Below are 72089 nucleotides of genomic sequence, written 5' to 3'. Positions count from 1 at the left end.
AGTTAAGCTGCAAAGTCTTAGGATTTTAGAGTTCTCTGCCATACGGTACTATGAGGGGCAAGTGACCCTGGGCAAGAAACATTTCTTTTAGGCGCAACCAACGTATAGTAACCTAGGAAAGCGCTAGTAAATATTTGACTACCTAAGAATAAGGTATTAGTTAAGAGGCTAGATTGAGTAACTATATTATAGATGATTTAGTAAAAATAATACTATTTGTACTCACGAATATATATGTCTCCATTTATACTAACGCAGATACTTGCCCGCGCTAGCCCGCGCTACTAACTTGTAGCGCGCGAGCCTGGCTAGTCTTTATACTGCTTAATTGCCCGGCCCTACGCATGAAATTTAATGTTGTCCCCATCACTGCGAGGGACCCCCCTGACGCGCCTATGATTACGACTTTGCTAGGCGTTGAGGCCGACCATAGCCTACAGGCGCTCGCGTAGTTACGCAGAGGGCCGAGTGATTGAAACTTCGGGCCTAGGGCTCAAAGATGCGTTGATTGAATGAATTAAGAAGCACACGTGCGATGCAATTGATGCGTGTAGGCGGGCATTTGAGCGGTACCGATACCTGCCAGGCTCGCGCGCTACAAGTCGATGGGGGGGCTGGGGCGGATACGTATCTGCGTGAGAACAGATAGAGATGCGTGTGAGTACGAATAGTATTACTCAAACTAAATATCTCTCGACCTATAAGCTACGGCGGGTCGTTGCACCATTCGTAGGAACTTGACTTAGAGAGTGGTCTAAGGATGCTATCAGAAATGTTCGATGTGCACCCTGAGCAAATGCCAGGAATCGGAGGCCGACCCCATATTCCCGATGTGACTCAAGCAGTTGTCGTCAGCATGTCTTCGACCCGTTCAACCAGCTACTTGGGCTCTCGGCAAGGTAGAGGCTGTTATCCACCCGCAGCCTCACTGAGCAATGTCCCTTGTATCGTTACTTGAGAAGCCAATGGGGAAACAAGCCCAACACACATAGGTTCACTCGAATATATATATATATACATTGGATGAGTGCCCATAAAGACGCAAAACAGCAAGCCTTATCTCGGCGACTATAATCAAGATGCTGTCCCGACTCATCACTTCGTCGTTGGTCCTGGGGCTGCTCTCTTCAGTCGTCACCGCGAACTTCTACCCAATTACGGGCGTCAAGGTCCAAGGCCAGAATACACCTCCACGACGGAATATCAATGAGCTACATGCAGAGGCTGGTCCCCAATGGTGCAGAACCACCCAAGCCCGCTTTTGCACACAGCACGTCGTCTAACTCTTCTCAAGGGATTTGTACATCCAGGCCATTGCGGCCATGCAATCCGCTAAGTCTACAGATCCATTGTCTTGGTTCCAGCTTTGCAGTATGATTCTCTCCAGGCCAGTGCATTTGTCAAGTTGACTAACCCACCTGTGATCAGGTATTCATGGAAGTCCGCCGATCGCTTGGAACAACACCGCAGCTGGAGACAGCAGCCATCCGGGATATTGCGCTCACGCTGTACGCATCTGCCTCAAGGGATCTTAATAAGAAAACAAAACTGACCTTGATATAATAGGAAGCCTTGTTCTTGCCATGGCATCGGCCATATATCGCCACCTTTGAGGTAATTGGCCCCGATTCGCCTATAACGTCTCAATCTCGGCTCACCATTGTAACAGCAATCGTTGGTCAATCATGCCAAGGAGATAGCTCGGCGGTATCCAACCAAGGATCGAGCGCGCTACGTGCACGCCGCGGAGATCCTTAGAACGCCGTTCTGGGACTGGGCCGCGAACCCTCAAGTGCCCAAATCGACTGTTCCCAGCACTTTGAAAATTAACACCGCTCATGGGCGTCGTTCGGTTAAAAACCCTCTGGCTGGTTATGTATACCCGAAGGATGCGCTGAAAGGCGCTTTCGGCGAGTTTAAGCCCACGCCCCGAAATCGGGTGGGACGCTGCCCACCTCCTAAATCATTTCCCCAGTCGGCCAACCAGCTATTTCGAAGGGATAATCTGAGGGAACTTGTCGTAAGTCCAAGGCCTCGAATATGCTGTCATTGAGAGTCGCAGTATATGCTAAAGCTAGTAGTACAATGCTTTTATTTACTCGGAGACGTTCGAAGAGTTTAGCTCCACTGCTGGACCTGGTACTAGCGTTGAACAAGCACACAATCTGGTCCATAACTCTGCAGGTTGTGGACAGACAATGGGTGATCTCGCATACGCTGCCTACGACCCCCTCTTGTAAGCCTCTACTTTTGTAAAGTAGTTTTGAAGTAAAGCTAACGTTTTAACCAGCTGGCTGCATCATACAAACGTAGATCGACTATACGCTCTATGGCAAGCGGCTCACCCCGATAAGAGCGGTCTCACCACCCCCTATAAAGGAAACGCTCGGTTTACAACGCCAGATCACTCCTTGATTAGTCCCGATTCTCCGTTGACTCCATTTTACCTCCCAGGCGACCGACCACACACTTCAAATACTGTCCATTCCACTTACGACCTTGGATATACATACGAAGGCCTTGAAAAGGACGCAAAGAAAGTGGTCAACCAGAAACGAGACGAGTCCACGCAGGCCACAGAGCGATCCCCCGCTAGGCTTGGATACCAGCAAGACAAATCCAGCCTCAACCCACAGGATCCGCAGATTATCGTTTTACAGGCGACTTACACAATCTACCCGCAACCCACCCATCTGCCGCAGCTACCTGCGGAAGAACATAAACGACGTGCCAGGGGCAAGATCACTAACCTCTACGCTAGCCCGGCTCACAAGAAGAAGAGAACAGTTCATCGGGCCCACGTCAACTATCGTGTCGAGGAACTGCCGGATCGCCCCTGTGTCATTGATGTGTATCTTTGCGGATTCTTCATCGGCGATATCGTCGCTTTGGGCCACCCTCACAAAGGATCTCTTTCTGCAGCCGTGCCTCTAAATGCAGCCATTGAAACCTGCAATAAGCGGGACATTAAGCCTGAAAATTATCACACCAATATCGGCTTTGTTATCACGACGGTAGGTTGATCACCTGTACCACCCCAGCTCAATTTGATTCGCGTCATTCGAGGCTCTCGCGGCTGCAAGGTATCTGACTCGTGGGCATAGGCCAGCGGCAGGAACGTCCCGCTTTCCGAGGTCCCAAGCCTGAAGATGGAACATGAGACTTTGTTGGAAATTCCGGCAGCGAAAGAGGGCGATTTCCCTACAATCCGCCACCGGAAGAAAAAACCCGCTCCCGTGAAGCAGTATAAGCCACCGCAGCCCAAACCACCGCAGCATAGCGCGGAAGAATACATCACGACATACCCGGAACAAACCTCGTCGTACGAAGCGCAGCCCTCGGATAGTTATAGTAGTGATGCACACGAGGAATACACCACGACGTACCCAAAACAGACCGCGTCATACGGAGGCCACCGAGCGCAGCCCTCGGATGGTGGACGACGAGGCCGGTCACAGAGAGGCGGGTATTAAGACTACTGCGTTCGATCATAAATGCTTCGCATCTAGAGACTGGAAGAGGGACACCAGGGGTGTAACATTGAGCCTCCTTCATCATCCATTGTAATTGGAGCGCTTCAGTTAGGCCACTAGTATTCGGAGCAAGACCAAGCATGCAATATGTAGCTTGGTGGCAACTGAGACGGGTTAAGAGCGATGCGACCCATGGAATAGGATCTTGAAAATTCGTAGAATGAATGAATTAGTGTGATTACGAAAAGCATTTCCCAATCATCGCCTATCCTCTATCCTTTATCCAATATTATCCCATCCACTATGCCACGACAGAGGTTAGTACCCTATCTTCTCCTCTACCCTATCTTATATGGCACGACAGAATGAATGAATGAATGAATGAATGAATGAATTCCGCCCGGAGGGACCACGCCTTAAAGAGCCTAGACGCTCAGCTAATTACAGACCGTCAGACCGACTCTCTGCCCAGGGTGGTTTTCCATACATAACTATGGAAGAGTATTACTATTTACACTCACATTTATATCTATTTACTCTTACGCCCTATCTATAAGATCCGTACCAAAGCCTGCCCGCCCCCAACTTGTAGTGCCCGCGCCTGGCAAGTAATAATACCCGTACCTTCCAAATGCCCGCCTGCACACAGCATGCATCCCGCTTAATTTGCTCAAACAGTGCATCTTTGAGGCTCTCGCGAGATATGCGCACAACACATGCGGCCAAGGTTCAATTAATCTGGGCACTCTGGCCCGTACGGCCGCGTGGGCGGGCGCGGCCACTTAATTGCCTCCCACTCAATGACCCCTTCAACCCCTGATGCCGCACCTGACGATGTGAGCCGCCTGATGATGCCGCCGCTGACGATGCCGTCGCTGCGCCACCTCTACTGCATCGTCTTCCTGATCCTCTTCCCCCTCTATTTCCTTAGCCGGCCGATCATTGTGATGACGCTATAAGAGACCTTGAGCTACGGCTAAGTTCGTCGACCTTGTCGCGCGAGAGATGCCTCAATCAGATGTCATGTCTTATTACTTAGCTTTAGCTCCACTCGGAACGCAACAAGGTGGCCGCTACTTTTGCTGGACTTTATGCATGGCCATCCACTTCCGTCGCCCACTCTAACTACTGTATATCTATCGTTCAACCACCCCTACTCTCTCACGCGCTCAGCCACGCCCGGACCCGCCGCCCAATTTGTAAGCTTATATGTTTATAGCCTTAATTTCTCCAGCTTCTCTAACCGCGGCCTTCTTCTTCGACTTCAGTTGGCTTACCCGAGTATGTGGCCGACATCCCTAAACGCCGCCGGCTCCCTTAACTCGGCAGACTTCTCTAGTTGCGGCCGTAATGTTATAGAGGCAGTATAGCTCTGGAGATTCTTACCTACACGTACCTTAGAAGTAGGGCCAGCCGCTACTCGCGTAAGTCGGGCCGCGGTTCCTGGCTCGGCTCAGCGCGTGGCGCAGTCGTGGCATGCATGCGAATAGCTCTATTCCGTACGGATGCCGAGAGGAAATTTGCTTGCCAGGCTTCTTACACCGTCGACCGTACCAGTCAGGGCTCAAGGAAAAGCCCACTGCTCCGTGGCAAGACACTCCATTAGGCACCTAGAGTCTGCTCTAAATGTCTCTATTGGTGCATACCCCGATACTAACGCGAGTGCAAGTTACCTGCTTCGTATACATATATGCCGTCTATCTGACGAGGGCTTATAAGGGGATCGACAGAGCAAGTATTCAAAAATGTGGACATGAGAAGATGGCGGGGAACTCGAGGAGCACTTGCCAGTCGTTTGATATCTGCCACTTCAAGATCGGCGAGCAGCGCCGAGGCCCAGGATTATGACTCGTGATGAAAGAAAACCATGGTTAAAAGGGACTGCCATGCCCATGTGTAAGTCCCTTAAACTGGGGAGAAAGCGGGGATCTAGATGGAAGGCTTTTCGACGCAACTCATCTTCATGCAGCAAAAACCTCCGTACAGGATATTAAATGGGCCTACCGCAACCGAGATTCGTGCAAATGCCTGCTAATCATTCTATATACCTTGGCTGATTTTTTTCTAACCTTTGAGCATTTATTTCTCCGATGCATAAGAAATCAGGACGTGATCAAGGAGCAGATGGTAGCCTCGCAGAAAAATGGCACCCCCGTTCCTCTCTTTTTGAAATGGTAAGCCACTCTTTCTCAGAACAGTAGTCCTGGTGAGGCTAGCCTTTTGTATCATCTGAGGCACGCCACTCAAGTCGACTTTCGCCAAGAGAGATTACCACGGCTAATATCGGAATTTTCGCCGTATGCTAGGATGATCTAACGATGGTGTGTTGAAATAACTAAAGACTTCTCTAGTACTATATAAAAGTATTCCTTTAAAAGCTTCAAAGAGAATCGTAATGATTCTAGCTAAGTCCACTCGTCCTTATGACAACCCTTCCACTTACTATTATCATCCTCGACCCACGTCTTGGTACACTTGGCACACTCAGGCGTATGAGGCGTATGACATGTGCCCTTAATACACAGGGCATGCCAACAATGAAACTTTTGGCCGTACACCCATTGACAATGGCACCGTTTCTCTAGCGCTGTGACCGGGTTTGCGTCTGTGATTGGACTCGCTAAAGCCAGTACAGCGGTGGCAACCAAAGAAACAACTATTGCCCTCATTCTGACGAAAGTAATCTCAATAGCAAAGTCTTTTAGGAGTTTTTTCGCGGAACTGGGTTCGCAGTATAAGGGAATAATAGCAATTTTTAGTAGAAGGATCTACACGGTATAAAGGGAGAGAGAAATAGGCAGAAAGAAGTGACTAGAGATAAAAGCTCTTGATTTCTCTTATCTAGGTGCTAACTGTCCTTTCTTTATATAGCTAATACTACCTAGAAAAGAGAAAGTGGGTTCCTTTGAAATGAGGAACGCAAGGGAGAAAGAAGGTAGCTAATAAATTAGTAAGGAATTTAAATAGGGGAGTAGCTAATACCCTGTCTAAGAAAGTAAGTCAATTTCTTGCCTGGTTAAGGATTAAGAGCTTTTTCTAGAGAGGGTGTCTTAGTAAGAGACTAGGAATTAGAGGGGTAAAAGAGAGACAAGAAGGGAGACAAAGAGAAGAGGCTAGCTATAGAGAAGGTAGCTAAAAGAGACTAATACCGGCTAAATCTAACATCCCCCCCTAGCTAAAGAGGGATAAGGAGAGCTCTTAGGTATATATATCGCGAAGCGTGGCCTAATTCGCATTCTCGGAGATATCCCTTGGCAAGAGGGACCTAGGAAGCTGAAAACACCCGGTGTGGAAGAAGGAAGAAGGAGCTAAAAGGAGGTGTAGAGAAGAGGGTGGGGGCATAAGGGGAAGCAGAAGTGGCGATAGCTTCCTATAGAGGTAGCGGGAGATAAGACGGATATACCGGCAACGGCTAGAAAAGAGGGGAAAAACCGGTAAAAAGCTCGGTAGTTAAGAGAATATTAGTAGCTTCTTTAAGTAGGATCCTCTTTATTAATAGAGATACTAGATAGGTATAAAGAGGGGCGTTAGATAAAAAAAGAAGAAAAATTCAGGCAATATAATAATTACTCCCCTACTATAATTACTGCCCCTATAAGAATAAAATATCTTGCCTTGCCTATCCGACCCCTTACTTTTAATTTTACCTTTATATATTTTTATATACTTCTTATATCTCTCTTTACGATGGTTATAAGCCTAGGAGGAATAGAAATCCTATACCTTCTAGCTACTATAAAAGGCACCTTTCTTATATCCCTCGTAGCTCCCTTTTACCCCTCTTACTAGAAAAGCCGAATTTTAACCGACTTTTCTACCCCCTCTTATATAATAATATCGAAAAACGACTCTACTATCCCTACGGTCTATAGGACGATTTTTATAGAGCCCTAGGATTAAGATAAGTAGGTAAAGGAGCTATAGGCTTATATAGATAGAACTATCTATAATTTAGTCTTCTCTAATAAGTAGGACCCTCTTAAGCCCCCTCTTTATCCTAGGGTAACGGAATTTATAGAGGGAGTTTCCCTCTTCTCCTAGCTAACCTCTATATAGTAGAGAGCTTTTTCTACTACCTTAGGTAACTACGAGAGTTACTATAAGGAATACCTTTACGAGACGAAGTTGCTAACTACTATACGCACGGCTATAATAGAATCCGTTAGTGCCGTAAAGCTAATCTCTCTTTAAGAAAAAGAGACTCTTAGATAGTAGCTTTTAAAGCTTAAGACCTCGATAGCTCCCTTAAGGGGCTATATAATTAATTATATTAAGAAGACCTATATAGTATATCTAAGAGCCTTTTTTACTAGGAACCTTCTAGCCTCTTTATAGCTAGCTAAGTAGGAAGAAATCCTTAAGGATGCTAACTAATACTTCCTTATAAAAGCTCTTTCTAGCTAGTAGCTATAGGATATATCTCTACTAATAAAGCCTTTTAATAATAGTTACTTAACTATCTTTTAAGAAGCTAACTAGGAACTAAATAAAGAAGCTACTAAAATATAATAGTAAGTAGTCTTATTCCTTCGTAGCTAGTACTCGACTTAGATAGCTCTACCTACTGCCCCTAAAGCTGCTATAGCCCCTCCTACTACGGCCCCCGCTGCTACTACTACTATAGCTGCCCCTTTAGCTCCTCCTCCCTCGAGAGCCTTAACCCTGTCTTTGACGGCTGCCCTAGTCTCGGCCCTAGCTTAAGGTCCTAGATAACTATTTATAAAGGGAACCTATATATAAAGAAGGTAATAACTCTTCCTTAAAAGAAAAGGAAAATAACCCTCCTATAAAGAAGGAAGAGAACCCTCTTATAGAGTAGGAAAATAACCCTCTTATAGAGAAGGAAGATAACTATCTTATAGAGAAGGAAGATAACCCTTTTATAAAAAAGGGAAATAATCCCCTTTTAAAAAAGGGATTAAATAAGGATCTATAGCCCTAATAAGCTATAGTAGTTAGCTAAGGATACTTCTAATTAGCTCCGCTTACTGCTCCGGGCCCGGCCCCGTTAGTCCGTCCGGCACGACTAGTCCCTTAATAGACCTTTTAATCCGTTAATCGAAAAATTAAGGAACTAGTCGAAATCGAACCTCTTTATTAAAACCGGTAATAAGGGGTAAAAAGGAGGGTTTTTAAGTAGACCTTCTAGACTAAGACGAGGATTCCTTAAAGAAATAAAAGACTAGATAAAATAGCTGCCTAGCCTATAAATCCCTAAGCTATAGGTTATTATAATACTAGTAGGTCTTAAGGAAAACCGACCTAAAGGATTTAACCCTTTAAAGAGGCTATAAGAAATAATATAATAGTCTCTTAAGGAGGGCCCCTCGTTATAGAAGAAGATAGACGAGATTTAGGTTACTAAGAAATAGTAACTAACGCCGCTACCTTTATTCGAGCTATAAATTTAAGGAAGAACTATTAGTATAGTAAATCCGGCCTTTGTATTTATTATAGATTAATAAGGCTAAGACTAACTATTAGAGCCCTTTAAATATCCCCTATAAAAATTAGCTATCCTTAACTTTAGTACTTCCCTTAATATCTATAATACCCTTTTATAATTCTAGTCCTTTATAAAGGTAAAGAGGGAATACCTTATTACTAGGGAATTAACTATATAGATAAAGGGGTATAGAAGGGTGAATTTTACGATAAAATTACCTAATAGGTTTATATAAATTCTTTGATAAAGAAGGGTAGCTTTTTACCCTTAATTTTTAATAAGCTTAATTTCTTTCTATCTTCTTTAAGAGGAAGGAATTTTTTAAGATATAACTTCTAAGCCTATAAGGCTAGTCTAAAAGAATTAAACGACTAAGCTTATTAAGGAGAAATTCGGTTACTTTATTCTCGAATTCCGACCTATTTATAAGAAGGAACCTCTTAAGAAGTTAGCTTTCCTTACTTAAAGGAGGGTAGGTTTAAAAGACCTTCTTTTAGTAGCTTAAGGAGACGGTCTTCTTTAGTATATAGGACTTAGTTACCTAGGTCCCCTAGCTTTATATAAGCTAGGCTAATAATAGGGCGTATAAATAAGGGGCCTAAAAACTATTAAATATAAATACTATAGCTAATAAAAGACTAAGAGATAAATTTCTAAACGAACCCTTATATAGCTAGACTAGCTAAATAAGGAAATTAAGTTTAACTAGACCGATATCTTTAAGGACTAAGAAAGCTTTATAAGGGTAATGTTTCTTATAGACGCTTTTTTAAGGATAATTTTCCCTTATTTCTTATAGACCTACCTAAGTAAGTATAACTAGTCTACCCTCTAAGACTTTATTAACTAAATAAAATCCTACTTTAGCTATAAGGTAAAGAAGATATAGTTTAATAAAGAGCTATTTATAAAAGATATTATAAATTAGCTTTAAAAAGGGGGTATTTTACCCCTCCTATTATTACTAAATACCTAGGCCTAAAACGGAGGGATAGAAAGATTAAGGGGTACTATAATAAAAAGGGCCTATATAATAAGACTAGAAATAAAGCTTCCTTATAACCTTTAAAGGGAAGTTATTAAAACTATATATTACCTATAGAACTAGACCCCTAGGAACCTTAAGGACCCTAAGGGCTATAGGGACCTTAAGGACCTTAAAAGGACTACCTAAGAAATAGACTAGAAATCCCCTTTTAAGCTCTTTATAAAAAGGAGGGCCTCGCTAGCTTACCTTTATACCTATAGCTATAAGGTATATACTATAACTATTAATATATAGCTAAAAAGGAAGAAGAAAAGAAAGCTTAATCTTAGAGTATTTATTAGTTACCTTATTATTTATAATTTTATAAATATCTTTTAAATCTAGATTCTTCTTTTATAAAAGGTTATTTTAACTAAGGATATAAATTTTAACGAATCTAGCTTCCTTAAGAAAAAGAGGGATTAATAGCCCCTCTTACTTTCTTAACGCTAGCTAATTTAGAAAATTTAAATCCCCCCTTCTTAATAGTTATAAGAAGAGGTCCTAGATAAGGAAATAGAAAAAGAAACTAATACTAAAGTAGTTAAGGATAACGCTAACTTTTAAAAAAAAGGAAGCTATTAAATTAAATAATCTAGATAAAGAAAGAGACTATAGGAAAGCGGTAGAGCTAGAATACGCTTACCTTTCTATGCCTCCTCTTATAGAATAAGATAAAGATCTAAAAGTAGCCCTTTTTATTAGTTTTCTTATTTTAACTCTTAAGGGGTAGGAAAGGTACCTTTCTCTCTCTTAAAAGATTACCTAGATGCCCCTTATCCTTACTTTAAGAAGTAAAGAGAGGTATAGGGCCTAATATAGTTACTAAAGAAGACTAACCTCTCCCTTATTTTAATTATTTTCCTAACTTTTATTTAACGCCTATAAAAGATAGTTCCTATAAAGCATTTATAATAAGCTAGCTTTTTAAGCTTCTATTAATAAGGAAGGTATATAAAAGAAACCTCTTAGACTTACTAGTAAACTAAAAGTAGCTAGAAAAACACCCCTTTAAAGACTAGTTTTTCTAGGCCTAGAAAGACTACCTAGCCTTATATAAAGAGATAGGTTCTTTTAAAGAGGTCTTAAAAGAAAAGGTAAGAGAAAAATAGGTCCTTAGCTATAAGTAGGTTATTATTTATAGGACTAATAAATATAGCTTCCTTTAAAAGTATAAAGCCTAGCTAGTCGTTTATAAGAACTAATAGGAAAAGGGGGATCTTCTTACTAAGGTAATAACTTTAGTAGGGATATCTTTTTAAACCCTTATACCTATAGTAGTAGAATTCGACCTCGAACTTAATTAAATAGATACTATTATTACCTTTATTAACTACCCCCTTAAAAGAAAAGAAGTTATCTATATACGCTTTCTACTAAGCTTTTAAAAGCTAAGAAAGATTCTATAGCTTAGGAAAGGTTTATATAAACTATAAAGATTACCCTTTCTTTAGTAATAGTATTTAATAGGATCCTTTAAAGTATTAAGCTATAAGAAAGTCCCTTAAGAACTATATATAATATAAAAAGGTAAAATTATAGTCTTCTTTTATATCGATAATATTATATAGGCCTACCTAAAAAAGGAAGAAGTAATTACTAAGGAGGCTATAAAAGGATTATAATAAAGGTATAAGATAACTTATTAAAGAGAGCTAAAGTAGTTCCTAGGGAATTTAAATCCTTTAAAATAGGTCTTAATAGACTATCTAGCTTACCTAAGACGCCTATATTAATAAGGTCGCTTATAAACTCCTCCTTAATTCCCTTAAAAAGAAGCTTCCCTTTATACTTATATTAAATAAAAAGCTCTTACTTAATCTATCCTTTTAAGCTAAGGAGTAAGAGAAACACCTATATTAATAGAAGGTATACTCCTTACTTCTTTTAGCTACCTTTACTAAACTAGATATCTCTTTTATAGTTTATAAGCTAACTAAGTATAACTAAAATCCTAGCCCTAGGTACTAAGAAGTAGTAGATAGAGCTATCCTTTATCTCTATCTAATAAGATTATATAGTCTATACCTTAAAGAGTAAAGGAAGGAAACTAGCTACTAATATCTTTATTTATTTAATTAATTAGTCCTTTATAAATAATTCCTTAAATAAAGAGAGCTTATAAAGGTATATTATATCCCTTTTTAAAGGAACTATTACTTAGAAAGCTTTAAAGTAAGCTATTACTATAACTTTAAGTATAAAGGTAAAGCTACTAAGTCTTATAAAAGCTTTAAAGGAAGCTATTTTCCTTAGCTAGCTACTTATATCTTTATAACTATAAATTCCTACCTTATTATTTATAGAATACGATAATATATAAACTATATAAATTCTAATAGAAAACGTAAAGCTATTAACCTAGCTATTATATATTAATATCTATTAGAATTAGATATATTAAGAGGTTTAAAGGGGACTTATTTCTAACTATTAGGTTTTAATAGTAATAATAAAAGCTAATAGTCTTATAAAACCCTTATTAAAGTAAAAGCTAGCTATCTTTTTATAGTAAATTAAGCTAAAAGACGTTTAAGAGAAGCTTATTCTTAAAAGCCTGCTTTAAGAGTTTATAAGAGGAGCTAATAGTATATATAAAGAAGGAGACGTCTATAGCTAAAGAGAGGAACTAAGACTTATCTTAAAGGAGGGCCCTTAGCTTCATTAAGACTTATTCTTCTTAAAGGCCCCCTTTTTAAGGACTTATCTTTAGAGAAGACCCCTTTTCTTATAAGACTTAATTCCTTCTTAGGCCCCTTTTCCTAAAGTAAGTCTAAAAGAGCCTAGGGCTAAAACCTAGATTTCTTAAGTAAGGAATAAGTATAAACTAAGACTTCCTCTATATACTTTAACGGGGACTAAGGCATATACCTAAAGTATACGTAGTACGTAGCTAAGGATTAGTAGAGTAATTAACTACGTAATTATTTAATCGTCGGTCCTATATATAGCTCTAAGGGCCTTAGGTTATAAATATAAGTCTTAGAGATTTCTTTACTCTATGCCTCTTTCTCTTTACTAAAGTCGCGTAACTAGCGGCCTTTACTTTAAAGGGGAAAAACAAAAATTTAAATTAATTATAATTATAGAAGATACCTAATTAAATAATTAAGGTCTTTATAAAGCCTTTAAGTATACTTAAAAGTAAGTAGGAAGGGGAGTGCTAGGGGTCTTATCCCTTTAATAGGCTAATATCTATAGTAGTACGATCTTACCTATTAAAATACTTATAGGCCTAATTATTTAGCTTTACCCTTTCTTAAAAGTAAGCTATAGCTAAGGAGGTATATTATAAAGCGTAGCTTAATTTTATAGTTCTTAGAGATATCCCTTAGTAAAAAGAAAGAAGAAGCTAAAAAGTAATATAAAGAAGAGGGTAGGGGTATAAGGGGAAGTAAAAGTAGCTATAGCTTCTTATAGAGGTAGTAAGAGATAAGATAGATATACTAGTAACGGCTAGAATAAAGGGGAAAAACTAGTAAAAAGCTTAGAAGTTATAAGGATATTAATAGCTCCTTTAAGTAATATCTTCTTTATTAAGTAAGATACTAAATAAGTATAAAAAGGGGCTTTAAATAAAGGAAAGATAGATAAATAAAGTAATATAGTATTTACTCCCTTATTATAATTACTACCCTTATAAGAATTAAATATCTTTACTTTACCTATCTAACCCCTTACCTCTCTTTTTACCTTTATATATTTTATATATACTTCTTATAAGTCGGTTTAAATCTAGGTAAAGGCACGATTAACTTTTAGTCGGACTAGTAAACTACGCTAACCTACTTATTAATTAGCTAATTAGCGCTTTTAAAAGCGCTTATAAATATACTAGTAGTCTAGCCCCGCTATAAGTAGGCCGGCTTAGACCTCGCTTACCTAAACCTAGCGACGAATTCGTTAGGACCTCCCCCTAACCTTAGTCCGGGCCCCTTAACTAGGAAAATAAAAACCTAGGGCCGATACTAGTAACTTAATAAGTATAGCGTAAAGTTAGTATAATAACCTAACTACTAGCCTAGCTAAAGGCCGGTATTAATAAAAAATAGCCCGCTAAGCCTTATAGCGGAAAAATAAAGTAGAGCCTAGGAAGATATTATTATAAGATAAGGTCGGAGATAATTATATAATTAACTATTAACTATTAACTAAAAACGCTTATACTACTAATTAATACTATATACCCCGCGTATATAAAGGAGTTACTTTCTAAGGTTACTTTATAGTAAGGCTAATATAATTCCGACTAACTTTAACGATACCTAAGATAGCCGGCGTAAGATTCTTATATATTATAAACGCGACCTAGTATAAGAGTAGACTAGCTATAAAAGAAGGGACGGTTTTCCTTTAAGTACTTTAGTTTTTCCCTCCTATTTAACGCCGAAGTTCTAAATACCTTTAGATAGGTTACTAGTATAATCTTAATAATAATAATATACTTCTTATATCTCTTTTTATAAGAACTATAAATAGCGTAATTCTACTTTACTAAGGTAAGCTTATAAGAGTAAAATACTATTAGTTATATTTACTTATTTACTTCTTAGGAAAGTATCCCTTTAAGCGCCTAGCTATTATAGCTTATTATAACTATTATAGACTAGTTAAAGTCTTATTAAAGTAGTATTAAAGCTTATAAAAATAAGTCCTTAAGTATATAGAACGCTTACTTTTATACAAGCCCTTAATAAAAAGTAGTCCTTTTCTTAATAGTCTTATTTAAGGGTATTATAATATAAAAGAAGCCCTTAATAAATATCTTTTAATAGTTTATAAACTCTAGGAAGCTTAATATACCTATTTATATAGTTAGGGCTACTTATTCTTAAATCGCTTAGATTTTTTAAGGTCCGCTTATATACCTATATTAATATAAATAATAAAGATAAGGTACTTTACTTTCTTAACCTTAAATTTATATTTATCTAAGTTTAAGAGAGCTTATAAAGCTATAAGTACTTTAAGACCTTTTATATATTTTATATATAGTCCTTATAAGAGCCGCTTATATAGATAAGGATATTATTTATATATATAAAAGTAAGCTTATTAAGGAAGTCCTTAAGTATATTATTAATATAATATTAAAAGGTAGTAACCGCTTTTAAAAGGCTATAAGGCATTATAAGCTACTTAAATAAGCTATAGTATATATAACAAGCTATCTTTTACTTTTCTCTTTTTATAATTTATACCTTATAAAATACTTACTTTATATCTAGCTTTATATACTACTTTACCTTTAAAAGGTTATAAAGTATATTTAAGATTAAAGGTAAAGGGTAGTAGTCTAGCTTTATAGTTATATTTAAAGCCTTATAGTTATAATAAGACTATATCTTACTTCTTAGCTTATATATAAATAGGACTAGCGCCCTTCTTATAAAGCTACTTAGTTAAATAAAACCTTAATTTAAGAGGTCTCTTAGTATTTTCTTTAGTACTAATAGCTCTATATATATTATACTATATAGCGGCTTAAATAGTATAGGTAGTTTAACGGTAACTATAGTATATACCTAAAGATATACCTACGCTAATAGTAATAGTAGTAGCTAGAAACTAAAGGATAAGGGGGTCTAAGGGGAATAAAGGAAAAAAAGAAAGTACTAAGTAAGGTAATATAAAGGTAAAGAGGGCTAAAAAAGGTATATTAGTAGAGAAAGATATAGAAGAAGATATTAATAAGAAGATACTATCTACTAGCTAAGGAGGAAAAAGGACTTCTTTTATAGACTAAATTTTTCCTTCTTTCTTAAACGAATAAGGGCTAAGGGATTATTTAATTAAAAAGAGGGCTAGCTAGAGACTTTACTAAGGATCCTACTAAGGACCTTACTAAAGACTTTACGACGCGGGCTATATATATTCCTTAAGGTATAGATACCCCCGTTAAAGTAGTTCCTACCCCTTCTTATTAGTATAAAGTATAACTTTATAGTTTACCTTTAGCTTATATAAGTTAAGCTTATTTACTTCTTAGGACTTAAATAAAGGTAAAAGGTTATAAAAGTACTTTAATATCTATTACTATAGCTTAAAGGGCGACTTTAGATTTCTTATTTTAAGGGCCTTATTAATATTTACTAAGCTAACTATATAAACTATTATACTAGCTACTACTTAACCTTCCTCTTACTTTACTTATTATATAGTTCTTATAAAAATAATAATAAGTATTATAAAGTAAGTAAAGGTATATATATAGGTACTATTTATAAGATAATATTAATAAGCTATATAAAGTTCTTTTATATATAGCTAGCCTATATATATATATATATATATAAGATCTAGCTATTTATATATAATTATATAGCTTAAGCTATAGCTTAAGCTTATAATTTATAATAGTTAAAGACTCTTATATAGTACCCTCCCTTTAATATAATATAGTACTACTTTATTAATAGCTTTTATATAATTAAGCCTTAAGCTCTATATATTACTAGCTTAACTTTATTCTTTCCTATTAATTATACTAGCCTTACTAGCTTTATTATCCTTATACTTATTAACTTAGGTAGCTAGAACCTAGCTTTATACTTATTAGCTAGCTAGCTATATAAAGAGGAGCATAATCTATTATATACGCCCTTAAGCGGCCGGCGGCTAGCTTAGACTTATATAAGCCTTTAGTTACCTATCCCCTTTACCTTAAGTAGCCTCGTTTACTAAAGGGTATTTTAATAAGGATAAGGGTATATACTTAAAGCACGCGTAGTATATAGCTAAGGATTAATAAAGTAATTAACCGCGTAATTATCTAATTATAGGTCCTATATATAGCTCTAAGGGTCTTAGGTTATTAATATAAGTCTAAGAGATTTCTTTACTTTATACCTCTTTATCTTTATTAAAGTCGAGTAACTAATAGCGTTTACTTTAAAGGGGAAAAATAAACGTTTAAATTAATTATAATTAAAAAGGATACTTAATTAAATAATCTAGGCTTTTCTAAAGCCTTTAAGTATACTTAAGAGGGGGGGTAAATAGGAAGCGCTAAGGGTCTTATCCCTTTAATAGGCTAATATCTATTAAGGTACGATCTTACTTATTAAAGTATATAAAGTAGTATCCCTCTTTCTTTCTTTTCTTTCTTTTCCTCTTTCTTTAATTATAATAATAGTAGTAATAACTAAGCTTTACTTTACTAAAAGTATTAGTTTATTTTTAGCTATATAAGCTACTTTATTAATAAGTACTTATAAGAATAGCTATAGTAATAATTATAATAATAATAGTAATAATAACTTTAACTAGTAAGTTTCTTATCTTATAAAGTAAAAGGCTATATTTTATTATACTAACTTTTATAGTAAATATATTTAATTTTCTTTTTTTTCCTTTTTTCTTAAAGTATATAAAGTTATTTATTAATACTATACTAAGCGCGGCCGATAATAACTCCGCTACTACTACCGCTCCTACTTATACCCCTATAGCCGCGCCTACTACCGCCGCTTATAACTTTGCTATACTAGCTGCCCTTATATCGCCCTTTAAAGTAATATTACTATCCTTACTACTACCTATAACGCCTAGCCCTTCTACCCTTACCTCTACCTTTACTACCTATATAAGTCCGCTACCTAGTAAGTATAGTAGCTATTTTCTACTAACTTCTTAAAGTATAAGCGCTAAGTATAGGCTAGAGCCGCTCATATAGCCCCTTATATATAGTATATATTATAAGAGCTCCCTTATACTAACTAAGTTAAGCGCCGCCGCGGCGGTAGTTATTACTAATATATATATACCGGCCGAGCTTATAAAGTAGCGCTTTCTATCCTACTCTTTATAGCGTCGGCTTAAAAGGCTAGTATATATAGGTAGGTACAGGGGGCTACTAAGAAGCGCCTTACTACCGCTATAGCCGCTTACTATAATCTTCGCGCCTTTAAGTACTAAGGCTTTATCCCTAAGTAAGTTCCTCTTCTCTTACTCTTTTACTTTTACTACTAACTCCCTTAGTACTAGGGATACTACTATAATTACCTTATCGGCGGTTCCCTTAGCTATACCCGCCGCTACCCTTACCGCTACTACTAGTCGCCTCCCCCTTACCTCTACCGCCCTTAGAGCTGCCGCTACCGCTAACTAGCTTATAGCTTAAAAGGCTACTTAAGCGCCTTAAAGAACGCCGCTGCTATTAATAAGAAGGAGAAGGAGGATAATAAGGATAATAATAATAATAAAGGTAAGAATAAAGGATAGGTTTAAGTAGTCTAAGGGCTCTACTTTAAAATAAACGCTATTTTTATATTTACTTATACTATTATATATATATTATTATAACTACTTACTTTACTTTATTTACTTTATAGTCCTAGCTTAAGCTATTATTAGTAGTTTATTAGTTTATTATTTTTATTTATTAGCTTAAATAACGCTTAAAAATTATTAAAGGCTATAGCTCTTATAAACTTATATATAGGTTCTTATATAAGGTTAAAATACCTATGCTACTTAATAAGGACCTTTTAGCGTTTCCTTTTACTAACCTTTTTTTAGTATATAGCCTATATCTTTTTAACCTTAAACTTATCTTTTTCTTTTACTTTAATTATAGTTAGTTAAGTATCTATTACTTTTTATTTTAATAATAAGTTAAAGGAAGCTTAGTAAAAAAGGTCTATATTAATCTTATTATAGACCCTTATTAAAAGACTATTAAGCTTTATAACCTTTAAGCTAATAAATCTTTATACTATAAGCTTTATATATAGCTAGTTAAACTTCTTTTTTAACTATACCGACTTATAGTTATAAAGGTTTAGCTATATCTTATCTTTTATTATAAATTAATTTACTAGAGCCTTAGTTTTATTAGTATACCGCTCTTAATCTTATATTATAGTAGCTATTATAGATTAATAATAATCTATAGTGTTTTATAGCTTTTATATAAATATAAAAGCGCGGCCCTTTAATAATAAATTACTATACTACTTTACTACTATATCTATAATAAAAAGAACTAATAAAGGTAGTTTAAAGCTTTACTTTATAAAGAAAGGGGCTATCTTAATAAAGGTATATAGTTTATTATTTAATATAAGTTAAGCTATAAAGAGCTATTAGTTTTAGTCTACTTAGTTATAAGCTATAATAGCTTATAAGTAAGCTTATACTTCTTAGTTAACCCTCTTAAGCCCTTTAAAAGTATATAAGTAATATATTAAACTAAGTAGCTATATAATCTAAAGTAGCTAATATAAGTACTATTAAAAGTAGTTAGTTTAATTCGATCCCTTATTACTTATAATAAAAGATAGCTAGCTATATAAGCGGGCTTAGTATTATAAGAAGCGCTTTATATAATTTAATAGGTAAGATCGTACCCTTATAGATATTAGCCTATTAAAAGGATAAGACCCTTAGTACTCCCTATCTAACTTCCTTTTAAGTATACCTAAAGGCTTTATAAAGGCCTAAATTATTTAATTAGGTATCTTCCTTAATTATAGTTAATTCGAATTTTTATTTTTCCCCTTTAAAGTAAAAGCCGCTAGTTACGCGACTTTAATAAAGATAAAGAGGTATAAAGTAAAGAAATCTTTAAGACTTATATTAATAACCTAATACCCTTAAAGCTATATATAGGACTAATAATTAAATAATTATATAGTTAATTATTTTACTAATCCTTAGCTATATACTACGTATACTTTAGGTATATACCTTTATCCTTATTAAAACTAGTCTTTAAGGCGTAAACTCGTTATTTTATTTTATTTATATAGTAATAAGTAGCTTTACGAAGCTAAGAATACCTAGAAGATAACGGTACTATTTTAAAAGAAATCTAGGGATTTAATAATTAAAGTAGTAACTACCTTAATAGCTAGAGTTAAGGACCTAATAAAGTAATAGGCTTACTAGTAAATAAATAATTAGATAATACCTTCGCTAGTAGTAAAGGAAAAGTAATAAGCTAATACTAAAAAACCTTAAGCTCTTATTATTAGCCTTATAACCCTTAATACTAATAACTTAGTTAAGAAACTATAATCCTTATATAATACTTTAAAAGATATAAATAATAATAATAGTATAATCTAGACCGTTCTAAAACCCTACTAAGACCTTTTACTTATATATATATTAATAATACTAATATAGGTACTAATAAAGGATACCTTAATAACCTTAACCTTAGCTCTCTTTTACGCGGTAGCTTATAGAGAACGCTTACCTCCCTTTAATAAATAAGAAAGTAAGTAATAAGATAGTTATAATAAGATATCCTTTAACTTTAAAAGCTTTAACTTTAAATTTTATAACCTTATAATCTATAAGTATACTATATTTAGAAACGTTAGCTATTAAAAGGGATTATTTAATCTTACTACTAGCGATACTAAAAAGATTAAGGTAGATATTAATAAGATTACTAATAGACTTAAAGATATACTTACTAAAAGCTTAGATAACTTTATAAGAAGACTCCGCTAACTATAGCTCTTACTTATTAGTAAATTTAATAGTAAAAATATAACTAAATTCCTTAAGAAGTTTAAATAAGGGATATATATTAAATATATCTATAATAAGGATAAAATAGACTAGCTTAAAGTTTATATCTCCTTTATATAAGCCCTTACTATTAAAATTCTTATAAATAGACTTACCTAAAAAGAAGAAAAAAAGAAACTCCTTTAATACTACTATATATATAATATTAAATAACTAGAAACTACTAACGACCGCTTAAACTATTATAATATTAAAAAGCCTAAAACTATTATAGAAGTTATAAAATAGCTTAGTTTCTACTTATACCTATAATATAAGGTATACTTTAGTAGCTAGGAAGAATTTATAGTTTAGTTATACTTTATTTACTATATAATACTAAAGGAACTTATTATTAACGTTATAAAGAGAAATAAAAAGATATTTAAAGTTATCTTAAAACTCTTATATAAAAGCCTTATCTATATAATTAATAACTACTTAGTACCTTACTAGGACGTTAAGCGACGAGATATAGTATCTAAAGTTTTTAATTAAAAGCTTAAGAACCTAAAGAAAGACTAGCTCTTTAAGGAAATTAATAAAGTAATAAAAGAAGCTAAATCTAATAAAAGTAAAGAAAAACTTCTTAAAGAGTTAAAGAAAATAGATAAGAAACCTAGATAGCTTATAAAGGAGATCTTAGACTTAATAAAAGCCTTTAAAGATATAAAGATTAAGCTTACTTACTAGTAAGAGTAGATATTTAACTAGCTTAATAAGGAATAAAAATATATTAATAGTAAAGGCTACTTTTTAAGTTATAAATAAAGAGGTAGTATAAATACTATTAGGTTTTACTACCTATTTAATTAATATATATAGTTTTAGGTTAATACTTTTAACTAGCTTAAGAGATACTTTTATTATAGTAAAAAAGGATACTACCTTAATAAGTATAAGGTATACTCTTAGGACTATAAGATTAGATTTATAATATATAAAGTAGTATTAAGGGCTAGCGTATACTTAGTATAGTAGTATAAGGCCGAGTAATTATTTATCTAAAGCTAAGGAGAAAGGAGAAAAACTTTATCTTAGTCGTAATAGTTATCTATCTTCCTTAGTCCTTAGCTTAACCTATATTTAAGTGCTATTCGGCCTAAGTTTAAGTTAAGCTCTACCTATATATAAGTCTACTTTAGCTTAACTTTAGTACGGTCGCTATAGTATAACCTTAGCCTTTTATAGGTATAGCCTATAATACTACCCTTACTCTCCCCCTTTTATTAGTAGTACTCTTATTCCTCTCTTACTACCTTTTTATTATCGCCCTCCCTTTTTTCCTTAGCGCGCGCGGTTACTTCCTTTTACCTTACGCTCGCCCTATCCGTTTATATACCGCTTATATTTACGCCCGTTCTACTTTATTCCTCCCTCTTCCGCGTATATACCCCTATACCTTACTAACTATACGCGTGCCCCGCTATATATAAATACCCCTCTTTTTCCCTTTTCCCTCTTACTTTCTTTTTCCTCCTTTAAGCTTTACTTCCTCCGCGCGCGCGCCCTTACTCTACCTAACTTCTATCGCCGCGCCGCGCCCTATTATAACTACTATAGGCCCTTATACGCCTACTAGCTTTTTTACTCTATATAGCGGCACCCTACCTCTTAGTACGCTAAGCGACTATACTTTACTACCCTCGCGCTAATCGACGCGTTTACTTATATCTCTTAGTAAGCGTAGTACGACCTATAGTACTACTATATAGCGGCTACCTTATCTCGCTTATATAAGCTAGATAACGTCGCTAAATATTAAGATATAGTATAGTACTTATTAAAATTAAGTATTACTATATACTTATAACTACTTCGCTTATACTTATACTAGATTATACTACCTTCTTATTTATTACTCTCCTTAAACTTTATTTAATAGGACGCTAATATAATAGTAGTATATTAAGGATATAATTACTATTACTAACGCCCTTTAAGACTATATATCTTAAAGGATATTTAATAACTATTAAAGCGAACCTTTATATATATGCTTTATTCCCCTTTTAACCTTATCTTACTATTTATCTTTAACTATTATTTTAGTATACTAAGCTTACCCGCGCTACTATATTTATATACTAGGCTTAAACGTACTTTAATATCTTAAAGTAATTAAGCGGTAGTTAAAGGGCGTTTATAGTTAGTTAAAATTAAGTTAGTATCCTTAGTATATCTTACTATATCTATATCTTATCTTATTATATCCTACCCTTATCTTTATCTTTATCTATCCTCTATCGCTATCTATCTTATATCTATTCCTTATTTATCTTTTATTATTTCCCTTTAATACTATAGTTCTTCTTTATCTTTTTCTTATTCCTTAGTAAGCGTCCCTTAACTCTTACTTTCTTCTCTTTCTCCCCCTTCTATCCTTTATTTCCCCTTTCTTATCTTTCGCCCTCCTCTTAGTCCCTTTCTCTCGCCCTTCCTTTATTATTCTCCTTTATATTTCTATACTATCTCTTAAATCCCTTTAAGGCTTCTATCTCTTAAAAATTATTTAGTAGGTACTATAATAGGTTTATATACCCTTACTATTTTATAAGTACCTATCGCTATTTACCCCTTTCCCTTTACTTTTACTATGCTTATTAAATCTCTTTAATAATATACCTAGGCTTATTATCTTCCTTAATTACTAGTAGCGGTTAGTAGTTATTGACTACCTACTTAGGTAATAGGTTCTTTACTACTTAGTAGAGAAATTATATATAGAGCTTCTTATATACTATCCTTAGTATATTAAGCTTAACTATATATAGGCTTACTACTTTTATTATAGTATACTTTTAATATAGCTAGTTAAGCTTCTTATATAGCTAGTTAGTTATATATTTAGCTATATCTACTTATACCTTATAACTTACTTTAAACCTCTCTATAAGGGCTCTCTTTTAGTTCGCTATTTCCTTTTATCTTACTTACGCCGTAATAATAGCGGTTTATAAGAAGTTAGTTACCTCTCTTATCTTTTAAGTAAGCCTCCTTACCCCCCTTACTTTTAGCGCTAGCGGCCCCTTTACTATTACTATTTAGACTAGCTTAATAATATATCTATATATTATAAAGAATAGGCTTATACTTATTATTAACGCTACGCGGTTATTTAGTATAGCTTATATATATAGTAGCTACGCTCCTTAGTTATCTTAGGTATAATAGATATATACTTAAAGGTATACTTATACTTCTTAGTTTACGCGCTTAGTTAACCTATCTATACCGAACTTAACTTCCTTTATACTCTTATTTATTTATAAAACTCCTTTTAAAAGCTTCTTATTTAGTTCGTCCTTTTATTTAATATAATTAACCTTAATATCCTATAAAAGTAAAAGTAAGCTTAAAGGGACCTTATTATATATACTACTACCCCTATTATTAGTATTACTTTAAGCGTTACCGCCTTCGTTAGCTAGTCTATAATTACCTAAAGGTACTTTACGCTTTCTATCTTAGTTAGCTATAGTTCGACTATAAAGTCTATTAATAGGTATATAAATAGTTAGGACGGCGGTAGTAAGGGCTTTAAAAGTCCCTTTTAAAGTTATCTTTATATATACCCCCTCTTATATAGTCTATAGTTAGTAACGAGCCGCCTTACTATCGCTAACTAGCTAAGCTAAAAGAATTCTTAGGCTAGTATCGCTAAGGTCCCCTCTCTCCCTAAGTATCCTACTACTATTAAGTTATATATCTACTAAGCTATTTATACTTAAAGTATATCTTATTCCTTAGCCCCTTCTTCTTTACTATACTTCGGCCTCCTTAGTACCTATAGCCTATCTTAAAAGCATAACTATTTCCCTATATTAATTATATATTTACTTAGCTATACCTTTAGTTACTATTTTAGTACTAGCGATCTCTCCCTTTTATATACTACTTAAAACACCGCTTAGTATTTCTTATCTTTCCTTAGCGCCTTTATTTATTTCTCTTATAGCTCTTAGTTATTAAATACTAATATAAGGTTAGCTTATTCCTAAGGTATATTTCGGCCTAAGTTTAAGTTAAGTTCTAGTTAGTTATTACCCTTATTTACCTTCTCCTTAGGTCGTTTAGTAGGCCCCCTTACTCTACTAATATATACTATTATACTTACCCCTCCTCCCCTTACTTATAGCGCCGCTACTACTGCCCTATCCTAAGTTAAGCGTCCTAGTAAGTCGGTATATCGGCCCTTAGTAGGGACTAAGTAGCTTTATAAGTATACGGTCTTTAGAATTATTTAGACTACCCGCCCTATCTCCTTTTTATTTATTTCGCCCGCTAGCTAATCTTACTTATAGTAGGATAGCGCGTTAGGCACCGCCGCTAGCCTCCTTAGCTAAAACTCTAGTATAAAGTTATAGGATATAAGCTCTATCGCTTATTAGCTTTATCTCTTATTTAACTTTTTCTTTATTATAAAGTACCTTAGGTTATTATAGTTAGTTAGTATTATAAAAGTAAGTATATTCTAGAGTTTTACTCTTTAAAAGTCTAAGTACTATATAATTATAAGTTCCTCCTTATTATAGATTAAGTAGTTATACTTTACTAGGTTTAGTCTCTTTAAGAAGAATCCTACTAAGTATTATATACTATCTAGCCTTACTTATATTAGCGCCCCCCTTATTATATATTTAGAATAGTCCGCCTCTAAGTATATTTCTCTCTTTAAGTTATAAAATTATAGTACTAAGGCGTTATAAAAAGTATTTTAAATAAACTTAAACGCTACTTAGTACTTATTTATTTACTTAAAGATCGCGCCCTTTTTATAAAGGCCGTCTTAGTATACTAATACCTTTATATAGAGTAGTATAAAGGCCTAGTAGTAGTTTATAAAGCTAAGGAAGCTCTAGACTCCTTTTATATTTTAGGGTACTTACTATATCTATATTACCTAGATCTTCTCTAGATTATATTAAACCTTACCCCTTACCTATATAATAAAGCCTAGGTACTTAACCTCCTTTATTATAAAGTTATACTTTCTTAGGTTTAGTATTAGGCCCGCCTCTTATAGCTTTTAAAGTACCCTTACTACCTTCTCTTAGTAGTCTTAGAAAGACCTTAATAAGTAGATTAAGATATTATCTATATATACTATAACGAACTTATATAGGTATTCCCTTAGTACCTTATTAATATATTATTAAAAGGTAGCTAGCGTCCCTATTTAGTTAAATAAGTATACCTATTACTTAAATAATTTAAACCTTATTTAAAAGGCTATCTTAAACTTATAGCCTTTTACTATTTAAATCTTATAAAACACTACTACGATATTAAGCTTTATAAACTACTTTACCTTTATAAGTATCTATAATATCTCTATAATTAAGGGCAGCGTATACCTATCCCTCTTTATAATCGCGTTTAAAGCTTAATAGTTATAGTAAAATTATAAGTAACTATTTAACTTTTAGGTAAAAAGTACTAGGGCTATAGCTAAGGAGCTACTTAAGTAGATTAGGTTTACCTTTATTAGCTCGCTTAGGGTCTTCCTTAGTACTAAGAGTTCCTCCCTTAATATATTATAAAGGGGTCCTTATAATAAGGGGGGCTCTACCCTATCCTTATTTAGTATTAATTTAATCTTATAGTTTACCCTTAGCCTATATAGGGGTATATTTAAAGCCTTTTTTAGTATAAAAAGGTCTAAGTATATATCTAGCGCTTACTTTAAGATATAGTCTACTAGGTCTACCGCTATCTTTAGCTAAAGTGCTCTCTTTATATCCTTTATTATAATCGCTTAAATATTAACTATCCTTTACCTTCCTTTATTATTCCTTACTACCCTCTCCCTTTAATATTACGCTGCGAATACTATTGCGTTAACGATCCTTACCCCTTAGATTTATTCTACTATCCTTATTACTTTTAATCCTTATAGGCCTATTTAGAACTTAGCCTTACTATACTAAATCCGATCCCTTACTATATTATATATTACTTAGTTCTTCTTTATCTATAGCCTCCCTAGGAATATATTATAGCCTAGCTTAGGGACTATATATATAAAAGTCTACTCTATATAGCTATTAATATCTATCTTAAATACTATAACTCCTTTTATTTATAAGGCTAAAATATCTTTTAAGAACGGCCTTAGTTATCTTCTCCTTCTATTAATAAAAGGTATTTATAGCTTCTTTATTACCCTCTCGCTTACTATAGTATAGTAATTATAGCTAGTATCTATAAGCGCGTTAAGTCCCTTCTTCCTATTAATACTTACCCTTAGTATTACTAAGCTTAGTATAAGGTAGTCCCTTATTAACTTTTAAGCTTCTTACTATTTCTCTTCTACCCTTAGCGCCTAACTTTATACTAAGGTTCCTCTTTTTCTAAGTCGTTATTATCCTTAGCGCCCCTCTCTTTTTTTATTACGCCCGCCCTTTAAGGTTCCTATCTCCTCTTCTTATAATAGAGCATAATATATCCTCTAACTCTATAGTTAAAGTATATTTAATTCTCTAGCTAGCTTTACCCCTCCTTTTATTTATCTAGGGTATTAATACTAATTATTAAGGTATCCTTATCTTTATCCTTCCTTTCTTAAGGGTATATATCTATTAGTCTCCTTTAGTTTAAAAGGGGTTATCTTATTTACTAGACCCTTTTTAGCTTAGCCGCTATTTATACTACTTAATTAGTATAAGCGGCGAAGCTTAATATAAGGAGGTTAACTATAGTTAATACCTTACGGAGCTAGATTCTTAGAGCCCCCTCTAGGGAAACGATTTAAACGTCGTATAGCTAAGACCCGCCTCTAGCCTTAAAGAGTCTTTACTTAAACTTTAAGAGGAACGCTATAAACGTTTAACTCTCCCTTTATTTTATTATTTAGATCGCCGCCGCCGCGCGTAACTAGATATCTATATTAAGGTAGATTAAGTTAAGGTACTTTAAGAATTCCTTTTAATTATAGCTCTTCTTTACTCTTATTTTATAGTATATAGTAACCGTTTATTATAGCCCGGCGTTTAAGTAGTTATAGATTAAGTAAAAGATTTCCCTTAAGCTTAAGAAGAATTCTTTATTAATCTTATACTTTTCCTATATATATTATACCTATAAGGTATAGTGCTATCGTTATCCGTTAAATTTTCCTAGGCTTAGGAGAGGCTTCTTATAGCTATTCTTCCTTACTATCTCCCCCTTAGTTATAGGCGTCGCTAGCCCCCCTTATCGCCCTTAAAAGCGGTATTAAACTACTTATCCCGCCCTTAGCCCCCTCCTATATACCTATTTATATTAGTTTATTTATCCTTTAGTATATCTTCTTAATCTAGCTAATTAGTTTTTATATTTATAGTTAGCTTTATATTACCTAATACCTTATCTCTACCTCTCTTACCTATAGCGAGAGTATCGCTTACTCTATCGTTAGCCGGGCGTCTAGCCCTCCTATTACTACTCCTTACCGTCCTTATGCCTATTCTCCCCCCTCTAGGTTATTAAGATATCTATATTATATCCTTTTAGTCCGATCTCTTTCTAGGCTTTATAGCCTTATCTAAAAGGAGCTTAAGATATATAAACGGCTAGCGTATACTTAGTATAGTAGTATAAGGCCGAATAATTATTTATTTAAAGCTAAGGAGAAAGGAGGAAAACTCTATCTTAGTTAGGATAGTTATTTATCTTCCTTAGTCCCTAGCTTAACTTATATTTAAGTACTATTCGGCCTAAGTTTCGGTTAAGCTCTACTTATATATAAGTTTACTTTAGCTTAACTTTAGTATAGTCGCTATAGTATAACCTTAGCTTTCTATAAGTATAGCCTATAATAAGTAGTAAATAAGACTCTTTACCTTAAAAGAAAAGATAATAAAAGTATAATTCCCTTAGTACTTATTAATAGGTTCTCTTAAATAAGTAAATATATTTAAAGGCTTATTATATACTAAGTAAATATATAGCTAGACTTCTTTATATTACTACTTATAAAATAGGTTAAAGCTATAGTTATACTATATTACTTAAATTAAGCTATTAATAAAAAAGAATCTAGCTTCTTAAACTAGTTTTAGAAATATAAAAGCTTATATAAGTAAAAGCTAAGGAATCTAAAAGTAAGTAATATAAGAAAAGAAGTAAGAAGGATATTAATTATTATAATTATAGATAATATATAATAAAGTAATATATATAATTAGATAGTTTATATAACTATAATAGGGATTAATACTTATTAAGGGAAAAGATAGAGAGTTAAAGAGAACGTAAAGGAAATTAAGATAATAAGAATACTAAAACTAGCTTAAAGATTATTTCTATATAATATAGATATAGAGTAGATTTAAATAAGAAGTTTAATAGACTTATAGATAAAATCTTTAAAGAAATTATATATAAAAGAGTCCTAATCCTTTTAAATTACTTAATTAACTTTATTCCCTAACTAAGTAAGAGACTTAGTATAAGATATATAGATATAGCTTAAGGTATAGAAAATATTAAATTCTAGACCTTAGAGAAAGTAGAGAGTAATATAAGACCTTATAAAGCTATAATAACGGTTATAAAAGTAGCTAAAGATAATATAAAGAGTAGTTTACTTCTCCTTAAATATCTATAAGGAAAACTTATAATAGCTTTAGTATAAATTAAAGAATAAAATAAAGAATACTAAGTTAAACTAATTAAGCTTACTTACCTTACTTATAAAGAATCGGATTATAGTACCTTAAAGTTTAATAAGTATTAAAGAAAGTTAAGTTTATAACTAATATAATTAGTATAACGTAACTAGCTTAGAGACTATTTAATTAATAAACTTTAAAGGTAATAAGACTAAGGAAAGATAAATTTATTATATAGGAAGTAGTACTCTTAATAAGATACTAAGAGATAACTTTAAAAGTACTTTATAGCGATTCCTATAATATATATAAATATAGTCCTTATACCCTTCTACTTACTTAAGTATATATAAGACCTACCTATATTTAAGTATAGCTTAGTAGCTAAAAAGCTAAAGTTCTAAGCGCTTTAATTAATACTAGGTTTAAAAGAAACCTTATTATTAAAAGATATATAAACGTATATAGGCTTAAAATCCTATTAATAAGAGTATTAATAATAGTATATACTAGGTCCCTTATAAATATAGTTAGGAAGGTAAAAACTAATCTTTATTTAAGTATAGCCTAGATATTAATCTATCTTTATATTATACTAAATAAAGTCTTAGTCCCTTTTATCTTAGGCATACTATTTATTAGAGCCTCGTATATATTATTATTAATATTATACTAGTAACCTATCTAGACGTATCTAAAACTTTAGCGTTAAATAGGAGGGAAAAAACTTAAGTACCTAAGGGAAAACCCTCCCCTTTTTTATAGCTAGTCTACTATTATACTAGGTCGTAGTTATAATATATAAGAATCTTACGCTAGCTATCTTAAGTATCGTTATAGTTAGTTAGAATTATATTAGCCCCGCTATAAAGTAACCTTAAAAAGTAACTCCTTTATATACGCGGGGTATATAGTATTAATCGGTAGTACGAGCGTTTTTAGTTAATTATATAATTATCTTTAACCTTATCTTATAACGAAATCTTCCTAAGCTCTACCTTATTTTTCCGCTATAAGGCTTAGCGGGCTAGTTTTTATTAATGCCGGCCTTTAGCTAGGCCGGTAGTTAGGTTATTATACTAGCTTTACGCTATACTTATTAAGTTACTAGTATCGGCCCTAGGTTTTTATTTTCTTAGTTAGGGGGGTTAGACTAAGGTTAAAGGGAGGTCCTAATAAATTTATCGCTAGGTCTAAGTAAGCGAGGTCCGGGCTAGTTTACTTATAGTAGGGCTAGACTACTAGTATATTTATAAGCGCTTTTAAAAGCGCTAATTAGCTAATTAATAAGTAGGTTAGCGTAGTTTATTAGTTTAATTAAAAATTAAACGTGCCCTTAGCTAGATTTAAACTAACTTTAGCGTTATAGCTAGTAGGCTTCCTAGGTATATAACTACTATATTACGAGGGTGCTATATATATATTATTTAATTATTCCTTAAGGAACGGCGATATAAAGGTTAAATATTAGATCGGTACTATCTAAGTAGTTATACTAGCGGTAAGAGCTATTAAATAAGAGCTCTTAGATAAGGTCGATATAGTAAAATAGTTTTAGACTATAACCTTAATAGTTAATAAAGATATATATAAAAGACTAAAGCTCGAGGAGACTATATAAGAAATAGCTACCTAGCTCCTAAGATTTTATTTTAGGCTTTAGTAATAAAATTTAAAGAAGATAACTTAGGAGCTACTTAATAATTATAGAGAAACCCCTTTTTAAATACCTTAACGGCCGAGATTCTCTTATAAAGAGGTAAGATCCTTAGTTATAAAGGGGGCGCTAACTAAGTCCTTAACCTAGCCTATACTAGCGAAAACGAGCCCTTAATAGTACTAGTATAATAGTAATTAATTATAGACGAAGGAGATAAGGCGTTTCTAGCTATTAGATCTAAAATAGTAAAAGAGATTATTAAGGTTATAGTTATAAAGGCTATAGGAGAATTTAAGAAAAATATTATTAAAGCTAGAAAGAAGTTTAAAAAGATTTAAAAGGTTAAAGTTAAGATAGGAAGGAAATAACCTATTAGATTATATAATCTAAGAGTTAATACTCTCTTTAAAAGAAAAGTAAATAAGATTAACCTTATTAACGATACTCTATTAAATAGCTTAATACTAAAAGGGGACCTTAACTAAAAGAAAACTAAATAAAATACTATTAAAGATAAGATATAGCTTAGACCCTACCTAGAATACTTAATAGGAAAGTTCTTAAGTATATAGAAAGGAAAGCGGCTAATATAAGAGAGACTTAAAGAAATTATAAATAATTTAAGGGTATTCTTATAAAAGTAGAAATCTAAATCTTTAATAGTATTCTATTTAATAAGGAAGTAGCGTTATCCTAGGACTTTATAGAAAAAGGTAAAGTCGACTTAGCTATAGCCCCCTTATAAGTTATTAAGATAATAGAATATAAGGCATAGTAAGTAGCCTTAATTCTAATCCTAAAAGTAATAAAGTAGAAAGTTATTAATATCCTTAAAATTAAACTAGAAATAAGAGTCTTTAAAGAAAAGCATAGGCATTATAAGAACCCCTTTTCCCTTATAGTAAAGAAAGATAAAGGACTATACTTAATTAATTCCGCTATATATATAATACTATTATAATAAGAGATATAAACTTACGGCTAAATATAAATAGGTTTAGCGACTACTTCTTAATATATAAGATTCTTTCCTTCCTAGACCTTTTTTTAAACTATAATTAGATCCCTCTTAATATTAAAAGCTATAACTTAATAATATTCGCGATACTTATTAGCCTCTTATATATATATATACTCCCTTAAAGGGCTATAAACTTAGTCGGTTAATTTATAAGGATAATATAAAGAATCCTAAAAGACCTTATACTAAGTATTTATAGGAATTTCTATAATAATATAGGTATTAAGGGGCGTAATATAACGTATAATAATAAAGAGGTAGCGCTAAGAGTAAGGAGATTTATCTTTAAATACCTTATTAACCTTAATAAAGTCCTAGTTAACGTTAAACTCTTTAGTTATATAATTATAAGGGCTAGATCGAAATTCTATTAGTAAGTAACTAAAGTTATTAGTTATATTTATAGAATAAATAAAAGGTGCCTTATAAATACTAAAGTTATTAAGATTAAGGAATAAATAAGATACTTTAATATAATATATATTAGAGCTTTCCTTAGTATTATAAGGTACTATTAAATCTAAATTAAATAGTTTACTATCTTAGTAAAACCCCTTATAGACCTACTAAAGAAAGAAATTTACTAGGAGTAAGGAGATAAATAAGTAAAAGCGATAGCTACCTTTAAGAACGCTATTATTAATCTAGTCTTTTTAGTATCCCTTAATATTAGCCTAGGAAGAGGAGATATTATTCTAATATATAATACTAGTTTACTTAGCTAAGGAGTAGTCTTAATATAAATCGTTAATAGAAAGAAGCGCTTTATAAGGTTTAAAAGTAAAATATAGTTACTAATAGAAACTAAATATAATATAATAAAGAAAGAGTATAAGGCTATATTAAGTACGCTTAAGAGACTAAGAATATACCTATATAGTATATATTTTATCTTAGAAACTAATATATAGGTCTTAGTCGATTAACTAAAAGGTGCCCTTAAAGACGTCTTTAAAGCTATAGTAAATTACTAGATAAGCTATATTTTCCTCTTAGGCTTTACTATATAATATATTAAAGGTAAGAATAATAATATAGCTAACGGACTCTTAAGAAAGCTTAAAGGACCTTTTAATATATTAGATAGGGAAATAAAAGGCGATATTAAAGAGTTTATAGACTTTTACTTAAATATAGTATAAGAGACTAAGCTATATAAGGACTACTTAAAGGAATCGAGGATAATTATAAACTTCCTTTAAACGTTAAAATAGCTAAAGGGCCTTTTTAAATAAGACTATAGGAAGCTATACTTAAAGAGTCTAAATTTCTATGTTAAAGATTAAAAGCTTTAGCGACTCCTTAAAAAGGAAGAAAGGGGACCTATATTAGTTATAAACGACCTAAAAGAATAGAAAAAGATTATTATAAAGTACTACGTATTAATAGGATATAAAGGATAATAAGTTATATATACGTTTATAAAAAATAGGTATTAATAGGCTAGCCTTTAAAATAATATTTATAGTATAATCTCTTTTTTTAAAAAATACTAATACTTTATAACTAAGAGACCTTAAAAAGTTATAACCGCGACTATACCTAGCTACCTTATAAGTAAAATCTACTTTAATAGCTAGTATATATTATCTAATTATAAGTATTTATACCTTATAAAAGTATAAGATAACCTTACTAAATAAGTAGAAGTAACCTTAGTTAAAGAAATTACTATAGGAGTTATAACTAAATTTATACTTTTTATTATTTATAAGTATAGTATAATATTATACGCTATAATCGATAGAGGGCCTAAAATATAAAAAGACTTTAAGTAGATCTTAAAGGATATAGGTATTAAAGTTATTTAAACTTTAGTATATAATTTAAAGGTAAATATAGTAATAGAATAAAAGTACTAAAGGTTAATAATAATACTTATAAAAATAGTTAAAAAAAAGGGTAAGTAAATTAAATACCTTAACTAAGTAATCCTTATAAACTAAAAAGTAGTTAAAGAGTCTTATAGAATATTAGCTTTCTACTTACTATATAGATAGGAACTAGTACTACCTCTTAAAGTAAAATACCTAACTTAGCGACTAATTAACTAAGATAAAGTAAAGATAAGAGAAGAATTATTTAAAGTATAAGTATAAGTTTTAAAAAGGAAAGAAAAAAATATAAAAGAAGCTAAGAAAAGAGTAATAAGATATTAGAATTAATTAGTAAAGAGAACGGATAAAGCTAATAAGTATATAATAAGGAAAGAAAGCCTATAACTTAGAGACCTTATCTTACTATTAAATATAAGATAATTAAATAATTTAGGGAGGTAAGCTAAGTATTAAATAAAGTAGAACGGTCCCTTTTAAGTAGTATCGCGCTTAAAGTAGTTTAGGGTATATAAGATTAAGACTTTAAATAAAATTATACTTAATAAGATAATCTTAAGAAAGTATTTAAAGAAGTTTAAAAAGAATAAGGAAGGTTAATAGTACTTTACTAAAGATAACTAATTACTTTAAGATAAGATTACTCTTAATAAAAAGAAGAATAAAGAAATAATTAATAAAGTAAATATTTTACTACTCTTATTAAGTAGAGAAGCCTTAGATTAAATAGTACTATAGTTATAATAACTCTTTAATAAACCTTAAAAGGATTAAAGCTAAGAAGAGAAAGAAAAGTAACTATAGATACTTAAGAAAGGCCTAAGGTATATAATTAAGGTTTAGCTACTATAACTTAGTAAAGTAAAAAAGGATCTTTATATAAGAGCTTTAAAGACGCTAGTTTAATAAGAAAAGGAAGAGGTAAAAAAGAGCTAAGGAGGAAAAGGTAGTAAAGATAAAAATCTATAACTATTATAAAAAGTATACTAGAACCTAACTAGTAGCTAGGGCACCGTCTAACTATTTAATTAAAGGATAACTATAATAGCTAAGATATTTATAAGCGCTTTACTTACTACCTTATCTTTTTAAATTTTCTATTTAAAGCTCCTTAAGTAAATAAAGATAATATTTCCTACCTTTCCTTAATAATAACCTACCCTCTACTACCTTAAAGAAGATAAATAGAGATATAATTAAATAATAAAGTAAGAAAATAAATATTCTTACTACTTACCTCTTTTAAGAATAGGATTTTTTACTTTATAAATAAGGACGTTTATTTTTTATTATAAAAAGGGAGACCTACTATAGCGAAAATAAACGCGCTTATAAGATAAGTTTTAATATATTTTTAACTTATTAGATTAAACGTATATAACCTTAAAAGAAAAACCTTTACTACTAAAGATAGCGATTAAATAAAGCTACTTACTCTTAGTAAACCTATTATAAACTACTATAAAGCGAACTTAAAGACTATTTAATTATTACTTAAGAGAGAGCTTATTAAACCTATATAATCTCTTTTTAAGTAAGATAGGTATAAGGTTAATTTCCTCCTTTTCCTTTAAATCCTTAGTAAGACTAAAGGGATTAAGGATATTATAAAGAAGATAAGGGGCGGTCTTATTACTAATATACTTATTATAAAACTTTTTAGTCTTAAGGTTAATATAGAAATTATAACTATATATATAGTTAGTAAATCTATTAAGGTTATAAGTAGCCCTATAGTATCTAAGGAAGTACTACTATTTATAAATAAGCGCCTTAGTTAAATCCTAGATATAGTTAATATAAGAGCTATTAGTAGTACTTAAAAGAGAGATATATTTATAAAAAGGAAATATAATATACTTATAAGCGGAAGTTATAATTATTTAATAAGTTCGAATATACTCTTAATAAAGGTAAGGGTTATAAGTTTTATATAAAGTACTTAAGACTACTTAAGAGTATTCTTACCGCTTTAAAGTAAGCTAAGAAAAGAAATATCTATATAAATAAGTAGTTTTTATAAGGATATAGGTTACTAGCTAACGTTTATAATAAAGGGCATAGAAAACGATTTAGTTATACTAACTTATCGTACTCTTAAGAAAGTAAGAGAGAGGAAAGTAACTATATACTTTAATCTTAATAATATTAGGAGCTTTAAATAAAACCTATAACTAAAAGGTAATTTCTATATAAATTAAAAACCCTTAGTAACTAATATTATTTCTACTATAGACCTATATCTTAAAGTAACTATAGATCTATAAAAGAAGATAGTTAAAATAAGCTAAGTAAGATTAAATAAGTTAGATAGTTATTACTTAAAAGTACTTTATATAAAGAGGAAAGACCTTAGTACGATAATTCTAAGTAAGAAAAGTAGTAGTAATAAGGTAAGGTTATAAAAGAGTAGTTAAAAAGAGGTTAACGATATTTAATAGCTTTTTAGTTTTAAGTTTAGCGGTCTTATAAGATATAATAAGGAAGAAGAGGTAGTTATAAAAAGAGAAGATAAAAGGTAGCGGTCTAAAGAAATAAAGAAGATAAAGAAGAAAAAAGAAAAAGAGGAATAAAAAGAGTAAAGAAGGGAAGAAAAGGGTAGAAATTAAATAGCTCCCTAATTAATAACTAGTAAAAGAAGCTATTTAAGCGTAACCCTTAAATATACCTAAGACCTTACCGCTATAAAGGCTAGCTAAAGTAATTAATAACCGCGCGCTTTAATAACTATTTATTTCTCTTACTATACCCTCCCTCTTCCTTCCTTCTTCTTCCTTTTATATATATATATAAATATATACTCTATATACTTCTTTACTTATAACGATCCCTTTTACTAATATAACTCTTATATATATATATATAACCCTCTTAGCCTCTTAGTATTATAACGTAAAACTACTTACCTTAACTATTTAATCTTAACTTCTCCTTTTCTTTTACTTACTCTACCCTTTCTTAAGATATAGCGGCGAACCTAAATAATATCCTAGGCTAGGCTATAGACCTTCTTAAGAATACTATTATTTTCTTTAGTATACTATTATTTAAAAGTAAGAGCTTTATTTTACCTACTTACTATAGTAAAGTTAAAGTAAAAGGTAGTAAATAGCGCTTTTATATTAAAGATAAGGAAAAGTTTATAGACTAATACTAATAAGATATTTATAAGTAAGATTAATATCCTTAGTATATTTATAAAGATTATTAGTACTTAATATTAATAGGCGTTATTAAATAGTAGGATATTACCCTTAAAAACGCTTATATAATATATAGGGGTATTAAAAAGATAAATAGATTTACTAGGAATAAGGCCTATTAAAAAGAGTATATTATTAACGTATATAACTTTCTTTATAGAGCTATTAATAAATAATAAGCTATAAGCTTTAGCCTTAGTATAATAATTAAGATCTTAATAAGAAGTATTAAGAACGTAGTATACCCCTTACTTTACCTACTATTAGTTTATACTAACTACTAAGGGGAACCTATTAAAGATATAGAAGATAGATATATAAAGTATTATAAATACTTAAATAATAAGGAGTATTTAATTAAGTTTACTACTCCTACCTTTAACCTTAGTCGCTTTATATATAAATAAAGGTATATAACTAGAGTTATTAACTTTTTAGTAGGACTAAATAAAGGGGGACTTTATTAAGGAGCGTTCTTTTAAGACTATAGGGAAGGAAACTTAGTTATTTTTAATACTTAGAAAGAAGGATAGTATACTAAACTTTATACGTTCTTATAAGTATAGTAGTAGTTTCTTTATATCCTCTAAGTTCCTTATAACTTTACCTATATACTAGTCTTTTATACCGCTTAGTAAGAAGGGTAGGAATATAGCTACTTAGCTTTAATAATAATCTAATACTAAGTTAAAGGTATAATTAAGCTATACCTTAAAATAATTAAATAGCGATACTTAAAGGTTAAAGTAATTTTAAAGTAAAGGTATAAGGTAATATAAGAAGCCCTATAGATAAATAAAATCTTATACTAAGACTAGTATTTCTTTAAGCTAGATAAAAGAATAAGTATAAAAGGCTATATTAACAAGCTAATATATAAAATCTAAGCTATTATAGTAAATAAACTTAATTATATATAAGCGATATTATAAGGTAGCGGAGTTTCCTAGTAGCTTAATAGCGGGGTTAAGCGACTATAAAGGATACTATTTAATTAAGGTTTAATAACTTTTAGCGGAGTCTTTCTTATAAGGATTCTTAGGTATAAATAGATTTACTAATATAACTATATTATCCTAAGAGGTTAAGAAAAATAAGACCTTTAAGAAGTCTTAAAAGTAGTTAACCTCTTAAATAGGCCCGGCGGATATAAACTGCTACTTTAAAGAAACATAGAACTAGCTTATATAGTAAGGAAAGTAAGAAAAGAGCTAACTATACTAGCTACCTTTATAAAGTAACTTAACTTAATCGCTTAAGCTATATATAGTTTCTTTATAAAACTCTTCCTTAAAAAGACCCTTAACTAAGTTAGCTTACCTAAAGTCTAGTATACCTTAATACCGGCACTTTTTATAATACTATCGTATTATTAAATATATTATATTATAACCGCGTTTTTTTATATATCTCTTACCCTATAATTATAATATAAATACTATTTATATTAGTAATACCTTAGCTTTCTAAGTATACTAAAAACTAGCTCTAAGAAGTACTTAATACTATTAAAAATAGGATGCCTTAGCTTTATACTAGTCGAAAGTAAGGTATTCTAAGAGGGACCCTCTATATATATCTTAAAGGGGCTCTACTTATTAAGGAGGTAAAAGAGGTATATTAAAGGCTTAGTTAAGAGTAGAAAAAACACCTTACCGACTAGGTTCTTGCCTAGGCTGCCCTTAGGCTACCTCTAACGTATTATTAGGTTAAGGAATTTACCGGCTATATCCTTAAGGCCGGCGGCGATACCTATCCGCTTAGGAAGTAATAGATTTCAGGCTTTTTAGCCCGGAACCTAGAGATTAGTACTATTAAAGGTAGATCTCTTAATTCTACTTACGTTAACGGCGCCTCTATAGCCCGTATTAAGGAATAGTTTTAATTACTTAAGCCGCCGGCTATATAGGCAATTCTACCGGAGTCCCGCTTTAATATAGACGAAACGGGCATCCTCGAGGGCCTCGGCTTTAATAGTCTAGTACTAGGGAGCTTAGAAAAGCGAGAGACTCTTAAAAAGCAGCTAGGATCGCGTTATTAGACTATAATAGTTAAATACGTCTCTACTATAGGCTAGGCCTTAACTCCCCTTATAATTTTTAAGGGTTAAGACCTTTAATACTAATAGTTCCTTAACGAACTTAATTTTCTATAAGATTAAGACTTTATTGCCCCCTTAAAGGGCTAGATAAGTAATACTATCGCTATTTAGTAGCTAAAGTAGGTTTTTATCCCTTAAATAAAGCACTATAAGTAGGGTAATACTCTTATTATTATTAATAGCTATAAGAGTTATTAGACTAATAATTTTATATATAAATGCTTTTAAAATAGTATATATCTCCTTTTCCTACTATTATACTCCTTATATATCTTCTAACTACTCGATATCTTAGTTTTCTCGCTTATTAAGGCTATATACTAACGTTAACTTTAGAAAATCGTATCTTTCGATAATATAGCGCTAATTAGTAAGGCTACCTTCCTTTATATTTACTATAAAGCCCGGTAGGCTAGCTTAACCGAAAAGAATATTAAGGGAGGTTAGCGTAGGTTTAGTTTATAGCTAATTAATATAGTAAAGCCCTTATTAAGCCGCTTTATCTTACTATAGCTATTAATACTATTAACGCTATTAAAAAGGAAGAATATTAGCTCCTTAGCTAATAACGATGCCCTTAAAACGCTTAAACGATTATAAGAAGTTCGCCGCTTTATTATAAGGCTAGAAAATCGCGGTTAAGTTAACTATATAATCCGACTACTCTTTAGTAAAGTTAGCCGCGCCCTTAATAATTAAAATTAGTAACTTATAGCTACCTAGCTTCGAATATAATAGCTTAAGTATTAATTATATTGTCTATAGCCTCGAAAATAAAAAAAAGGTTTTATAGGATCCTAATAGCCGGTTCGTATAGATTAATTAAGCTATTAAGACGAGGCAGCGGCTCGAGCGAATCCTTAAGCCGGCTGCTATTACTATAGCTAATTAAGATATAGATTTTAAAGCTCTATATAGTAGCTAGCAGCTTAAATAGCTAGAAAATACTATAATTAACTATTATAACGTTAAAATATAGCTTTAACTACTATTAGAATATACCTACCTTAGTATTATAAAGAGTACCGGTATTAAGGTATACTAGACTTTAAGTAGGCTAACTTATTTAATTACGCTAATAGGAATTAAGAATAAGCTTAAACCTTTATTACCTTAAGCGTTAACTAAATTAAGCTCTTTATCTAAACTAAGTAGCCTTTCCTTAAGTAACCTTAAGATAGGATCTCTACCCTAAAGTTTATAAAGGAGAGAGCTAAGAGCCCTTACTAGTCCCTTTATTTATATAGAAACAATGCTTTTATTCTCCCCCTTATATATATAACTAATTAGGCCTACTCCTTACTTATTATTAACGACTCCTTTAAATATATAAAGTAAAAGACTTATAACTATACCTTTACTAATAACTTAATAAGAAGCTAGTAAGGAAGAAAGGTAGATAGCGCGGCTACTAACTTACCTTAAGACTCCGAAATTACTAGGCGCTTAGTTAATTACCCTAAGGCTAAAGACTTTAGTAACGCCTATAGCGCGCCCTATTACTCCTTAGAAATAAAGTATAGTAATAGCCTTTCTAGCTATAGTCCTTATAAGGTTTATATTAAGCTTTAAACCCTCCTAAGTTAAAAGAGTTAAAAACCTAAGAATATATTAAAACTACTACTAGGATATTAATAACTATAATTTAATATATTTATATAGGACTACTAGTAATATAATAATAATTAGTCTATAAGACTTTATAGCTTATTTAATCTAGCTATACTTAAAGCTATAAACTAGTAAAAATATTAACTACTTTATTTCCTTAACGCTTTTATAAATAATAAGCGTAAATACTTAGGAGTATATATAAGGGGTAGTAGATAATTATCTAAAAAAGGAAGTATATAAGTAAAGATAAGAAAGAGCTAAATAAGTAGCTTATAGGTAAAGGGAGGAATAAATTATATAAAGGGAATAGATTATAGTAAAGGAGAAAAGTTTTATATACTTAAATTAAAAGTAAATATACTATCTTAATCTTATTTTAATAATACCTATACTTTAATAAAAGGAAATAAAGTCCTTTTATTAAATAATAAAGCTAAGGTCCTTACTAAAGGATTTCTTAGAAATATATTATATTATATTCCTATAAAACCTTAATTAAAAACCTAATCGACCCTTATTATATCTTTAAAAGTAAAGGTATTAGAAAATATAGTTATTAGTTATATATATTAATTATAGCGTACTTATAAAAGCGCGTTTTCCTTTTACTTATATAGCGTAATAGTCTTTATAATAGTTATAAGCCTAGGAGGAGATAGTATACTACCCTTATAACTTTTAGTAACTACGAGTTATAGGGTAATACCTATAAATAGCTATATACCCCTCTCTCTCTTAGATTTTCTTAGGTAATAGGCGCGGTGCTTAGTATTTAACTCTTATATAGTAAGCTTAGGTCTAGGAATCTTAGCGGAGCCGTAATCCTTAAAGGGGTATATTAAAAAACATAGTTATTAGTTATATATTAATTATAGTATACTTATAAAAGCGCGTCTTACTTTTACTTATATAGCGTAAGAGTCTTTATAATAAAAGGATATAGATTTTTATATTAATTCTTATACTTAGGGTATATAAATAGTAAGGCTACTTTAGAAATATTTAAAAGAAATAATAAGGATATAAAAATACCTTTAAGGAAGGAAATAAAATATAGTAGTATAAAATATATATTAAAGCTAAAGTAATAAATAGGGTTAATAAATACCCTTTATATAAGTCTTATTCTTTTTTAGAAAAAAATAGTATTAGATATTTAAAGGCTAATTAAAGTACTTACTTAAAATAAATATTACTATTATATTTCTTCTCTAGATATAAGAACCTAATATCTAGAAATATACCTTCTTTAAAAGAAAGGGGAAGCTTTAAATAGGTTCTTAAAATCTAAATATAAGGTAGAAAATAACCCTAAAAATACTAGGATTAAAAAAGCTTTTTTTATAATACTAAAGAATTTATATATAAAATAAAGCTTTACTATAAAAAAGGAATTACCTTTAATTCTAGTCTTCTTAAGATACTAGAATCTAATAGTAGAATAAAAAGAATAAATTATATAATATTAAAAAAGGTATAAGCTCTTTTATTTACTACTAAGCTTCTTAAATACCTATAAAGAGAAGCTGTTTTAGTAGCTACTTATTTATATAATAGATTACTATATTCTATAATAGGATTTTAAAGTCTTATAAGAAAGAGGAATAATGTATTACTACCCTTTAAGACCTTAAATAAAATTAGGACCTTTAAAAGCCTTATATATTATAAGAATAAAGACCTTAAAGATAAGCTATATAGTAGGGCTTATAAGGGAATAATAGTAAGCTATTAAGAAAATATATATAAAGTCTAGGAATTCTCTAAGAGAAAGATTACTATCTTTAAGGATATTACTATACTAGAAAATAAGTTTATAGAAAATCTAAAAGTTTCTAATAGTAATAATACCTTTAAGTTTAATTTTATTTTAAATAATAATAAGCTAGAAAGCTATATATTTATAAAGAAAGCTATTAAAAAACTAAAAGATAAAAGTCTCTTACCTTTTATAAAAAAAGAGTATTTAAATAATAATCCTACTCTTACTACTAGTAAAGTAATAGTAGAATTATCTTAGAAGCTAAAAGGGTTTAATTTAAACTATATCGAATAATATAACGTTAATATATTTCTAAACTATAATTATAAAAAGTTAATTCTAGTAAGTATAGAAAATTAAGATCTAAATATTTTAAAGACCTTTAAATAAGTATTAAATAGCTTTAAAGTAGTATTTTAAAAAGAAGCTATAATTAAGAAAATAATCTAGCTAGTTAAATATAAAACTTAGGAATTTTCCTACCTCTATAGAGATAAAAAGGCTATAGGTCTTATAAAAAGAAATATAAGAAGTATATATAAAATATATAAAGGTAAAATTAAAAGTTAAGGGTTAAATAAGTAAGGTAAAGATATTTAATTCTTATAAGGGTAGTAATTATAATAAAGAAGTAATTATTATATTACTTTAATTCTCCTTCTTTCTTTTATTTAACGCCCCTCTTTATACTTATTTAGTATCTTAATTAATAAAGAGGATCCTACTTAAAGAAGCTATTAATTTCCTCTTAACTACTAAGCTTTTTACTAGGTTTTCCCTTTCTTTCTAGCCGTTACTAGTATATCTATCTTATCTCTTACTACCTTTATAAGAAGCTATCGCTACTTTTACTTCCCTTTATACCCTTACCTTTCTTTTTATACCTCCTTTTAGCTCCTTCTTTTAAACCGGTTTTTTAGCTTCCTTAGTTTATCTTATTAAGGGATATCTCTAAGAACTATAAAATTAAGCTATACTTTATAATATACCCCCTTAGTTATAGCCTACCTTTATAGAAAGGGCAAAGCTAAATAATTAGGCTAGTAAGTATATAAAGGAGGTCTTTATTTATACTTATTTCTTACTTAAGAAATCTAGGTTTTAGCCCTAGGATCTTTTAAACCTACTTTTAGGAAAAGGGGGCCTAAGGAGGAATTAAGTCTTATAAGAAAGGGAGTCTTCTTTAAGGATAAGTCCCTAAAAAGGGGCCTTTAAGAAGAATAAGTCTTAATTAAACTAAGGGCCCTCCTTTAAAATAAGTCTTAGTTCCTCTCTTTAGCTATAAATATTTCCTTTCTTATATATACTATTAGCTCCTCTTATAAACTCTTAAAGCGGGCTTTTAAAGATAGCTTCTTTTAAATATCTTTTAGCCTAATTTACTATAAAAAGATAGCTAGCTTTTACTTTAATAAGGGCTTTATAAGACTATTAGCTTTTATTATTACTATTAAAACTTAATAAATAGAAATAAGTCTCCTTTAAACCTCTTAGCGTAACTAATACTAATAGATATTAATATATTATAGCTAGGTTAATAGCTTACTATTTTCCTTTATTAAAGTCTATATAGTCTATATATTATTATATTCTATAAATAATAGGATCCGAATTTATAGTTATAAAGATATAAGTAACTAGCTAAGGAAAATCGCTTCTTTTAACGCTTTTAAAAGAGCTAGTAGCTTTACTTTTATACTTAAAGTTATAATAATAGCTTAATTTAAAGCTCTTTAAGTAGTAGTTCCTTTAAAAAGGGATATAATATATCCTTATAAGCTCTTTTTATTTAAGGAACTATCTATAAAGAACGAATCGCTTAAATAAAAGAAGATTTTAATAGCTAATTTCTTTCTTTCCTACCTTCTTAAGTATAGACTATATAATCTTATTAAATAAAGATAAAGGATAGCACTATCTACTACTTATTAGTACTTAAGGCTAGGATTATAGTTATACTTAGCTAGCTTATAGACTATAAAAGAGATATCCGGTTTAGTAAAAGTAGCTAAAAAAAGTAAGGAGTATACTTTCTATTAGTATTAGTATTTCTCTTACTCCTTAGCTTAAAAGACTAGATTAAGTAAAAACTCTTTATTTAATATAAGTATAAAGGGAAGCCTCTTATTAAGGGAGTTAAAGGGATTTATAAGCGACCTTATCTATATAAGTATCCTAGGTAAGCTAGATAGTCTATTAGGACTTATTTTAAAGGATTTATATCCTTAAGAACTACTTTAGCTCCCTTAGCCTTATTATCTTATACTTTTATTATAAGCGTTTTATAGCCTCCTTAGTAATTACTTCTTTTTCTTTTAAGTAAGCTTAGATAATATCGTTAATATAAAAGAAGACTATAATTTTACCCTTTTATATTATATACGGTTCTTAAAGGACTTTCTTAAAGCCTAAGGCTTTAAGAGAACCTATTAAATACTATTATTAAAGAAGGGGTAATCTTTATAGTCTATATAAAGCTTTCCTAAGCTATAAAATCTTTCTTAGCTATTAAAAGCTTAGTATAAAGTATATATAGATAACTTCTTCTTCCTTAAAGGGGCAGTTAATTAAAGCGTTAATAGTATCTATTTAATTAAGTTTAAGGTTAAGTTCTACTACTATAGCTATAAAGGTCTAAAAAGTTATCCTTATTAAGGTTATTACCTTAGTAAGTAAATCCCCTTTCTCTTATTAATTCTTATAGCTAACTAGCTAGGCTTTATACTTTTAAAGGAAGCTATATTTATTAGTCTTAGAAATAAAGACCTACTTATAGCTAAGGACCTATTTTCCTCTTACTTTTTCCTTAAGGACCTTTTTAAAAGACCTTATTTCTTTATATAAAGCTAGGTAGTCTTTTTAGGCCTAGAAAAACTAGTCTTTAAAAGGGTATTTCTCTAGCTACTTTTAGTTTACTAGTAGGTTTAAAGGGCTTCTTTTATATACCTTCCTTACTAATAGCTATAGCTTAAAGAGCCGACCTATAATAAATATTTTATAGGAACTATCTTTTATAAGCGTTAGATAAAAGTCGGAAAAATAATTAAAATAAGGGAGAGATTAGTCTTCTTTAATAACTATATTAGGCCCTATACCTTCCTTTACTTCTTAAAGTAAGGATAAAAAGGTAGCTAGGTAATCCTTTAAGTAAAGTGCTTTTCTTACTCCCTTAATAGTTAAGATAGAAAGACTAATAAAAAAAGCTACCTTTAGATCTTCTTATTAAATAAAAGGAAGTATAGGGAGGTAGGCGTATTCTAGCTTTACTACTTTCCTATAGTCTCCTTCTTTATCTAGATTACTTAATAAAGTAGCTTTTTCTTTTTCTTTAAAGTTAGCGTTATCCTTAACTACTTTAATATTAGTTTCTTTTTCTATTTCCTTATCTATAACCTCTTCTTAAGACTATTAAGAAGGGGGGATTTAGATCTTTTATATTAGCTAACGTTAAAAGAGTAAGAAGGGCTATTAATCCCTCTTTTTATTAAAGAAGCTAGATTTATTTAAAATCATATCCTTAATTAAAATAACTATTTATAAAAAAGGAATCTAGATCTAGAAGATATTTATAAAGTTATAGCTAATATAGTAACTAATAAATACTCTAAGATTAAGCTTTCTTTTCTTTTTCTTTTTTACTTATATATTAATAGTTATAGTATATAACTTATAGCTATAGGTATAATATTAAGCTAGTAAGGCCCTCTTTTTTATAAAGAGCTTAAGGGGGGGTTTTTAGTCTATTCCTTAGTTTAGTTCCCTAGGGTCCTTAAGGTCCCTAGGGGTTTAGTTTTAAAGGTAATAAGCGGTCTTAACGACTTCCTTTTAAAGGTTATATAGAAGCCTTATAGTAAGTCTTATTATATAGGCCCTTTTTATTATAGCACCTCTTAATCTTTCTGCCTTTTTATTTTAGGCCTAGGTATTTAGTACTAATAAGAAGGGTAAAATACTACTTTTTTAAAGCTAATTTAAGATATTATTTATAAATAGCTCTTTATTAATATAAGAAGGTATAAGCAATAAGCGTAGAATCGGGTAATTAATAACTTAAGCGGAAAGATCGGTTAAAGGAGTATAGGGTAGGATTTCGTCCGGAATTTTTATCGAGTATATAAGGGGCTAAATAATATATTAAAAGAATAGCGTTATAAAGGATGCTTATAAACTTACTTATTCTATCTACTACTCTTAGGGAAATCCTTTATCTTTTATAGACTATTGCTCGCCTACTAGTAGACTAGTTAGTTAGCTTTCTAGTATATTCTATAGTGCTTAAAAGGCTCTATCTATAGTATGTCTTCCTAACTTAGTAGGTGGTCTAAATATAACGTAATAGTTAACGTAAGACTATAGGTTCTAGTATAAGTAGTAGATTTAACTAGAATGTTCTATGCCCTACCTATTCTCGTATCGCGGATATCTTTAGAACCGCTTAGCTAAAATAGGCAATAGGGTATCCGTTCTACTCGTAATTAACTTATATATTTTATATATATTTTATTTTATTAGGATAGGCTTATCTTAACCCGCCTTTCCTAAAGGAAGGTATAGATATCTAGTAGAGGTCTTTATTTTTAAGGGTTATTCCCTTAGACTATATTATAAAGCCTCTTTTTACTAGCTTATTTTATAGAGCCTCCCTATACCTATTATTTCTTTATAATAGTAAAATAGGAATATAAGGGTATATTCTTATAGCCTCCCTTAAAAAGTACTAAGTAAATAGTGCTCTTTACTAGTTATTTCTTTTATAATAGAATTATCCTTATTAAGAGTAAGGTATATAATAGGAATATAAGGGAAAATTTTAAAACCCTTTCTAGGAAAAACCTTAGTAGGAAAAATCCTAGTTATAGTTATAATTTTTTCTTCTCTTTTTAGGTAAACCTTTATAAGGAAAAAGCCTTATAGAGTTATTATAGGAAACCTTTAATAAGGAAAAACCCTATTTTTATAAGTTGTTTTTTACTAATAAGAAACCTTTTTAAAGGAAAATAAAACCTATTAGTTATATATAAAGGAAAAGCTAAGAAAGCGAAAGATAGCTAAAAAACCTTTATTAAAGGGATATAGGCTTTTCTTTTTAAGGCTCTTTTAATTCCCTAAGGGAAAGAAGCTCTAAGAACTTAAAGAACTTTTCTCTTTTTAGTTCCTTAGTAAATATATCGGCAATATTATCTTTAGATTTAATATAGAAAATCCGGATCTTCTTTTCCCTAATACTTTCTTAGCTTTAGAAGTAAGTATTATCTATATACTTTGTCTTTTTATAAAATTCCGGATTTTCAGCTAATTTAATAGCTGCCTCGTTATCCGTTAAGATAGGAGGTATAGTATTAGGAATTCTAATAGATAAGCTATTATTTATCGAATAAAATAGCCGATTTAGATATAAAGCTTCTTTATTAGCCTCCCTAAGGGCAATAAACTTAGCTTTATAGGTTAATAGGACTATAGATTTTTGCTTCTAGCTAGCCTAAATTATAATATTTTTATAAATATAGAAATAGTATCTAGAAACGGATTTTCTATCTATAAGGTTAAACGCCTAGCTAGCGTCGGAATAACCTTTTATAAAATTATAAGTATAAGGGATATTATAGTAATAAATTATCCCTAAGTTAGGCTATTTATTTAAATATTTCTAGATAGTATTTAATGCTTTAAAATACGTATTATCTAGTTTAGAAGCAAATCTAGCATAGGAAATAATAGTATATAAAATGTCTAGCCTACTTATTATAGCTAGATATAATAAAGCCCCTATTTCCCTTTAGTAAATAAGGATTTCTTTTTATAAAGGCGTTATAGTAGCCTTTTTAAGCTTTACTCTTACTATAGTAGGCGTATTAGAAGTCCCTAAGTCTTCTTTATTATATTCTCGTATTTTATTACGAGTATAATTTTCCTAGGATATAAATATCTCCTTTCTACTCTAGTTTATAATTATATATATTCCTAAGAAGTCTTTTAGTTCGCCTAGAGGCTAAACCTTTATATAATCTACTACTCTTTTAAGTAGACTATTTATTATACCTTTATTAGGCCCTATTATTAGGAGGTTATCTACGTAGATTGCTATTATAATTTTATATTGCGTATTTATAAATACCCCTTTATTTATAAGAAGGGCCGAAAATCCTATCTTAGCTAATATAGAGCTAAGATAGTTATACTAAAGCTTTAGGCTTTATTAAAGGCCGTATAATACTTTCTTTAATTTTGCTACTAGCCTTTTCTTTTTATATAGCTCTAGAAACTATAAGTAGCTAATATTATACTTATACTAGTTTTTATTAAACTAGTCTTTAAGTATTAGCTCTTTATAGCCTATAGGGAGTTTTATATAAATATCTATATCTATTTCGGTATATATAAAGGCATTTTTATATTATATTATAGTAGAGTATAATTATTAAAAATAGCTATTATAAGTAGCATTCTAATAGATTCGGGTCTTACTATCGTAGAAAAGGTTTCTAAATAATCTAGGCCGTAGACCTAATTAAATCCTTATACTATATAGCGGGCTTTATATTTAATAATATTATTATTATTATCCCGCTTTATTTTATAGACCTAACGGCCGCCTAGGGCCTCCCTATCGCTAGGAAGAGGCTTTAATTCCTAGGTATTTTAGTTTAAGAGCTCTTTTATTTCTAGAAATATAGCTCTTTTCTATTCTATAGCTTCTAAGCTATTTATAGCCTATTTAAATATTTTAGGCTTTATAGGATCCTTATTTTCTAGTAAAGATAAAATAGTCTCTTTACTTTTACTATTTAATATAGTGTTTATTTCGGGGTATATAATATAGTCTTTATAAAATCTATTTAGCTTCTTAGGTATATTAATACGGATTTTTAGATCCTTATTTAATCCCTTTTCTAAAAGAGGATTATTTCCCTTTTTTATAGGAGGGTTATCTTCCTTCTCTATAGGAGGGTTATCTTCCTTCTCTATAGGAGGGTTATCTTCCTTCTTTATAGGAGGGTTATTTTCCTCTTCTTTTAAAGAAGAGTTATTACCTTCTTTATATATAGGTTCCCTTTATAAATAATTATCTAGGACCTTATTTATAGAAGGTAAGGTATTAAAATTAAAGTCCTTAAGGTCTTCTTCTTTTTAATTTTCTATAAATTTATTTTCTAGGATAATAATATCTCTAGAAATTATTACCTTTCTTTTCGAAAAGTTATATATTTTATAAGCATTTTTAGTATAGCCTATAATAATACCCTTATAAGCTCTTATTTCTAGCTTATCTAAGGGGTCTTTATTTCTATAATAAATAGTACTTCCGAAGGTCTTAATTTTCTCTAAGTCTTCTAAGGCTAGAGATTTATTTTCCTTCTTTTCTATAAGAGTTTAGAAGCCTATTCGTAAGTAAGGGGTCCTATTATATAAGTAGGCTGCTATTAAAATAGCTTCTCCCTATAGATATTTAGGTAGTTTTACTATAAATAAAATAGCTCGGACTTTATTTAAAATAGTCCTATTAATCCTTTCTATTACTCCGTTTAATTTAAGAGTCCTAGGAGGGCTAGTATAATATTTAATTCCCTTTCTTAAGTAGTAGGGTTTTATTTTATATAGGAATTCTTTTACGTTATCCGAAAAGACTTCCTTTATAGTAATATTATCCCGGTTATTTTTAACTAAGGCTTTATATTCTAAGAATTTATCTAGGGCTTCTGCCTTAGACTTTATAAAAGATATTTCTAAATATCTTATCCCTATATCTAAAAAGGATATAAAGGAGGTATATTTATTATAAGTAGGGGTCCTTATAGGGCCCTAAATATTAATAGTAACTCTATTAAGGTAATTATATACCTTATTAAATAGGGATTTATTCCTTTTATTAGTTACCTTTACTTTAATATAAGCCTTATATTCTTTTATTTTTATAATATCCTTCTTAGGGATAGTTATATCTTTATTATATCTTTTAAAGGTTTCTAGTAAGGCTTTAAGACTTATATATCCTAGCCTTAAATGCTATAAATAAAAGTTAAGGTCCTTTATATTATTCCTTATATTATTAATATTATATAGGAATGTCTTCTTCTTTAAGAAAGGAATTTCTAAAGAGAAGATATAAAGGTTATCTTACTATTTTCCTTTAGATATAATATTAGCCTAGTTATTTAGTAGGAAAATTTCCTTGCTATTAATAAAGGCATAAGTATTTTTAAAATACGATTAGCTTATAATATTTACCCTTAATTTAAGTATAAAAAGGCAGTTTCTTAAGATAAATAGCCTTTTATTATTCGGAAATCTAAAAAGAAGATCTCTATAGCCTTTAATAACTATATAAGATGCCTTTCCCTAATTAACCTTAGTAGAGATAGTTCGAAAATTAATAAGGAATTTCTTTTCCGATACTATATACTTAGTAGTACCGGTATCGTATATAAAATTATAGAAGTTTCTATTCTCTAAGGTTTTATAAGGGATTTCCTTCTCTTTTACCTTATATATAAGGTCTTTAATTCGAGAGGAATTTAAAGGTCCTATTTACCTATTATTAAATACGGCTTTTTTAAGGATATTCGAAGAGATATATACCTTTGCTTCTCCTTCGGAGCCTTTATAACCTCTAGGGGTAGGAGGAGAAATAGAAAAATCGATTTCCGGTTCTTTATCTATTTAATTATCGATTTCTACTTTTTCTGCTTCTAATATATATAGAGAAGAGGGATTTTTCGTCTTCTTATCGACGTAAGAGTCTAATTTAATAGGATTTCCTTCTATAGAAGGTTTTCTAGGCCTCTTAGAAGGTATTCCTTTATTTAAATTTTTTGAATTTTTAGAAAAGCTTTTAAGGGCCTTTTCCGGGTAAAAATAGTAGTAATCTTTAACTAAATACCCTTTCTTCTTATAGTAAGTGCATTATAATATAATTTTTATCTTTTTCTAGGGCTTCTTAGTAAAGAAAGCCTACTTAAGGGGATTTTCTAGAGACTTAGTCCTCTTAAATTCGTCTATAAGACTACTAGAAAGAGACTCTAGATTAAAAGCCTCCGAGTTATTTTAAGGAGCTTATATTATATTAGTTATATAGCTAGAAAACGAGCCCGAAAGGCTATTTAAAATCTAAGCTATAATAACTACTTTTAGAATTATAATATTCTATGCTTTTAGCTCCTTAAATACCTCTTTTACCTTATTTAGGTAGCCTTCTAGGGATTCGAAATCCCTTACTAAAGTATTAAAAAGCTTCTTTATAAGTAGGTAATTCGAAGTAAAGGAAATAGGGTTATATAGGTTTTTTAACCTATCCTATACCTCTTTAGTATTTATTATATGCTTTATTTAGGTTAAAGGACTATCTTTAATGCGAAGAAAAATTAATATAAGTGCTTCTTCTATCTTTAAGTAATTTTCTTACTATATAAAAGTAGAAAGCTTCTCCTTAACTAAAAGAGCCTATATTTAAATAGCCTAAAAGGTATAGTTAGAACTACCCTTAAGTTTAGTAAATTTAAACTTATCCCTAGAGCCTATTTTAGATAATTCGAGGTCGTATAGTTAGTATTAGAATTTCGAAGTTATTACCCGACTTATAGAGAAGATAGGCTTATAACCTATAAGAAGGTATAAGTAATAAGCGTAGAATCGGGTAATCGATAACGTAAGCGGAAAGATCGGTCGAAGGAGTATAGGGTAGGATTTCGTCCGGAATTTATAACGAGTATATAAGGGGCTAAATAATATATTAAAAGAATAGCGTTATAAAGGATACTTATAAACTTGCTTATTCTATCTACTACTCCTAGGGAAATCCTTCGTCTTTTATAGACTATTGCTCGCCTACTAGTAGACTAATTAGTTAGCTTTCTATTAGCTTTCTAGTATATTCTATAGTACTTAAAAAGCTCTATCTATCGTATGTCTTCTTAACTTAGTAGGTGGTCTAATTATAACGTAATAGTTAACGTAAGACTATAGGTTCTAGTATAAGTAGTAGATTTAACTAGAATGTTCTATGCCCTACCTATTCTCGTATCGCGGATATCTTCGGAACCGCTTAGCTAAAATAGGCAATAGGGTATCCGTTCTACTCGTAATTAACTTATGCATTTTATATATATTTTATTTTATTAGGATAGGCTTATCTCGACCCGCCTTTCCTAAAGGAAGGTATAGATATTTAGTAGAGGTCTTTGTCTTTAAGGGTTATTCCCTTAGACTATATTATAGAGCCTCTCTTTACTAGCTTATTTTATAGAGCCTCCCTATACCTATTATTTCTTTATAATAGTAAAATAGGAATATAAGGGTATATTCTTATAATTAAACTAAATCTTCTTTACTTTATAGCTAAAGTAGGATTTTATTTAGCTAAGAAATCTTAGAAGGTAGACTAGTTATACTTACTTAGGTAAGTTTATAAGAAATAAGGGAAAACTATCCCTAAAAAAGTATCTATAAAAAGTATTACCTTAATAAGCTTTCTTAAGTCCTTAAAAACGTTAGTTTAGTTAACTTAAATTTCCTTATATAGCTAGTCTAGCTATATAAGGGTTCGTCTAGAAATTTATCTTTTAGTCTTTTCTTAGCCGTAATATTTATATTTAACGGTCTTTAAGCTCCTTATTTATACGCCTTATTATTAACCTAGCTTCTTTAAAGCTAAGGGGCCTAGGTAACTAAGTCGTATATACTAAAAAAGACCGTTTCCTTAAGCTACTAAAAGAGGGTTTTTTAAACCTACCCTCCTTTAAGTAAGGAAAGCTAACTTCTTAAGTAGTTTCTTCCTAAGTATAAGTTAGAATTTAAGAATAAATTAACTAAATTCCTCCTTAATAAGCCTAATTATCTAATTCTTTTAGACTAGCTTTATAGGCTTAGACGCTATATCTTAAAAGATTCCTTTCTTTTAAAGAAAGTAAAAATAAAATTAAGCTTATTAAAAATTAAGGGTAAAAAGCTACCCTTTTTTATTAAAGAATTTATATAAAACTATTAAGTAATTTTATCGTAAAATTTACCCTTCTATATCCCTCTATTTATATAGTTTATTCCTTAGTAATAAGGTATTCCCTCTATACTTTCTTAAAGGACTAAAATTAAGAGAGGGTATTATAGATATTAAGGGAAGCACTAAAGTTAAAGATAGCTAATTTTTATAAGGGATAATTAAAGGGCTCTAATAGTTAGTCTTAGCCTTATTAATTAATAAGGAAGATAAATACCGGATTTACTATACTAATGATTTTTCCTTAAACTTATAGCTTAAATAAGGGTAGTAGCGTTCGTTACTATTTCTTAGTAACCTATATCTTATCTATCTTCTTTTATAATAAAGGGTCCTCCTTAAGAGACTATTATATTATTTCTTATAACTTCTTTAAAGGGTTAAATCCTTTAAGTTAGTTTTCCTTAAAGACCTATTAGTATTATAATAACCGATAGCTAATAGATTTATAGGCTAAGTAGCCGTTTTATTTAGTCTTTTATTTCGTCGACGAATCCTTATCCTAATCTAAAAGGTCTACTTAAAACCCCCCCCCCTTTTACCCTTTATTACTAATTTTAATAAGGTTCGATTTTAACTAGTTCCTTAATTTTTTAACTAACGGACTAATAGGTCTATTAAGGGACTAGTCGGGCCGGTCTAACTAATAGGTCCGGGCCTAGAGCTATAAGCGGAGCTAGGGCCGGGACTAGGGCAGCTGTTAAAGATAAGGTTAAGGCTCTCGAGGGAAGAGGAGCTAGAAGGGCAGCTATAGCAATAATAGCGGGGGCCGTAGTAAGAGGGGCTATAGTAGCTATAGGGGTAGTAGGTCGAGCTATCTAGGTCGAGTGCTAGCTATAAAGGAATAAGACTACTTATTATTATACTTTAGTAGCTTCTTTATTTAGTTTTTAGCTAGCTTCTGTAAAGATAGTTAAGTAACTATTACTAATAAGCTTTATTAATAGAGATATATCTTATAGCTACTAGCCGGAAAGAGCTTTTATTAGGAACTATTAGTTAGCTTCCTTAAGGATTTCTTCTTACTTAGCTAGCTATAAAGAAGCTAGTAGGTTCTTAGTAGAAAAAGCTCCTAGGTATACTATATAGGTCTTCTTAATATAGTTAGTTATATAGCCTCTAAGGGAGCTATTAAGGTCTTAAGCTTTAAAAGCTATTACCTAAGAGTCTCTTCTTCTTAAAGAGAGATTAGCTTTATAGTACTAATAGATTCCGTTATCGCTATATATATAGTAGTTAGTAGCTTCGTCTTATAAAGGTATTCTTTATAGTAACTCTCGTAGCTACCTAAGGTAGAAGAAAAAGCTCTCTACTATATAGAGGTTAGCTTAGAGAATAGGAAAGCTCCCTTTATAAATTCTATTACCCTAGGATAAAGAGGGGGCTTAAGAGGGTCCTACTTATTAAAGAAGAATAAATTATAAATAGTTCTATCTATATAAGCTTATAGCTCCTTTACCTACTTATTTTAATCTTAGGGCTTTATAAGAATTACTTTATAGACTATAAGGGAGGTAGAAGAATCGTTTTTTAATATTATTATAGAAGGGGGGGTAGAAAGGTTAGTTATAAATTAGCTTTTTTAGTAAGAGGGGCAAAAGGAAGCTATAAGAGATATATAAAAGGTTCCTTTTATAGTAGCTAGAAGGTATAGGAATTATATTCCTCTTAGGCTTATAGCTTTTATAAAGAGAGATATTAGAAGTATATATAAAATATATAAAGGTAAAATTAAAAGTAAGGGGTTAGATAGGTAGGTTAAAGATATTTAATTCTTATAAGGGTAGTAATTATAGTAAGAGAGTAATTATTATATTACTTTAATTCTCTTTCTTTTCTTTATCTAACGCCCTTCTTTATACTTATTTAGTATCTCGATTAATAATAAAGATCTTACTAAAAAAAGCTATTAATATCCTCTTAATTACTAAGCTTTTTACTAGTTTTTCCCCTCCTTTCTAGCCGTTACCGGTATATCTATCTTATCTCTCGCTACCTTTATAGGAAGCTATCGCTACTTTTACTTCCCTTTATACCCTTACCCTCCTCTTTTTACCTCCTTTTAGCTTATTCTTTTAAACCGGTTTTTTAGCTTCCTTAGTCCCTCTTACTAAGGGGTATCTCTAAAAACTATAAAATTAAGCTATACTTCGCGATATATATAAGCTAGGCTTATACTTCTCTTTTTTTTTTCCCTTTATAGATTATTAACCTTCTTTTAATAAACTATACCTAAGCTTATACCTTTACTTACTTTATAATAAAAGTAAGTATAATATATAAGATTATAACTTTTATAAGACTTAAAGGATATATAAGATTAAATATTAACTACTAAGTAAATCTAGCTATTAATTAAAAAAGAAGAATTTAAGAAATTTTATATAAATAGTAAGACTTATTATTATAATATTAAGTAAGTTTTAAATTAAATTATTTTAAACCCCTTTTTAAAAAAAGGTTATTTTCTTAAATTATTAAAAAACTATAAATACTTTTTTAAGTTTTAAAGCTAGAAATATTATTTTTAAACTTTATTTAATATAAATATAAATATTTCCTTTAAATTAATATTTATATAAGAACCTATACCTAATAAGTAGTATTACTATTATAAGCTTATTATTAAAATATTTTTAAAGCTTTATAAACTTTCTTTAATAATATTAATAGTTATAGTAATATACTATAATATATTATATTTAGTAACTTTAATTTTAACTTATTTATATTAATAAACATAGTATTTTAGTATTTTAAATATAAATCTAGCTTATAATATAAAGCTTAAAGAATATAGACTTATTATAATATATAAACTATAATATACTTTTATTAAATATAAATATAAGACTTTTAATTAAAATATAATTTTCTTTTTTTTAAATATAGGTTTAAGCTTATAAGCATATTAAAAATATAATTACTTTAAAATAGTCTTAATATTTAATAGATAACTAAATTTCTATTTTAAGTAATATATCTTATTAAGCTTATCTTAGGCTTATAATAACTATATTATAAGTAAACTTAAAGCTTAGTAAAAATATAATTAAGCTATTTATACTAGTTTAGTAAAATAAAATTAAGTATTAAGAATTCTTATAAGTAAAAAACCTATAGTTTATATTTATAATATATAGTAACTAGTAGCTAAACTAGTACGAAGGCCGGCCTTTAGGCTTAAATTAGCCCCTTAGTATAACTCGCACCTCCTGCCCCTTTAAGCTCTATAATCCCTTTTCTATCTACGCACCCGTTGGTGCGTGATCTATTAGAATACTCTCACACCCTTCCGCACGCCTTGGTCCGTGACAGTTGCATAGTAGGCCGCGCGAAACATTCTTAGAATAGTGAGATGTCACATTTAACTACTGCACCACGCCGGCAAAACTAAAATGCATACTCTAGCATTTGGAGCTCTAAGTGACGCACATAGCCTATGTTTGACATGGGATGTGACTGACTTACTTCACAAAGCTCGGTAATCGACGAATGATGGCGGTCCTCGCTGGAAGACAAGGGTAGCAACGTTAGGGACCCGTTTTAATTGAATACTGCCAGGGGCTTTAAAGCCCTGGCCGATTCGAACCAGGGTTACAAACAAATTGATCATTTTTAAATATCCGCAGGTTTGAGGCTTAGCGGGTCACCTCGCATGACCTATTTGGTAGGTCACACAAAGCCTGGAGACTCACACAAACCTGGAACACCCACCAACATACTCCCTAGCAACCCGTTTCGCACCTAAACCCACCCTAGTCTGATCAGCGCTATGTAGCGTACTATCGCTCGCCACTACCATGATACACGAATTCGTTATTTTTGAGACTAGGGAAAAGCAGAGTGACACCTCAGCAGAATGGGTTCTAGAGGTGCACATATAGTGCATGTGCCATGTATTAAGGAATGTGATATCGGCTGAAATGTACTTGCTTAGCAGCAGGCCGCCGATAACTGTCCTAGTCAGTCACAAACAGCATTCAAATAAAGAAGTCAGCCCGAGGAGTAGAATAACTTAAAGCTTAGCATTTAATTAAAACATATTTATTACCCACCGCTTTATCTAATATAAATACTATACTCCTATAAAATAATTTTTTTAACTAAGCAATTCTCCTTCTATAGTTTTCAATTCTCTCTCCCTCCTACTAGCTAAAAAGGATTGCTACTATTCTTCTATATTAACATTATCATGCAACTCAAGACTTTAACCATTTTTATTGTTATAGCAACTGTGGCCGCTAAGGCCCCTCCTAAAGTCATAAGCCGAATTGGTAATTGGAAATTCCACGGCTGCTATAAGGACAATCATAATAAGCGGACTTTCCACTATCATAAGGATGGGTACCATAATAAAGACATGACCCCTGATAAATGCCTCCTTATGTGTAACGCAATTGGTTTTAAGTATGCTGGCTTAGAGTCTGGCTTTAGGTGTTTTTGCGGCACTAAGGCTGATTTAGATAGGGCTGGTGCAAAGAAACTTGATAAGGGAAAGGGATGTACAAGCGGATGCACTGGCAAGAAGAAAGTTAGTTGTGGCGGCCGTTCGAACTTATTAGTATATGCTCTAGAAGGTTAAGAGTGGGTTAAATGCTATAATATTCTAAGCGCGATTAAAGTTAAAATCTAATATAAAGTATTAAGTTCTTTCTTCTTACCCTAGCTATAGAAAGATAATACTTAAGTATAAGGATCTAAATTATTAAGTTATTAATATATTTATATTTAATTATATTATCTTAAAATAAGTATTAAAATACTTATAAGTAACTATATATAAGCTTTAGTTAATTACTTATAAGTTATTTCAATATATTATTAAAACTTATAAGGTAGCTAAGCCTTATAATAGTTACTTTATATTATTTATAAATATATTTAGCTTACTTACTTAATATAAGTTTAAATAAGTTTATATTAATTATTTATATTAATTACTTATATTAATTATATATATATAGTATATTATTATTTAAGATAAAGAGTAGATAAATATTATTTAACTTAGAATATTTAAAAAAAAAGTATAAAAAGACTATAAATATATAAAGATATATTAAGAATAGTTTATTAAATAAACTAAGAGAAATACTTAATCTTTATATAAATAAAACTATATAAATCTTATTAACTATTATTATTATATATATATCTAGTATATTCGTTTTTATTTATTACTTTACTCTATACCTCTTTAATCTTACTAAGTATATAAGAAATCCTTTTTAATTATAATTTTAATATTATATCTTAAATCTTAATATATTACTAAAATCTATTAAATTACCTTAAGTTTTATATTTCTTTTCTTTTAGCCCCTTTATATCTCTCTCTTTTTAAAATCTTCTTTTTTTCTTTATAGCCCTCTTAAGCCTTTTTATAAAAAAGACTTTTATTAATACTTTAAACTAAATATACCTTATAATATACTACTAGAATCTAAGCTTACTTTAAAGTACTTAGCTAATTATCTTTAGTTTAATAAGTATATAAAAGAAAGGATATTTCTATAGTTTTATTAAAGATTTCTAAAACTTAAGAGTTAAGGAAAAATTAAGTACTAATTAAACTTATTAAATAAGTTAAAAACTAAAAAAATTAAATATCTTTTATACTTATAATATAAGGATATATACTTAAATATTATAGTATATATAGTTAGTTTAAATTTAATTTAAGTAAAGCTATATTTTAGCTAAACTAGTTATTAAAGTAAGTTATAATAAAAGATATATTATAGGATAAATAAGTATAAGATAAAAGAAAGAGTAAGAGATAAGATAGGTTTACTAATAATAGCTAGAAAAGAATAGAAAAAAGAAAAAAGCTTAGATTCTAAGTAGATATTAAAGACTTAGCTAAGGAGGAATTCCTTTATTAATAAAGATACTAAAAGGATATAAATAAGGGCGTTAAATAAAAGAAAGAAAAATATAGAAAAAAAAAATTTAACTCCTTACTATAGTTATTACCCTTTAAAGACTTAAATAACTTTACCCTACCTATCTTTCTTATAAAGAGATAAATAAGAAGTATATATAAAATATTTTAAGGCAAAATTAGTAGTAAGGGGTCGGATAGGTAGGGCAAAGTTATTTAAATGTTTAAAGTATAATACTTATAGTAGGGGAGTAATTATTATATTAAGAAGCCTTTAAAACAGCCCTGTAGACCAAGGCAGTAACCAACAGGCAAGCAAGCATGTCATCTGGGCTCGCGGTGCGCATGCTGGCGCCTCGACGCGCCGCCGTCTCGTCGTTGCCGCCGTCGGCGGGAGCTTCAGCACTACCAGCGGCAGCTCCAGCAGCTCCAGCCTCAGCAGCAGCGCCCCCCGTTGCAGCCAATGACGAGATGCTTGTCGTTGGCCCGCCGTATGCCGGGCTCCTTTCCCTTTAACCGAATTGACCCCTCAATCGCGTGCGAGATTCTCCGCAGCCGTGTCGTCTCTCCCCCTCCCCCCCACTTCTCTCCTCGTCTCCCACTTCCCCCCCGCTTCCTCTCCACTTCCCCTCCTCTTCCTCTCCCACTTCTCCTACCCTATTCTCCATCATCGCTTCTCCTCCTCTACTCTCCATCATCGCCTCTCCTGCAAGCAGCGCCGTCATTTCAAGCGCTTCAAGCTAACTCATTTCGAGGCAACTCAGTCCTGTCTCTCGGCAGCAGCGGAGATACGCCTCGCCGCTGTCCTCGGCCTCGTCGACCCTCCCCCGCCCTCGACCTTGTCGCCCGCCACAGTCGCCTCCGGCCTCGCGCCACTGCTCCTACCGCAGACAGACCATGTGCAGAAGCCGCGCCGGAGTCGACGTGACGGGTGGCGGTGGTGCCAGCGCCTCGGACAACGGCCGAGAGCTGCTCCCGACAAATGTCGTGCCTCGGCACTACCACGTCACCCTCGAGCCCGACTTTCACACGTCCTCCTTTGACGGCTCCGTCGTCATCGACCTCGACGTCGCCCAGGACTCGTCCTGCATCTCCCTCAACACCCTCGAGCTCGACATCCACAGCGCCTCTGTCTCTTGCAACGGAAAGGCCCTCAGGTATGTCCCAGTCCTTGTCTCTACGCAGCACCATGCTAACCTCGCAGCTCCGCCCCCCGCATCTCCCGCGACGACGCGACGCAGGTATCCAAGTTTGACTTTGATGGCTCCCTCGCAAAGGGCTCCAAGGCCCAGCTCAGAATCAAGTTCACGGGCCACCTAAACAACGTCATGGCCGGCTTCTATCGCTCCACCTACAAGAAGGACGATGGCTCCACGGGCATCCTCGCCACCTCCCAGATGGAGCCCACCGACGCCCGCCGCGCCTTTCCCTGCTTCGACGAGCCCGTACTCAAGGCAAAGTTCACCGTGACCCTCGTCGCCGACAAGAACCTGACGTGTCTGAGCAACATGGACGTTGCCTCCGAGTCCGAGGTCCGCTCCGTCAAGACTGGCGCTGTCAAAAAGGCCGTCCACTTCAACACGTCGCCCCTGATGTCCACCTATCTCGTCGCCTTCATCGTCGGCGAGCTCAACTACATCGAGTCCCGTGACTTTCGCGTCCCCGTCCGCGTCTACGCCCCACCCGGCCAGAACATTGAGCACGGCCGCTACGCCCTCGACTTGGCCGTTAAGACCCTCGGGTTTTACGAAAAGCTCTTTGGCATCGATTTCCCCCTTCCCAAGATGGATCAGGTCGCCATCCCGGACTTTGCCCAGGGTGCCATGGAGAACTGGGGCCTCGTCACCTACCGAGTCGTCGGCCTGCTCCTCGACGAAAAGTCCAGCAGCGCCACCGCAAAGGAGCGCGTGGCCGAAGTGGTGCAGCACGAGCTTTCCCACCAATGGTTTGGCAACGCGGTCACGATGGACTGGTGGGAGGGCCTTTGGCTTAATGAAGGCTTCGCAACATGGGTCTCGTGGGTGAGTCCTTGCAGCCGTTCTTGTTCTTTGGCCTTGGCTACTTCAGGTGCGGTGGCTAATCTGCTCCGTCTCAGTACTCTTGCAACGCCTTCTACCCCAAGTGGCATGTCTGGCAGACATACGTCATCGACAACTTGCAGTCGGCCCTGGCGCTCGACTCTCTGCGAAGCAGCCACCCCATCGAGGTACCCGTCAATCGAGCCGACGAGATCAACCAAATCTTTGACGCCATTTCCTACTCCAAGGGCTCGTGCGTCTTGCGCATGATCTCCACCTATCTCGGCGAGGACACATTTTTGGAGGGCGTGCGACACTATCTCAAGAAGCACGCCTACGGCAACACCCAGACGGGAGACTTGTGGGCGTCGCTGAGCGCCGCCAGTGGCAAGCCGGTGCAGGACATCATGGCGACCTGGACCAAAAAGGTTGGCTACCCGGTCCTCACCGTGACCGAGGACGAAAAGGCCGGCACCATCCACGTGAAGCAGAACCGCTTCCTCAGGACGGGCGACACCAAGCCGGAGGAGGACCAGGTTCTTTACCCCGTTTTCTTGAACGTGCGCACCAAGGACGGCGTCGACAAGTCTCTGACGCTCTATGAGCGCGAAAGGGACTTCAAGGTGTCCGACACCGACTTCTTCAAGCTGAATGCGAACCACACTGGCATCTATCGGACCTCGTACACGCCCGCTCGCCTCGAGAAGCTGGGCAAGGCCGCCAGGGACGGGCTTTTGACGGTCGAGGACAAGGCCGGCATGATTGCCGACGCTGGCGCACTGGCCACGTCCGGGTACCAGAAGACATCGGGCGTTTTGAGCCTGCTTAAGGGCTTCGACTCGGAAGTAGAATACGTCGTGTGGAACGAGATCATTGGCCGGCTGTCGGCCATCCTGAGCGCCTGGATGTTTGAGGACAAGGCCGCCCGGGATGGCCTCGAGGCCTTTCTCAGGGACCTGGTCAGCTCCAAGGCACACAAGATGGGCTGGCAGTTTTCCGACGGCGACGGCCACGTGGAGCAGCAGTTCAAGGCCATGATGTTTGAGACGGCGGGCATCTGCGGCGACGAAGCCGTCATTGCGGCTGCCCGGAACATGTTTTCCAAATTCATGGGCGGAGACAAGGCGGCCATCCACCCCAACATCAGGAAGAGCGTCTTCGGCATCTGCCTCAAGTATGGCGACAAGGAGGAGGTGAGACTTTTCGGCCCCTGTCGCAAAGAAGATGGCTTGCTGACTTGACGGTTTTCCTGTCTAGTATCAAAATGTCCTCGACCTCTACTGCTCGTCGTCGAACAGCGAGGAGCGCAACACTTGCCTCCTCTCCCTCGGCCGGGCCAAGGACCCCGAGCTGACGAAGCGGACGCTGGGCCTTCTCTTTGGAGACGAGGTCAAGGACCAGGATGTGTACATGCCCGTGAGTGGGCTGCGCTCGCACCCCGGGGGCATCGAGGCCATGTTCGGCTGGATGACGAGCAATTGGGAGACCGTGTACGAGCGATTACCTCCCGGTCTGCCCATGCTGGGCAGCATGGTGATGATCATGACGTCGGGCTTCACTACGCAGGAGCAGCTCTCGCAGGTGGACAAGTTTTTCGCCGCCAAGAACAACAAGGGCTACGACCAGTCGCTGGAGCAGAGCAAGGATGCCATCCGGTCTAAGGTGTCGTGGGTGGAACGTGATCGCGAGGACGTGTCGGCGTGGCTCAAGGCCAATGGCTATTTGCAATGAAGTGTGATTTGAGTGGAGACGATGGTGTCGTTGACGGGCCACCAGGAGTCTAGAAAAGCCGAGTTGCACTTGTGCGATTGACTGCTCGGAGCCGATGACTTGATGGCGTTTGATGAAGGCAGATAAACCACGGATAATTGATGTGTGGTGGATGTGTGCTGATGGACGAGCATAAGGTAGCTTCTCTTGTACTTGCGGTTTCACGCGCACTTATGAAGGCATTACCAAGGATTGGTGATTCGCGGTCCGTCATGCATGTGAAGACGACTCAACAGCATGGCCTGAATCGGACGTGGTAAGCACGCGACGATTGGATAGGTCGGCTGACCGAAAGCCGAGCTCTGGCGCTGCCTTGCTTAACAAGCGGCAGGGGCTTTACGGAACTTCAGCGGAAGTCGACGGTGTAAGCCAGCGGCCCTTGTCTAGCAATATGCCGCTATCTCGCGAAACTCGTAAAAAGTCATTGAGTGAATCAAGCAAGCACAAGAATTCGGATCGTCAAGACTTGAGCTGAGGTCCAACACATCACCTTGCTAGACTTAAAGTTACGAGAAGCACACTTCATCTTACGTATATAACTCAGAGTCCGTCATTGCACAAAAAGCAGGCCAAGGCGTCCACCCTCTTCAAGCCACTGCATCAAACCAAACAGCAACATGACCAAGAAGATCCTTGCAGTCTTTGGCGCCCAGGCAACCAGGGCGACTCCGTCACCCGGGCCGTGCTGGGCGACGCGGCGCTGTCCAAGGAATTTGCGGTGGGCGGCATCACGCGCGAGGTGAGTTAGCCCGCGGCCCAGGAGCTGGCGGCCAAGGGGGTCGAGATGGCCCAGGTGTGCCATGATGATGACGATGACGATGACGACGACGACGACGATGATGATGATGATGATGATGATGATGATGATGATGATGAATGGAGGAAATACTGACCGAGCGCGCCAGGCCGACATGTCGGACGCCGGGGCCGCCGCCCCCGCCCCCGCCCCCGCCGTGTCATGACGGTCAAGCGAGCTTTACTGAGCCCCACACTGCTGACTGCAGTTGCGACACTGGAGTAATTAGAAAGTATCTTGATTTGTGATGGAATAGTCGCGATAGCCTTGCAGTTATTATTTGAACCCCCGTTAGCAGTACCCGTTGCCTAGGCCCTTTAGCGCTCAACTTAGTGGTAACCCAAACCCCAGGTTGGCCCCCTAAGGCGACCCCCTAGGCAACGGGAAGCTGTAGTCTATTGTGCCAGCTAGCCTGGCTTAGAAACTTACTAACTCGGAACGGCGGGTCTATACGTAGATTTTAGCACGAGCTGCTCTTCTAGACCTTCTCTTGTTAGGCGTCCGACCCGCTATCGATCGCCAAGAGCGTTCCAACTTCGTGAGTTCCTACGATATAAGCTCTAGAGCCCTTAAGTTACCGGCTAGTTGTATAGGGAAAAACCGGTAACCCGGGAGGAAAACCTATGTACGACGATCTCGTCTTCCTCGACCCAATGGCGGGCCGTTGTAGGCAGAATGGGTCGCCTGCAAGTAACCCGGGCGGGGCCCCCTCCGCTCTGCAGCCTCGGCAAGCAATATCGCGGATTGCGGCACGCCTGACTCAAGCCACGTGGGACTCTGGTCTCTAGCCCGTCTGAAGGGACATGATTAATTCAACGTCAGGTGGGGTCAATGATTCAGGTGCATTGCCTTGATTCCATTGGGACAATGCAAGCAATGCAGCCGCATAGATGGCATACTCCACTACGGCACCGCCCCTCTTGAAACGCAAGTCTACCTTGACAGGTGTCCATGACGGTGCTCCCGGGGCGAGGAATCAGACGGTCACTTACACTTTCATCCCAAGTATACGTGATGATTGGCCATGGGCTGACTCGAAAACCTTCCGTTCCTGACACGGGCCATGCATCTCACTCGGCCGGGCTCGGTAGAGGTCCTTGTCTTTATGGCTTCGTCATGATTTCATAGAGGCATTTAGGACAACTGACTTCTTGGCGTTGGTTTTCAAACTTACGACAGTGAGCTGTGCCGGGGCGAAACCCATTCCAGAATAACCAGTCACCAATCATTCGACAGGGGTCCTCAGCGGCCCCCGAGGAATTCCATAGGGCTGGAATCTCGACTCTCCACTCTGGGGTAGTGCATTCACCTCGCCAGCGAAAGGAGTAATAGCCTGTTTGAGATGCAACATGATGTCGTCCAAGTCTCCACTCTGGGGTGTTGCATTCACAGCAGTGGCAACAGCCTGTTTGAAATCCGACTTGATGTAGTTCGAGTTAAGGAGGACTCAACAGTGTATAAAGACTCAACTCATCTCCAAGTGGCGAAAAGATAGAACGCAGGCTGGCCATCACTGCAACTTCAACCCCTCTCTGCCATAACCGAGTCTACAGGTCTGCGACTTGCACGTCAAAGGCATCATGGCCCATCACATCGTCGACGCCGCCGCGTCACCGCGCATGGGCGCCTTTAACTTTGGCGATGCCGTCGCCTGCCCCTTTCCCACCCTTACCGCCGCCTTTTACCACCAAGCCTTGCTACATCCCAACTCGAAAGCAGTTCGCGATCTTTCGGGAAACTCGCCCCGAGACCTGACATACTATGAGCTGTCCAAGTACGCCCAAGCTCTCGCGTGCAGGCTGCGCAACCTCGGAGTCCAACCTGGACAGAGGATCCCTCTTGTCGTGAAGCGGGGACTTGAGATGGTGGTTGGCATCTGGGCCATCCTCTCTTGCGGAGCCCAGTACGTCCCGCTCGACGGAGGTGTTGTGCCAGACTCGAGCATCAAGCAGGTCGTTGAGCAGAGTGGAGAGCGTATTGTAGTCTGTCTCTCGACAACCGAGCACCGAACACGACGGACTTTTCCGCACGTTCCGTTAGTTCTCATTGACGAATGCATGCGGGCAGATGCTCGCTACTCTACAGACCAATGGGTAGACCTGGCAACCCCAGAGTCAGGGTGCTATGTTATCTATACATCTGGTTCGTTGCGTTCACAGCTATTCCATTCCAGTGCCTTTTCTGACTTTTTATACAGGCACAACCGGAAAGCCAAAAGGCATCGACGTGACGCATAGAAACGTTACCAATCTCGTCTGTCTAGGCCCTGGAAACCTGGGCATCAGCGATGGCATGCGCGTGGGGCAGGTCCTGAACATAAGCTTCGACATGGGTAAGCTTGCCTGTCTCAAGGGAATACGGCCGACTTGGCTAATCTGAACGCAGCGGCATGGGAAATCTTTGCTTGCCTGTGCAACGGAGGCACTCTCATGGTCCGCGGGTCTCAGTGGGAGCCCACAATTCGTCAGGCAAGTCAATACAACTAAGGTCCAGGATGCACTAGACAGCAGCTAATCATCAACCCCTAAATAGCTTCATGTTCTCATCTGCACGCCTACCATTCTGGCCAAATACCATCCGACGAAATACCCCAACATCAAGGTTGTCGCTACAGCAGGCGAGCCTACTTCTCAGGATCTCGCCGACCTCTGGGCCTCGCACGCCACGTACTGGAACTGCTGTGGCCCGACTGAGACGACAATTGTAAACACTATGTCCAAACACCTGCCCGGGACCCCTGTCTCCATCGGCCGGCCGACCCCGAACAACTCGGTGTATATCCTGGATGGGAACGGCAGGCCTGTCCCCATCGGTCAGCCCGGGATGATGTGGGCCGGCGGCCGCGGCGTGTCCCGTGGCTATGTCGGACTCGAGGCCAAGACCAAGGAGTCCTATGTCCCCAATCCATTTGTCATCGATGGGTACGCACCTCTCCGTCTTATCATCAGGCCAGGACTGATAGCTTATAGGTCCTACATGTACTGCACTGGTGACCTGGGTCAATGGCGCCAAGATGGCTCCATTGAGATTCTCGGTCGCGGCGACGACCAAGTCAAGGTCAAGGCAAGTTTCCCGCTGATTCCGCTCCACTCCTTGTCTTCTGACTTTGTAAACTAGGGCTTTCGTGTCGAACTCGATGGCATCGCATCGTCGCTAGCTTCTGCACCAGGCGTCTCTCGGGCAACGACGTTGCTCATCGACGGTGACCTCTACGGCTTCGTGGTGCCCCAACAACAAAACGTCGAGGCCGTTCTCCAGCACACAAGCAAACTGCAACCCTACTACGCTATTCCGACTGCTGTTTTCCCCATGGACGAGTTTCCAACCACGGCCAATGGCAAGATTGACAAAAAGGCCCTGCGCGTCTTGGCTGCCCAGCCCCAAGTCGACGAGCCGCGACTCGACACCGCCGTCACCTTGACTAGCCAGTCTCCGACTTATACAGAAACTGTTTTGGAGGAGAAGTTGGCGTCTTTCTCCCCGACTGAGAAGGATGTGTCGGACACGTTCGATTTGACGCAGGAACTCCCCAGCAAGCAGCTGCCAAGGCCGCTTCGGGGTCTCCGATACAGGATTTTTATCGTCTATCGACTCTTATTCAGCTTGACTGGTCTCTTGAATGTAGGCGCCCTTGTTGCCATTGTTTTTATGCGCCTCGGTCCGGAATGGCTGGGCACTCTGACTGCTGCCAATCTGGTTCTGGCCGTCCTCATACGACAAGATATGGTCATCAACGCTCTCTATACCGTCTTCTGCTCTGTGCCCAAAGCAGCTCCGCTTTGGCTTCGAAGTAGCTGCGCCAAGGTTTACCACCTTGGCGGCGTCCACTCGAGCGCCGGAGTCTGCGCAACACTGTGGCTACTGTCGTCTACAATTGCATCGACGACGACATTTGTCCAGGGACACAACACCACTGATTCGATGGCGACCTTGGTTATTTCCTGGCTCCTCTCCGCTATCTTGAGCACGATGGTATTTTTCGCATGGCCGTCGATTCGCAGGCATTACCACGATGTCTTTGAAAATATGCACCGATTCCTCGGATGGACCGCGCTCTTTCTCTTCTGGGTTCGTACCTTTCTCTCCATTGAGAAGACGAAGCCCCTGGACCAGGACCTTGGCGTTGCGCTTCTTCGGAGTCCTCAATTCTGGATCATTACCGTCGCATCCTTGAGCATCGCCTCCTCGTGGTTCTTTCTTCGAAGGGTATCCGTCGAAGCGATTCCTCTTTCCGAGCATGCCATGCGGCTGCATTTCAGCTACACGCAGCCGACCAACGGAAGTTTCACACGCATCTCCACCCGACCTTTGTTCGAGTGGCACTCTTTTGCAACGATTCCAAATGCAAAGACGGCTACTTCTCGCGGCTTTTCTCTCATCATGTCAAACGCCGGAGACTGGACCAAGTCACAGATCCAGAAGCCCCCGACCAAGCTGTGGGTTCGAGGGACGCCCACTTGCGGCGTCATGAGAATCGCAACCCTCTTCAACCGCATCGTCGTCATCGCCACTGGATCTGGAATCGGTCCTCTGTTGGGCCACATTGCGCACCCAAGTTGCCCTACCCAGCTCATCTGGTCCACTTCGTCGCCCGACACGCTCTTCGGACAAGACATTTTAAACGTAGTTCACAGGTCGATACCCAACGCAATCATCCATAATACCAAGAAGAGCGGGCGGCCCGACCTTGTCAGGATGGGCTACAATCTCGCCAAGAGCTTCAATGCTGAGGCTGTTATTATTATCGCAAACGAAAAGATTACAAAAAAGGTCGTATATGGTCTTGAAACACGGGGCGTTCCGGCCTATGGAGCGATTTGGGATAGCTGAGCATTTCGGAGGTGTTTTTAGTAGGCATTGGTTGGTCGTTAAGGAGCACAGCAATATATTTCAGCATAATACATTGCATCTACCAGGTCCGTGTTGATACGATGCTGCGGGAGGGGGGAAGTTCAAGGCCATTAATATCCGCGCCGAACCACTTTCCTAAAGAAGCTACCTTGTAGAGAACGGCCAGAGAACGCCACGGGACGACATCATCCTGCGGCGGCTCTCACGGCGAACTCGTCAGCCTTGTCTCTCCTTACCGCCTCCCTTAATACTACTACTATACGAGGAGCGGCCCATATTCTTGGTATATAAAGGGGGTTCCCTAAACAGCTAATAGTTAGTTCTAGTCTTAATTTTATTCTCTTTCTATACTACTACCTAGTATTATTTCTAAGGCAAAGGCTTTTTTTTTAATATTATTGCTCGTATATAGCCTCTAGGGCTATAGCGAGGCTAATAGGGGCCTAGGCCCCTATTAGTAGTCCTAGCTAGCTATAGAGCCCGGGGGCTTATAACTAATTAGGGAAAGGGTAGCTATAAAGGCAAAGATAAAGGAAAGGTTAGTCTAGTTCCTCCCGCGCGGTGATTTTCCCCCCTAAGGGCCCTAGGGCCCCTAGGTTACTCCTTTTCGAGCTACTTAGCTATCCCTATCTCTATTTTAGCTAAGAAGGTTAGAAGGGCTTCCCTTCCTTCCTTAGAGCTATAGAGAAAAGGTAGGCTAAGGGCCCCCTCCTAGCTCTTAGAGGTCTAGTAAAGGACCTCTCTTTCCCTCTTATAGTTCTTAAGGTATATAAGCAAAAGCGGAATTTTAAGAAATCAAGGAATCACGTAAGACTACGTGATAGAGGGGAAGAAGGAGTATAAGGTAGGATTTTCAATAGAATTTATTGGTAATGTATTAGTGTGTAGAAGAGGTGTTAAAGTTAATAATTCTCCCTCTATCTACCAGCGGACATGCTGTCTTATATAGATAATTGTAGCTGAACGGAAGAACCTTTCGGGACCAGATTTAGGCTGCCGTATAGCCCCGAGACTAAGGAATTCAGTGATACCTCGAGTGTATTAGGAAGTGTCTTGGTTCCACTAATATTCGTGTTTGAAGGAGGTTGGTCGTGCTGGTGTTCTTAAGAGGTCTTAGCTAGCATTCTAAGCTAGCTCTATTTCTTCGATTCCCGATTATACGATAACCGGCAACCCGTTTAATATATAATAACATGTAAAATAACGAGCGATTCTTGCTCTATAATATAGAATTTTGTCTATAATTAATATACTACTTATTAGCTTATATAATCGGGAAAGTATATTATAGCTGCTTTATTTATAGTAGGAACACCGTTCCTTATAATAGTTTAGGCACCTTAGGATAAGGTGCCTAGCCGTATACCTTCCTTAGCTATAGCGGTAGTCGTCTCGGTCTACCTTATTAGTCCTTTTTAAGAAGAAAAAGAAGAAGCTAGCCTTAAAGAGGAGCTAGTAAAAGGCTAAGAGGATCGGCCTAGGCCTCCCTATAAGGTCCTTTTCCGGGCTAAGGGCTAGGCGGGGGGTCTTTTAAATAGATATATAGTATTTACCTAGGCCCTTAGCCCTAGGGCCTTTAGTCGCCTCGGTAGCCTAGAGTTCCTTTTAATAGTCCTTAGTAGCTAATAAAGACTAAGGGGGTCCCTTAGGTAAGAGCCCCTAAGCCTCTTTTAGCTAGCTAGTTAGTAAGCTTATTACTAAAGATCCTTAGGTAGCTAGGGTACTAGTATAGCTATACGTTATAAAAGGCTTCTAAGCTAAATAAGAGCCTTTTAATATATATAGCTAGGTTTAAGAAACCTATAACCTTCCTTATAGTAGCTTAGCTATCTATAAAGATATAGGTATCTATAAGGGGGTTAAGGGGGCTAAGCCTTAAGAGCCGAGGCCTCTTAGCTAGGTCCTCTAAGACTCTTAGTATCGTAAATAGCTCTATGTTAGCTACTTTAATTAAGGGCCTTAGGTTCTCGTAGTATACTTTAATAGGCTTATTTTCTAGGCCTATTTTATAAAAGGAGTAAGCGTTAGTCTTTATAAGGGATCCCTTAAAGCACCTCTTAGAGCCGTTAGTATAGAAGGCTAAGGGCTATAACCTAAAGTCTTTTAGGCTAGCTAGGCTAGCTAAGAAGTATTAGTACTACTTCTTAGCTAAGGGCTTAAGGACCTTTATTATTATAATAGAGGCCTTAAGCTCTAGGGCCTATAAGGGCTCCTAGCTAGCTTTCCTTTTTTCTAAGTTATAATTAAGTCCTATAAGAGCTACTAGGCCTTTAAGGAGGCGGAAGAGCTATATATATAGCTTAATATAGCTTAAGGCCCTTAGATTAAAGCCTAAGTCGGCGAGGTTATCCTATATAACTAGGTCGTAAGCCTACCTTATAAGGTAACTAGGTAAGAAGTATAGGGTCTAAAGGGCGTAGGAAAGGCATGCCCTTTTAAATCGTACCTTTAGTAGCGGTAGGGCTGCTTTAGCTTTTAAAGCCCTAATAGGGGATCCTTTAAAGGCCCTTAAGACCTTTAAGAGAGCTTAGTTTTATAGCCTTTAAATTAGCTTTATAAGGCTCTTAAGGGTCTTAGGCCCCCTATATTAAAGCTAGGCCCTATAGTCTATTATAGAGGTTATATAGGCCTAGTAAAGCTATTTAGAGGCTCTAAATAATAGGCCTTTTTATATAGAGGTTAAGCGGGATAGTGTTTTAAAAGCAGCTTATATAAAGGCTACCTTCTTTTTAATATATTATTTAAATAAGAGCCTAGAATTAAAAAAGACCCCTAGCTACTATACTAAGGGCTTTACCTTAAAAAATAAGTCTCCTATAATTATACCCTCTATAATAAGCTACTATTACTTATTAAAGTAGATAAGTTCTATCTTTAAAGGGTTAAAGTAAACCCCTTAATCTTTAGCTTATTTAAATAGGTTAGTAGCTATTACTTCTAGCTACTAAACGTTCTTCTTAGTTAAGGTCGACGTTATAGAGATACTAAAGTTATTTATATAAGATAGCTAGTATCTCTTAGTCGCTTATATCCCCCTTATATATAAGAGTAATAAAATAAGGCTAATAAGAGACCCTTAAGGCACCCTTATTACTAGGTCTATAAGGGGCTAGACTTACCCCTTAAAGGCTAGCTAGATCTTCCTTTTAATAAGGAAGTAGTTTACTTAGCTTATAAGGGCCTTAGGGAGGTTTAAGTCCCTTAGGAGCTTTATAAGCTATTCCGTTAATATAAAATTAAAGGCGCTCTTTATATCTAATAAAAGGGTACTAGTAATAGCCTTTTTATTAGGCTCTTACTTCTTTTAAATATAGTATAGAAGGAGGAAAGCTATATTTATAGCTAACTATTATTTTCGTCCCCTTAGCTATATAGGGTTTAAAAGCCTAGCTATATTAGCTAAATAGCTTAGCTAGGTAGTATATAGCTCTTTAAAGACCTTTCCTAAGTAGTAAAGTAAACTTATAACCCTATAAGCCTTAAGGATAGTATAGTTTAGCTTATTTTACTTAGGAAGT

General features: G+C 34.2%; 4 protein-coding genes across 4 annotated transcripts; 3 read left to right on the top strand and 1 right to left on the bottom strand.

Moving 5' to 3' along the window:
• Positions 1-1079: 1079 nt before the first annotated feature.
• On the top strand, positions 1080-3023 carry HRG_02788 (tyrosinase; the record flags this gene model as incomplete). The annotated part of the gene is made up of 7 exons (XM_044861259.1): positions 1080-1237; positions 1295-1371; positions 1429-1508; positions 1567-1614; positions 1670-2020; positions 2082-2236; positions 2291-3023. The coding sequence occupies 7 exons, from the start codon at positions 1080-1082 to the stop codon at positions 3021-3023; spliced, it is 1602 nt and encodes a 533-aa protein (XP_044722285.1).
• A 57010-nt stretch (positions 3024-60033) lies between these two features.
• On the top strand, positions 60034-62885 carry HRG_02787 (peptidase family m1 domain-containing protein; the record flags this gene model as incomplete). Its single annotated transcript, XM_044861258.1, has 4 exons — positions 60034-60293; positions 60341-61157; positions 61232-62347; positions 62412-62885. The coding sequence occupies 4 exons, from the start codon at positions 60034-60036 to the stop codon at positions 62883-62885; spliced, it is 2667 nt and encodes an 888-aa protein (XP_044722284.1).
• Positions 62886-63474: 589 nt separating this feature from the next.
• On the bottom strand, positions 63475-63837 carry HRG_02786 (uncharacterized protein; the record flags this gene model as incomplete). Its single annotated transcript, XM_044861257.1, has 1 exon — positions 63475-63837. The coding sequence occupies one exon, from the start codon at positions 63835-63837 to the stop codon at positions 63475-63477; it is 363 nt and encodes a 120-aa protein (XP_044722283.1).
• Positions 63838-65300: 1463 nt separating this feature from the next.
• On the top strand, positions 65301-68550 carry HRG_02785 (AMP-binding enzyme domain-containing protein; the record flags this gene model as incomplete). Its single annotated transcript, XM_044861256.1, has 6 exons — positions 65301-65862; positions 65918-66052; positions 66106-66188; positions 66253-66641; positions 66690-66783; positions 66838-68550. 6 exons carry the CDS (start codon positions 65301-65303, stop codon positions 68548-68550), a joined length of 2976 nt encoding a protein of 991 aa, XP_044722282.1.
• Positions 68551-72089: the final 3539 nt, after the last annotated feature.

This window comes from Hirsutella rhossiliensis (assembly GCF_020360975.1).
Source record: "Hirsutella rhossiliensis strain HR02 chromosome Unknown scaffold00003, whole genome shotgun sequence".
NCBI classification, from domain to species: domain Eukaryota; kingdom Fungi; phylum Ascomycota; class Sordariomycetes; order Hypocreales; family Ophiocordycipitaceae; genus Hirsutella; species Hirsutella rhossiliensis.
The sequence above is the reverse complement of the archived record's forward strand: the minus strand, read 5'-3'. Positions and strand labels throughout refer to the sequence as shown.